General features: G+C 42.9%; 1 protein-coding gene and 1 pseudogene across 1 annotated transcript; one reads left to right on the top strand and one right to left on the bottom strand.

Moving 5' to 3' along the window:
* Positions 1-22,460: 22,460 nt before the first annotated feature.
* On the bottom strand, positions 22,461-65,330 carry HSPA4 (heat shock protein family A (Hsp70) member 4). Its single transcript, XM_060093353.1, has 19 exons — positions 64,953-65,330; positions 54,585-54,642; positions 52,198-52,338; positions 50,216-50,338; positions 44,680-44,779; positions 43,889-44,022; positions 40,483-40,727; positions 36,210-36,286; positions 34,345-34,496; positions 33,744-33,850; positions 33,200-33,333; positions 31,805-31,986; positions 30,677-30,766; positions 28,547-28,699; positions 27,537-27,662; positions 26,421-26,528; positions 24,604-24,723; positions 22,894-23,055; positions 22,461-22,702 (listed from the first exon to the last, which is right to left on the bottom strand). The coding sequence occupies exons 1-19, from the start codon at positions 65,057-65,059 to the stop codon at positions 22,499-22,501; spliced, it is 2,523 nt and encodes an 840-aa protein (XP_059949336.1). The 5' UTR covers positions 65,060-65,330; the 3' UTR covers positions 22,461-22,498.
* LOC132485820 (transmembrane protein 203-like) lies at positions 45,323-46,000 on the top strand (annotated as a pseudogene).
* Positions 65,331-72,089: the final 6,759 nt, after the last annotated feature.

The raw sequence follows: 72,089 nt of genomic DNA, 5'->3' as shown, positions 1-72,089 counted from the left end.
AAGAATATCTTCAACCCAACCAAGAAATTTATTTTTCTGAACACTAAAACTTTTCCCCATTTTCTCCAGACAAAAGCACTGGGTGTCATTTCCAGAGTAGCCACAGCCCACCTAAAATGATGAGTTGGAATGATGAGGATCACACTGTGTGTGCAAACAGCTTCATCCTCCCTCCTCCCCTGAGAAAGCCACCAAGTCCTCTTGCTGGGACTGAACGCTGGACGGCCCTCACTGGAGCAGCCCAGATGAGTCAGCACGGCAGTGTTCCTCGTGCAGACTCCCAGAGAGCCTTGGACTCTGGGGGTCAGCATCTTTGGCCTTAAAGTCCAGGGGTATTTATGGTAAGGGCTCCTGGAGGGGGTGGGGACCCAGCTCCCAGATACAGATGGACTCTGGGAGTATCTAGACATCAACCCACACAGAGGCTGGCGACGGTCACTGAGAGAGGGAGGCAGGACCACTGGCCTTCTTCAGCCACAGCCCCGCATTGAAGGAACTTAGCTCCTGCACTTTTGGGTTCCCAAATCTCAAAGAGAGCAGCTCCACAAAGCCTGGGATGGAAAGACAAGAAGGAAGCGGGGTACTGGGCACCCTGCTCAGCTGGGTGACCCTTCCTCACTTAGACACTTCCCTTAGGCCATCCCCTTCACCCCTGTGGACTCTATTCCCACGTGACTCTCAGATATCTATCTCCGGCCATCTCTCTACTCCACATGCCAGACTAAAATAGCCAACTGTCATCTTGACATTTCCTCTCAGACATTTCAACATCATTACAAAGTCATGGACATTTAAAACTCAACCATCCAAATCTGGGCTAGTGATTTTCTCCACCAAACCTGACTTTCCCTACTTAAGGGATTGGCACCTTCCTCCAGCCAGCCATCCCACAGGGCAAGCCAGACACCTGGAAGCCACCCTCAGCACCTCCCCTCTGCTCACACCACATGCCCGACCCTCCCAAGTCCCAGTGATTCCACTTCTTTATTGCCTCTTGAATAAGTGTACCTTTCTGCATCTCCACCTCCACTACCTGGTCCAAGCCACCACTGTCTCTCACCTGGACACCTGCACTCATCCCCTAACTGGCTTCCTTACTTGCATTCTGGCTCCTGGACAATCCATTCTCAATCAGGAGCCAGGGTCACTTACCCTCTGCTTAAAACCTTCAGTACTATCCCACTGCTCTTACGTAAAGACCACATTTCCTCTCCAGCCTTCATGGCTCTGTGTGGTCTGGCTCCAGCCTGTCTCTCCCATTCCACCTCCCACTACACACACTTGCTCTCTGCACTCCAGCTATCATTTGGTCTCTTGAACTCACCTTGACCATCCCATCACAGGGCCCTTACCCTCCATTCATACCCCACCTTTCTTGCTTAATTATCTCAGGTCATCCTTCAGGTCTCAGCTTAAACATGCCTTCCCATGATAGGAAGTCTTCCTTACCATGTACACATTTTCCTTACAGCATTCATCACAGTTTACGATAATGCTTTCATACATATGATTATTAAATACCTGGCACCGCTAGAATATAAGCTCCATGAGGGCAGGGACCATAGATTTTGCTTATCATCATGCCTCCAGTGAGTAACTATTATGTAGATGAATAATTAATAAGGACAAAATCAGGGTTCTGTCATGGTCCAAGTGCCTTTTCTCAAAGGAAGAATATACTCTCCACATGACTCAGCCCAATTGTCAGCCCCCAGTGGCCTTAGATTGACCCTTGGCCCCAACAGCAAACTGACTCTGGAGCCAGCCCCTCATTTATTCCTGCCTTGAGTGAGAGTGTGTGGATGGCTCAGGGCCACTTGTCCACATACTTGAAGACATACACCCCAGTGCTCTCCCAGGCACACCCTGTAGGCACCAGTGACACAATGGGAAAAGAAGCAATAGGCAGAGAATGATCAAGATGGCAGAGTAGTAGGACGTGAAGCTCACCTTCTCCCACAAATGCATCAAAAATACATCTACACCTAGAGTCTGTCATACAGAGTGAAGTAAGTCAGAGAGAGAAAAACAAATACCGTATGCTAACACATATATATGGAATCTAAGAAAAAAAAAAAAGGTCATGAAGAACCTAGGGGTAAGATGGGAATAAAGACACAGACCTACTAGAGAATGGACTTGAGGATATGGGGAGGGGGAAGGGTAAGCTGTGACAAAGTGAGAGAGTGGACATATATACACTACCAAACGTAAAATAGATAGCTAGTGGGAGGCAGCCACATGGCACAGGGAGATCAGCTCGGTGCTTTGTGACCACCTAGAAGGGTGGGATAGGGAGGGTGGGAGAGAGGGAGATGCAAGAGGGAAGAGCTATGGAGACATATGTATATGTATAACTGATTCACTTTGTTATAAAGCAGAAACTAACACACCATTGTAAAGCAATTATACTCCAATAAAGATGTAAAAAAAATAAAATAAAAAATAAAATAAAAATGAGGAAGTCATTATGCTAAAAAAAGAGATAGCAAAAAAAATAAAAGAAAGAAAAACAAATACCGTATGCTAACGCATATATATGGAATCTAAAAAAAAAATGATACTGATGAACCTAGTTGCAGGGCAAGAATAAAGAGGTAGACATAGAGAATGCACTTGATGACATGGATGGGAGGGCAAAGCTGGGGAGAAGTGAAAGTAGCATCGATGTATATACACTACCGAATGTAAAATAGTTGGCTGGTGGGAAGCAGCAGCATAGCACAGGGAGATCGGCTCGGTGTTTTGCGATGACCTAGAGAAGTGGGATAGGGAAGGTGGGAGGGAGGCTCAAGGGGGAGGGTATATGGGAACATGTGTATACATATGGCTTATTCACTTTGTTGTGCAACAGAAACTAAAACGGTATTGTGAAGCAATTATAGTCCAATAAAGATGTATTAAAAAAAGAATGGGAGAAAATATTTGCAAATGATGCAACAGACAAGGGCTTAATTTACAAAATATTAAGCTCATACAACTCAACAACAACAAAAACAAACAAACAACCTTATCCAAAAATGGGTAGAAGACCAAAATAGACATTTCTCCAAATAAGACATACAAGATGGCCACAGGCACATGAAAGATGCTCAGCATCGCAAATTATCAGAGAAATGCAAATCAAAACTATGATGAGTTACCACTTCACACTAGTCAGAACACCATGTGATCTAGCAATACCACTCCTGGGCATATATCTGGACGAAACTATAACTCAAAAAGATACATGCACCCCTATGTTCATAACAGCACTATTCACAATAGCCAAGACATGGAAACAACCTAAATGTCCATCAATGGGTGGATAATCATGTGGTACATTATACAATGGAATACTACTTAGCTATAAAAAAGAACAAAATAGTGGCATTTGCAGCAACATGGATGCAACTAGAGATTATCATACTAAGTGAAGTAAGTCAAAAAGAGAAAGACAAATACCATATGATATCACTTACATGTGGAATCTAAAATATGACACAAATGTACCTATCTATGAAACAAAATCACAGACATAGAGAACAGACCTGTGGTTGCCAAGGTGTTGGGGGGGGGGGTGTTGGGGGAGGGATGGAGTGGGAGGTTGGGGTTAGCAGATATAAGCTTTTTTTTTTTTTTTTTTTTTTTTCTTTTTGCTGTATGCGGGCCTCTCACTGTTGTGGCCTCTCCCGTTGCGGAGCACAGGCTCCGGATGCGCAGGCCCAGCGGCCATGGCTCACGGGCCCAGCCGCTCCGCGGCATATGGGATCCTCCCAGACCGGGGCACGAACCCGTATCCCCTGCATCGGCAGACGGACTCTTAACCACTGCGCCACCAGGGAGGCCCAGATATAAGCTTTTATATATGGAATGGATAACAACAAGGTCCTACTATATTCAATATCCTGTGATTATCCATATGGAAAAGAATATTTTTAGAAAGGAATGTGTATATATATATATATATACACATACATACCCACACAGATATAGATGTGTATATATATATGTATAACCGAATCATCTTACTGTACAGCAGTGATTAACACAACACTGTAAATCAACTATACCTCAATAAAAAAAAAAAGTAAAAAATAAAATAAAAAGCATCAGCCCTTCCCAAAATTAATTAATTAATTAAAATTTAAATTAAAAAAGAAGAAGCAATAGGCTTCTCTCTCAGAAATTTGGGGTTCACTAAACTGGAACCACCTACTCCCTCATGGGTAGTTCCATCTGCCCTTGTCTGTCCCCACTCCACATGCAGCCCTCATCTTGTAGGCCTCTCAACATCCTTCAGAGAAAAACATCATCCCTAAACAATCCCCAGGAAAAACCATGTGTATGGGGAGACACTTCAGGCTAAGCCGGGCTGGGTGCATGACCAGCAAGCTTGACAACAGAGTAAAATGAACTTCCTGGGTGTCCATCTGCTAAGACATTGAAGCATCTCCCAGGAGAGGACTTGTCCTGAGAGAAAAATGACCAAGTCTGACGAACTTAACCCAGAGACCAAGCCTGATGATGTGACCAGCTCTGTCCCTGATGATTCAACCTGGGTGTAAGAGAGAAGAGGGCTATAAATTAAAACCAACAGCCCCTCTCCTACAAACACTGCAGTGCTGCAGAACGTCAGCAGTCTGGCTGCACTACACTCCCTCCAGCTGAAGAAACATGAAAGAGAAAGATGTACCTTCTCTTCACTTCTGCATAAGCTCAGGCTATATGCATGAACCTGAAATACCCAAGAAACAGGCTCCAGGGAGAGATAGCAGCACCTTCAGAACCAGGAGGACCTAGCCAGAGTCAGGAGGGCCCAAGGGACCTACCAGAGACCAGCTGATGGACCTGGAGCAAATAAGGAGAACACAACCCAGGCACACCACCACGAACCCAGACTCAACCTGTTCAAGGACATAAAGAGCAATCACAAAATACATGGGGAGACCATGATGGGAAGCGGTTCCCGATGAGCTGAGAGTCAAAGAAATGTGTGTGAAGATGGGCCAGCCAGGAGAGAGTTTAAATCCCCCAGTTACTTTACAAAATGTGTAAAATCAAAATGGTCCCCGGAGACCCAGACCTTCCAAATCTAAGTCCAGGGAGACAGGTTTATGGATCATTATTAAACTGATGAGAACCAGGAGACTATTAGACATAAATCAGACAAATAGCCCTGTCTGTAATGAGACATGGACACGGGCCAGCAGCACCTAAGTCTCAGGGACACTGGTTCAGAGCAGGTGGGGGACAGGGAAGGGTCAAGGCCTGAGCTTCACTCTCCTCACCCCAACCAGACCCGCCTCAATCCTTTGCCCTTGGACTTCAGGCTCGGGAGGCAGAAACAATCTGGTTCCTAGTGGGTGCTGAGTAAAGAGTAAGGTCTGATGCAATAGGCAGTTCTCATAGCTGCCAACTATGGTGAAGGCGCCCAGCCAGGCCCGGAGAGAGGGAGGATCAAGCCCCGGAAAGAGTCGTTCCTGGAGCAGGCCGATCTCCTGGGGAAGAGGAGAACATTACGTCGATGGGATTTTCCCGGGTTGGAGTTTGGATTGAGCCACAAAGCTAAGGACACCATGAAGAAAGGCCCACACATTTCAAAGAGAACAGCTCTGCCCACTTACTAAGACATGGCCAAGCAGGTCCTTATACACCCTGTCATCCCTCCTGCCCAGAAACTGTGGAGGGTCCCCTCCCAGAGGAGGAGCAGAGAGGATGCTCGGCCCCCAAGTCTGTGTGGAAACTTCGAGAGAGGAGGGAGATTCCAGCTCATCTCCCTAGATGTTTCCTGAACTGTGGAATCACAAGTCCTGGTGGCACTACAGCCCTAGAAGTGTGGCCTAGGGGAGGGGAAGAAGAAGACAGAATTCCTATATCCACTTTACACACTAAGGCTCCCGGAAGTCACGTGAATAATCCAAGATGAGGCAGCTGGGTCAGCTCAGCCGCCTGTCTCTCCTCCTGCCTAGGTGGCAGATGCCAACATCTCCCCTAATGTCCTTCTACATGGACCAAGCACACCCTGAGGGCAACCGGACATGGGACCACTCCCCAAAGTCCCCTCCATCCTTGCCCAAGTGCCTTCTCCCCACTGTTCTTCCCCTTCCCCACTGCTCTTCCCAGACTCAAGCGCCAGGCTGGGCTGGAGTGGACACCAGAAAAAGGCCAGGCCTTTTACAGACCCCCATGGGAATCCTAGCACCAGTGGGGCGAGGACAAGGCAGACAACACCCCACGCTCCCCACCCCAGCATCGCTGTGGGTCTTTTGTTGGGACAGATGACCGTTGTGATGAAGGGGAGGGGAGGGGAGGGGAGGGGAGGGCAAGCCTGCCCCCTGCTCCCATCTCACCCACACCACTGTGACGGAGCCACTCTCCTGCTACAGCACAGTTCCAGCCGGCAATGAAGGACACCCTTTTATTTTCCTTTACAAATTACTTTCCTGAGGGAAGGCATAAAACTGAACCAAAAGAGTTGAGTTTAAATAATTTAGAATGTTTTTACCTAGGAATGTCAGGGTAGGGTAAACAAAGGGAACAAAGTTCAGGCCCTCTCTCACCTGAGGCCCGTTCCAGGGCCTGAACTCTGCCATCCACTGAGACGGCCTTGGTACTGTTGGTTTATTCAATGAGCATTTATGGATCACCCGTGACATCCTGGGTGTGTCATAGGCACTGGAATACAGCAATGAACAGGTGAGACATGGTTCCTGCCTTAGTCTGAAGACTATGGCTCAGTGGTTCCTCCACTGAGCTTACAGTCTAGTGGCTATGATACCAGCAAACAGGACAAGTACAGACTGTGATAATAATCATAAAAGCTTACACTCCCTAAGCCTGACTCTACTGGCAGGCACTATTTTCAGTATTTTACATGTATTAACTCATCTAATCCTATGAGGAAAGTTCTATTATTATCTCCATTTTACACAGGAGGCACCAAGGGATTAAATAACTCATCCAGGGTCACACAGGCCCAGAAATGGAGGGTCACGAACAACAAACACAGATGTGTCTGGTTCTAAGCCCTCTCTCTCAACCCCCTCACTCTGCGTCTCTTGTGATAAGACCATAAAGGAGACAAAGAGGGTAACGGGAAAGAGCAACTGGGAGGAGACATTTTTACTTACAGGAACCCAGGACGGCCTCTCTGAGGAGGGATGGAGACCTGAGGAAGCAAGGAACGGTGGGGGCACCTGGGGAGCAGCCTGTCAGGCAGCAGAAACTGCACCAAAAACTCCAGATGCAAAACCAAGTGTGGGCGTGATCAGGGAATGAAAGGAAGGCTGATGAGGCTGGATGCAGAGCAGGAGGAGGGCAGTGGGTGCCGATGGGGCTACAGAGGAGACCAGACCCAGATCTCCTTGGCAAAGAGGGAGGCTTTGATTCAAAGCACACGAAAAGCCAGTCCATGGTGAGCACACGCTGAACCAGTGGAGTGAGGGCTCTGATTCCCACTGGATGGTGGCGGGGGGGGGGGGGGGGGGGGGGCGAGGCAGGGCCCTGACACTGAGTTCCATTTCCTCATCTGCCAGGGGGCCCTGAACGTTCTGGGGCCTTTGGGGAGATCACATAAGATAAAGCCTTATTGTTGGTAGAAAGCAGAGATCTCATGCACTCCCCTGGGGAGCCAAACTTCCGGAGGGTAGCATGGAGCCGCCCCAGGGTGAGGGATGGGAAGGGCAGGATCCTTTCCTGGGTGAGGCCAGAGCCCCAGCTGCCCATGAGGGCACCTCAGAATCCAGCTGGCAGACAATGTGGCATGAGTTCCCTGCCAAGCTGGCCTCTCCTGCCACTCATTTCCCATCTGGGGCAAAAACAGTCTTTTTTTCCCTCCCAGATCTGCAAGTACCTGACAACTAATTACAACCACAGTCCTGTGCCACGAGATCCAAGGTTTTCTTTGATAGTTTAGAGTTCAGGTGAGAAAAATATGGATATATGCTGAACATGGAGAAAAGCGGGGTGAATTTTTTGGCCTCAGCCCATCCTCACTGTCTGTGCCACATGCTGACAGGGTTTCTCCCCTCTGTCACCACCTCCATGTACATCAGAGCCCTGAACCAGGGTGACGTGAGGAGGAAGAGCAGGGCTCAGAAAAAAAACTGTTCCCTTAATGTGAATAAACATGTTCATAACAATGAAACCAACATTCACTGAGCCAGACATTTACTGAGCATGTTTCATCTAATCTTCACAACAAGTCAATGATGTAGGCAATGTTCTTATGCCCATTTTGTAGATGAGGAAGTGGAGCCTCAGAGAGGATAGCAACGTTCCCAAGGTCACACAAGTGACAGAGACAGGATTTGAACTGGGCCCTGCCCGACTCCAGAGTCTGTATTGTTTATGCCTCATCAAGAGGATTACTTTCACAACCGAGACCCAGGTGGGCTTATCTCACACTGAATGCCTATATGATTCGTGTACCCTGAGGAATAAGATGAGTTAGCGTTTATTTAGGACTTACTAGGTGCCAGGTGCGGTGCTCAGCACTGACACACAGTATCTTGTTTAACCCCCGCAGACAGATTCTGTCCTTACCCCATTTCACAAGTCAGGAGGCGAACTGCAGGCTCCAGGGCTGTGTGGCAGGGGCATGGCTTCGGGTTCAGGGCTGTGTGAGCTACATGACCAGTCATGGGTTCATTGCTGGGAACCCATCACCCCGGAGTGCTCTGGAGCAGACTGAGTCAGGGATTTGTCACCATCACCACTGCCACCCCCTGGCCCGCGGCGAAGGAGGCCAGACTGGAGTTTGCAGTCATGATGAGGGAAGATGAGCCTATCTGCGGCCAGACTGGGAGCAGCTATCCTGGGCTATGTCCTCCCCAGAGAAATTGCCCCAGCTCCAGCTCTTCCGGGCAGGTCAGCCAGACGAGCTGTGTCCAGGCCATTGGGTCAAAAGAGAAGCTCCAAGCCAGCCAGCCAGTCCCTCTGCCCTACAACACCTCAAACCCTGGAGTGCAGGTCTGCAGACCTGTTAGGTCTCCATCATCCCTGTGTCCTGGGAATGCCCTACCACGTGGACACAGAGAGGAAGCTAAGCCAGAACCCACCCCCAGACAAAGGACATTGAGGACCACCCCACCTCAGGTCCCCTACACCCAACCACAGCTCCTACTGGGCCTCACTCGGCACCTCTGCTCCCATAGGAGCTGAGGCAGGGTGGGTGGACCCATAGGTGGATGAAGGGTCTGGCCAAAAGACTAAGAGAGCAACGTGACATCTAGGATGGAGGCCCAGATGAGCCAGGAAAGACCTTGCAATACAGAGATGCTGCCCACTCTCCCAGCCCAGGTGGTAGTATGCAGTCAGCACCTTCTCCCTCTCCTGCACAGGCCCACACCTGCCATAAGGAAGGCAGCCGTACAGAACCCACCAAAGCCAGTGCCCTCAACTGCTCCTGTGGACAGCCAGCTGCCCACCCCTCCCAGCTCTTGGGTTTATCCCTCTCCCTTCACTGCCCGGTACTAATATCCCACTTTGTGGGATCTCTCTGTGTGCCCAGAATGGTGCTGAGCCCTCACATGCAGTCTTGTTACTCCTCCTCATCATCCTCGCAGGCAGGACTATAGCATCATCTCCATTTTATAGATGAGGAAACTTAAATGCCTTGCCAGGGTCACCCAGCTGGTGCATGGTAGAGGTGGGGCTGAAGCCAAGCCTGTCCAATTCCAAAGCCTTCCACCTTTTCCCTCAGCCCCCAGCCCTATCAGATCTCTCTGCACCCAAATCTCCAATGCACCAGACCCCAGAGTGCATCAGGTGGTGGGAACAACCACCACCCCTGCCCATGCTTGCACGGCCTCTTTCCTAGGGAGCTGTACTTTCTAACTTCTCTCCCCACCTCCTGTCCTGGCGTTCCCCAGGTTAGAAGCTCTTGGGCTACCCAGGAAAGCACTGACTGGCAGCCCCATGCTCAGATGCTTCAAACTCCCCAGCTGCAGCGTGGCAGCATCAGGCTCCCTAAATGTTGTTTTACTAATAAATCCCTGAGAATGTATAACGAAGTTGATGGGGCTTGACTGATGGGTCCAGGGCAAAAGGGAACCAATTACCCGACACTCTCTGCTATGATCTTAAAACAGATGTTGGAGTGTGTAAAATTATGGCTTGTGGTTGAGAACTGCAGATACAATTCCAACCTTCCCTTTTATTGCCACACATAAATGTTAAATGCGGCAAGATCTACATCTGAAATTCAGTTGTTGCCATTTTGTCCCATGTTTCTGAAGCCAAGGCTACATTTGGAGTTGGTGTCCTGGTAATTACTCTGAAACCCCAGGAACAACATACAGAAACAAACTGGCACAAAGTGCAGCAGAGGACAGGCCCCCAGGGCTCACCTCTGATGACCCCAGAGTACAGGTCAAAGGGGTCATCAGCCCCTGCCCTCTGGAGTTTATACTTTAGGTGCCCCAAACCTGGTCCAGCAGACCACCCTTCCAGAACCCAAATCAGCCTGATTCTCGACAAATTTATATGGGCCAACTAGGAAGGTGAGTTCTTGCACATTTGCATGTGATTAGCATTTAAGGTTATACCTGGTCCTCTGTGATTTCCCTGGGCCACCCACAGCAAGGACTCCAGGAAGCCAGCGCTACAACCAGCACTGCTTACATCACGTGCCTCCTCACACAACTGCCCACAGAGGAAGTGGGAGGGGTGGATGCAGGATGGACACAGAAAAAGGAGTCTGCGAAAGTGTAACTCCCTGCCCAGAATTCTCAATAGCAAAGTTTCTTGACATTTTGCTCAAACCCGGAGGCCCTTCCTGACAGACCAGCCCCTGGACCTGCTCACAGGGCAATCCCAGCAACTCAGCCAACCCACCCTCATCTCTGAGCACATGTGCCCTGAAGTCTTTGAGAAACCCACAAATAAAGGGGCCAGTTATGGGTTGATTGTGTCCCCCACAATAAGATAGGGTGAAGTCCTAAACCCCAGTACCTCAGAATGGGACCTTATTTGGAAATAGGGTCTTCACAGTGTTAATCAAGGTGAAATGAGCTCATTAGGGTAAACCCTAATTCAATGTGACTGGTGTCCTTATGAAAAGGAGAAATTTGGACACAGAAACAGACCCACACAGAGGGAAGATGATGAGAAGACACAGGAAGAATGCCATCCACAGGTAAGGAATACCAGAAGCCATCAGAAGCCAGGAGAGAGTCTAGGGCAGATTCTCCATCACAGCCTCAGAAGGAATCAACCCTGCCCACACCTTGATTTCAGACTTCTGGCCCCCAGAACTGTGAGAGAATCATTCAGTTGTGTAAGTCTCTGGCGTGAGGGACTTTGTTACAGCAGCCCCAGCAAACAAACACCCCACTGTCACTGGGATGCTGACAGGGCAGAGGCAGGCCCCCCTAACATGAGCCTCCTCCAGGCCCCATGAAAGGCCCTACTAAGGTGTTCACGTGGTCCCATGTTTTTAGTGAAGTTGTTAACTGGGCCATTTTAACACAGATAGGGCTGAAAAGAAAGGAATTTTCATCAACACCAGTGGGCCTATGAAATAAGAAGAAAAAGGCTCAAAAATGGCATGAAGGAGTCATCACCAGAACCTCCACAGAAGCTCCCTCAAATACTTCCCAGCTTGTTCCCCAAGAGCCCAGTGTGAAAAGAAGTCAGGAACATCCATCTACCTTTTCTCCAGGAGACGAAAACTGCCACTGATAGTCACGTAGGCCACTATGTGAGAGAGAGAGGGCCAAACAGAAAAGACACGAATGGGGGCTTCCCTGGCGGCACAGTGATTGAGAGTCCCCCTGCCGATGCAGGGGACATGGGGTCGTGCCCCGGTCTGGGAGGATCTCACATGCCGCGGAACGGCTGGGCCCGTGAGCCATGGCCGCTGAGCCTGCGTATCCGGAGCCTGTGCTCCGCAACGGGAGAGGCCGCAACAGTGAGAGGCCCGCGTACCGCAAAAAAAAAAAAAAAAAAAAAGACACAAATGACTGTCCCGAAAGATGACTTACACGTGTCCTCCAACTAGGAACGGCAATTGTGGTGCCCGACACCCACACGCTGGGCCGTTTTCTTTGAGATCCAGGGCAGGTGTTCCTCTTTCCCCCTCCCTTGCAAGAAAAGATGAGGTCACCCAGCTGTCAGGGAGCTGGGAAATGACCTTGATCACTGCAATTATGAGTGGGGGGAGAAACCTCAGCCGAGCCCATTTTAAACGTTGGAAATTCAGGAGCCGGGTTGAACAAGGACAGCAAACAGCCAGCGTGCCCTTGAGTGAGCACTTCCAGAGACCCCTGGGGCCTGAGCCCCGCCTGCCCATCTTCACCAAGCCACCTGAATCCTCACCAAGGCCCCTCCTCCTGCAGAGCCCCCCAGCCTTCACCCTCAGCTCCCCCTTCCGAAGGGCCAGGAGCTGGAGGAAGTGGTGGCTGGAAAGAAGACACACCCCAAACGGATTGTCCTGCTTGTGCTCACCGGATCCCCACTCTGAACAAGTGCCGTGCCTTTCTTAACGTATGGAAACTGTGTGTTTCCTAAAAAGCAGATTGATTCCCTCTGATTCTGCTCATAGCACACGTGAGCCCCCGCCTAATCACAGAAACCTGGCCAGATCTCTGGCCACCCTCCCCCACAGTGAACCACCCAGCCGTAGGATCACTATCTCCCAGAGATACAGGCCCTCTGCCATGACCCCACAGCCAACCACTTGGCCTCACACAGCTCCTCACCAGCCTCCCTGCTGCCAGTCCGTCCCCTCCTCCCCCCTACCCCCAAACAGCGGGACCTCTCTACAATGCAAATCCCACAAACTGTGTCCTTGCTTAGAAACTTACCAAGGCTCATCAACACCCTCAGGAGAAAATCAAGGCCGTTTTTGTCTCTTATGAAATATACAAGGATCCAAGCCCCAGGAATTCCCTCCCCAAGTACTCAGGACTTCCCAGGATGCTGCTTGCATGAGTGACTTACCTGCCACGTCCTACGATGGGTGCCAGGCATCAGCACAGGCCCAGAGGCTGTGCTTGTAGCCACAGACAGTCCCCAGACGTGAGACACCTACTAAACCACCTACCCCTTTGTCCTTCCTGTTCAAGAGAGCCACACTCAGGCAAAGGTGCCTGGGGCCGAGGCACTAGGCTTGGGGGCCAGCTGTCTCCACGCACACACCCAGGTGTCCTCAAGTTGCAGCGGGCAGGGTGAGGCTGTGCTTCTCCTCCCTCCTCTACCACCAGGCCAGATTCCTGGCTGCTTTATAGACCCTCTCATGGGTCCCTGTGGCCTTTCCTAGAATCTGACCTTGCTCACCACCACCCCCATCTCTGGTGGTGTATATCATCTTCAATTTCAAAAGGCCCCGAATCCCCATATAAAATAATGGCTGCAAAAAGGGGTTGTGGGGAGGGGTGTTTTATGTGATTCCACCCACTGGCCCCCCGCCCCTCATCTTTGACCACTCCCTGCCCTTCCCTCACTTTCCACCCAGAGCTGTTTGTCGATCCCTGCACACCTTTGGTCACTCTCTCTCCTCTGTCTAGGGCTCCTGCACCAACCCCTCTCTCTTTACTTGCTTATGTAGCTGCCGCCAACTCACCCTTTACCTCTCAGCTCCAATCCCACCCTGGGATTGATTGTCAATTATCTCTTTATTTGTAGGCCCCAGCAAAGGAAGGGCTACAGCAAGACAGCTCTGGGCCCTGTTGTATTTACATCCCTGGGACAGGGCAGAGCCCCAGGGCTACTCAGAGAATGTTTGTGGAAAGGAGCAATGAGCCAGCAAATGAAGTCCAGGCTCCCCATTTGTTGCAACCTCCAGGTTTCCTGACGCAGTTGCCATGGCTCCCAGGTGCTGTCCTCTGGTGGCCACTGCCGGCAGCCTACTCTGAGAGGTGGGTGCCATCACAGCAATGCCAGATTGTCGGGAACCATTTATTTTGTAAACTCAAATTAACAGGAGGCAATTTCATTAACAGATAGTGCTGCTTGATGAGTTCATTCCAATTCAGGGCTTATTTTTAAAGTGTACTTAAAAGCTGTGTGGAGCAGGCTGAGAGCTGAGTCTGATTTAATGGAAATCGCGTGATATTATGTCTCAGCTGAGAACATCGAAACGCCGAGGATTTTCCCTTGAACTGTGAGGACCCCTCCAAGCTACAGATATCTCCTCCAGTTTGAGGAGGGGGTGGACAGGGGTGTGCATACATGAAGCTGGGCTCTGGAGCCTGTGGGCCCAATTCGAGAAGGGAACTCAACCCATCAAATGCTTCTCCACCCTGGAGAAGCTCTTAGCACAGCCAGGAGAAAGACACACAGAGTAAGAAATCACAAGACTTACCTATCCTGTGAGGGCCAGGGAAATAAGATGCATCGTGGAGATAGGCCGAAGGCCACTGGTCCTGGAGAAGAGAAGCCCCACACACTAGTGCCCCAGTCACGCCAGGACAAGTGTAAACTAGATGTTGTGTCCAAAGAGACGCAACGCTCTGCCATCACAAGTAGTCTCAAAGAAATTCCAAACTTGACTTGGCATTTCCAGAGGAACGCTGCACCTTCCTCGCCTCCTGCTCCCCACGGCTCTCCTCCAGTCTCTCCCTTTATACCTCCAACCCACAACCACCTTCACCCTCAGCTGTGGATCCTGTCAATCAACAGCCTCATTCACTTCCCCTTCACCCATTACCCAGGTTCTCTATTCCCAGAACAAAAGCATCAGCATCAGCAGGAACTTGTTAGAAATGCAGATCTTCGGACCCCACGGCAGTCCTTCTGACTCAAAAACTCTTGAGTGTAGGGCCCAGTAACCTGAGTTTTAACAGGCTCCCCAAGGCTTTCAGAGGCACAGTTGAGCCACTGCTTTACCTCAGAGGAGAGTCTAGGAGCTGATCCACAGGGAGGATCCTCCCCACCACTCTCTCTCCCCTGTTGCTTCAGTTCAATCTCTTGAACCTGTTCTGATTTGGTATTAAAGAAATCTGGAAAACAAGTAGCCAAGACAGAACTCACAGAGGGCGGGCAATGGCAGGAGATAATCCTCTTTAAATGGAAGGGGGTGGAGGAGAAGGCCTGAGGACCCTCATACACCAGGGAGCCTTGTGTCTTTCGTATCACTCAAACGGGGATATCTACCACGAGGCAAGGAGGGGACACTAAACTAGGTGTCTGGAGGCTCAAATTCACCCCAGTTCTTCTGAAGCTGGTCTTAATCCTCTGCAGCAGAGCCCAGGATTCAGAGAGGCATACAGCTGATTCCTGGGAATCTCTATGCACACCTGGAGACCCTAACCTCTACAGGGGTCAGAAGCAGCCCCCTTCTAGGGCTACCAGTGGGATCACACCGAGTCAACAGGATAGGCTCAAGTCACAAGTAGTGTCCTCTGGCACTAGGTAGGATGGATTCATGTGCAGCTCAGGGGCAGGAAGGAACACTCCCTCTCCAACCCAGGGGCTAGTGACCATGCCCCCCAGAAGGAGGTCAGTGCCTCTCAGCTCCCTAGGCTGCCCATCAACAACGTTCCTTAGGAATCTGGGCTACTGGCAGGACAAGGGCAAGAAAGAAGTTTCCTCCACAGCCCTGGGACTGCTTATACCTGGGTCAGCTGCTCCTTGCACTGCTAATAGGGCTTAAAAAGGCAAATTACATGCCTGGTGCTCACAATACCTTTATCCCTGTTTGTCTAGAATGTCTTCCACACCCATCATTTCATGTGATGGGCAGAACTGGTGTGATCACAATTACACAGATGAAGAAACTAAGGCTCCTAGAGGTTTTTTTCCAAATCAAAATATGGTCCATGATCAGCATCACCTGGGAGCTTGTTAGAACTGTAGTCTCCCAAGCCCCTACCGAATCAGAATCTGCCTTTTAGCAAGAGCCCCACCTGAATTTGAGAAGCACTGGGCTGGGTACTTACTCAAGATCTGGGGTCAGTCCAATATTCTTTTTTATATATATATATAAATTTATTTATTTAGGCTGTGTTGGGTCTTCATTGCTGTGCACAGTCTTTCTCTAGTTGCAGCGAGCCGGGGCTACTCTTTGTTGCAGTGCGCGGGTTTCTCATTGCAGTGGCTTTTCTTGTTGCGGAGCATGGGCTCTAGGGCCTGCGGGCTTCAGTAGTTGTGGCAGGTGGGCTTAGTAGTTGTGGCTTGCGGGCTCTAGAGCGCAGGCTCAGTAGTTGTGACACACGGGCTCAGTTGCTCCGCAGCATGTGGGATCTTCCTGGACCAGGGCTTGAACCCGTGTCCCCTGCATTGGCAGGCGGACTCAACCACTGCACCACCAGGGAAGTCCCCAATATTCTTTTACAACAAGTGATGCCACACTTGGAGTGATAAGGACCTTTTACTAGCAAAAGTCCATAGAAGTTCTCTGATTTCTCACCTGAGGCCTCTGTTAAACCACACTTGTTTTGCTCTTAGCTACCCTGAAGGAGAGGAGATGGAGGTCTGCATTCTTTTTTTTTTTTTTTAACATCTTTATTGGAGTATAATTGCTTTACAATGGTGTGTTAGTGTCTTCTGGGACTCCTCAAGGAGTAAAGCCGTTACTGGGGCCTGACCCCAGGCAAAGGAAGAGCGATGCCGCCCTCAAGTGGCAGCTTCAACACTGCAGTTCACACAACCCCACATCAGGACTGGAGGAGGGCCGTCGGATTTTCAGGGAGCCAGATGATGTAATATGCAGAGCAATTGTTTTGGGGGAAAAAAGCCCCATATTCTAGGCACACACCTTTCCAGAAGATAAACGTTTTTCAAAATAGCTGGAATAGAGATTTCTGGCTCTGCCATCCACCTGCTCCGTCAGCTTCGCCTGCTTTGGCCTTTTCCTCATCCACAAAGTGGAGAGTTGAATATGTTTTCAAGAATAGTTCTCATGTTCTGAGTTTTTTATTCATGAAAATACTGCACGTGTGTATTCAAGTATCTCGTGCTTCATGCTGGCTGCAGGGGGCAGTTGTGAACTAGGCAGAGTCCATCCTTCAGTTGAAGGATACAGAATAAACACGGACAGGACCTGTCACAGAGGAAAGGCCCCTCACCCAGCCTGGGGCTTTGTTTATGACTGCATGAGCCCTCTCAATTTTCTGAGTTCTATTACACACAACCCTCCTGGTCTTCATGGCAGTCTCACGTGAGTTCTAGAAGACTGCCTACCGGCATTGCTGAAAGGTACCCTATCATTTGGGTCATCCTTTTCTGAAACATCTACTGATCCAGCTCATCCTCAGCAATGCTCTGCTGGGATTTACATCTTGGAAGCTGAGGCATTGAGGCGGTTTTCCAAGTGTTTCCAGCTTTCTCTCCCCCAAACATTTAGCCAAGTCTTGACCAAATAGTAGACCAGTCTATTTTAAATTTTAAAGTGCATGTAGAGGGAGCTTCCCTGGTGGTGCAGTGGTTAAGAATCCATCTGCTAATGCAGGGAACACAGGTTTGATTCCTGGGCCGGGAAGATCCCACATGCCATGGAGCGACTAAACCCGTGAGCCACAACTACTGAGCCTACGCTTAGAGCCCTCGAGCCACAGCTACTGAAGCCCGTGTGCCTAGAGCCCAGGCGCCCGTGCTCTGCAACGAGAAGCCACCACGAGAAGCCCGTGCGCCACAACGAAGAGTAGGCCCCGCTCGCCGCAACTAGAGAAAGCCCGCGCACGGCAACGAAGACCCAACACAGCCAAAACTTAATTAATTAAAATAGATAGATAATGTGCAGGTAGAAAAAACAATGTATGCGGTGGGTAAGGGCCTGCTTACTTGTGATAAGAATTTTAAGTGCTCTCTCTCCCTCCATTGATCCAGGACTCCAAATCTTACCAGTCTACCTGGCCTTTGAAGGATGTACATACGGACACAACTAATGGAAATGGCCTCAAACATAGCTCCATTTTTTTCTTCTGCTTGTTGTCCTTGAACCTGGCAAATCCCAGGTTAGAAGTATTTCCCGTTTTCTCCCTCCCTGCCCTTACAGCATGTGTCAAAACTGGAGTGACAAGGTCAGGATTAGCGTGGCACTTGCTCATGGTTATTGGACCGATCTAGAAACCAGTCTGTATTTTCACATCCTCTGGGATCTTCCCTTCCCTGATCCCCCAGAAATGTATTCCCTCCATTACCATCCTGGAAATGTTGCTCCTATCCCAACAACATGACCGTTTTTCCATTTTGCCTCCTACCCTGCTGCTTAAGAGGTCACCTTCATTTCTACAGTTACGGCACCTGCTCCAAATTGCAGTAATCCAGCTCAGAGGACCAGGGCATTGAGGGTCATATCCCAGGGCTGCTCCAGCCAGAGGCAAGGGAGCACCACCCAGGAAAGGAATGCCATGGTCTCTGGGTAACTGGAGGAAACTATCCCCTTTTGCACACAAGACAGCGGGCCTCGGATGCTGCCCACCTCCTTCCTCCCCAAGCAGATCCCTCATTTCAACTAGGCCAAGCTTCCTGACCAGATACTCTCCTCCACCCGAGGCCTCACTGCAGCAGCCCACAAAGTCCAGCTACCCCCCTTCTAAAGCATCCTCTCAGCATCTAACCCCACTGGCCACTGCCACCTCTCACTTCTCAAATCTCCCTCCGCCCTAACATGCCTCATGGATGATCATTCCCCTCTGGCAGCTGCTTGTTTCCTTCAAAGCTTCCACTTCCTCTTCCTGACACAGCCAAACACCATCCTTTACTCTCTAAAGCAGGAAGAACACACCCTGAGCCCCAAAGCTTCCTTCCACAACCAACTGTAGCTTCAGGATCTCTTGATTCCATGTCTGTACAATTTCCTAATCTTATCCAGACTCTCACAAACATCTGCACTGACTCCTGCAGACCGGAAGCTCCACATGTCTATTGTCTTTTATTCCAGGTTTGAAACCTTGGAGCCATTCTTTTTGAAATATATTTTTAATTTGTTTAATATTATAAAATTCCAAAATGCTTAGTACATAAATCTTAGAAAATACAAACAAGCAAAAACTTACAAACAGAAATCACTCACAATCCCACACTGGGAGAAAACCATTTCATTTTGAAACACCTATCCAGTTTTGATATTTATGCAAACACATTCCATGGTCTTTCCAAACATGGGAAGCTGTGCATATTGTTTTACAACGTGTATTATAATTTTACATTAAGAAATGATCTGTTAAAGCTACTTAAAGAAAAATGATTGAAATCAATCAAGTATACAAAGTGTACTACCAAAAGCCAGATCAATATAAAATGTTGGGAGGCCCCTGAAGCCTAGCCTGAGTTGCCTTGTCATTACCCCATAAAGGTTAACTACTTCCTCTGCTTCTAACAGCATGGTTTTGTTTTAAAGTCACTTTTCCATCTTCCCCCTTCCTCCTGTACCAAGACCTACCATTTCCCCCTTCACTTGGCTCATCCCCCTAAAACGTGATTATAAAAAGTTCCACTACCTCCAACTTCCCCCAGGCCCCACTCACTCTGCACATATCACATGAGCATCCCTAAAACATTGTCACTCTCAGGTCAGGCTAAAAGCCCCAGTGCTCCATACCAGGACTCCAGTCTCTCAGCCCTACCACCTCTGACAGCGCCCCAACAAAAATCCCTCAAGATGTTTGATAGGCATCTCAAAGGCCACTGGTCTAAAGCCTCTGTGTGAATTCTCATCAACCTGATGGGAGCCATAGAAGTTCTTCACATTAAGCTGAAGCTGCCCCACTGCAAGACCGTCCCACCAGCCCTGGCTTGCCTCCAACACCCTCTTCCCCAGTGACACCGGGGATGCTGGTATCTCTCCTGGGTAAACAGGTATGCTACTCTTTCCAGGTTGATTCCAACAGCCCTATAAAATGGCTACACTCTGGATAATCATCAGCTGGCTGGCTTCCCACTCATGCTACCAGGTGTCCACTCTTCTAAGACAGAGGCCCAGAAAAAAAAAAAAAGACTTTACTCCAGACACTTCTTGAAGGTGGCGGGCACAGGCCCTGTTGGTAGGCCTGGCACTGGGACTGTTAAGTAGCAGGACTACAGGGAGGAAGGCCCCAGACCCTTCCCCATCTAGGCCCTATGCTTTGTATAGTTAGCGTCTCTTCTGGTGGCTTCACCCTCTTTCAACACTCAACACCACCCCACATACACACCAAGACACACATGCATGCACACACTGTTGGAACTGTCACTGGTAACAACTGTTACTAGCACATTCTGGGCCATGTCCTGTTCTTTGAAGGGGCAGTCATCAGTCCTGGCACTGGCCTTTATAGGGCTGTAACCCACCTCCTGCTAATATCAAAACCCTCAAAGGCCCAGTCACAGGAGCAAGGTAAGGATTTCTAAGTCAGAGAACTGGGCCAACATTCAACATGGGAGAATAAGTATGGAAAGAGCTACTTCTTACCACCCAGTGTGCTAAGCCTCAAATGTTCTTCAGAATGGAGGTCTCTGACAAATGTTAACTACTTGGAATTTTGCTTAGAGGACTCTTAACTCTAGAGAAGAGTTTTTATTTAAAACACAAAAACATACAAACATACACACATACACACCCTTCATTATGAAATTAAGAAAACCATTCCTTTGAGTGTAAGACAGGTTTCTTTTTATTAAGTTTTCCTAAAACTTGTCGCATGTTTACCGAATGTTTTTCTTTGTGTAAGAACGTAACCTGGAGCTTTAACAAACCAATTGGGACAATGCAACCCGGATAAATGCTTGTCTGCACACAAGTCATCGATTACCATTCTCTGGCCTGGCCTCCATGTAAATCCAATTGGTCTTAAAGCCTATCTAAACAGAGAGCAAGCAGACCACATCATCTTATTTCTAGTTTAAACTTTAAACCTCAAACTCACCCCCATCCCAAGACCCACACCCTCCCCCACACACAAAAGAAAATTTTTAGAAGAAATGGCCATTAGGAACTGAGTCAGTTGCCTAAGAATTGGCTTAATCCTGCAGCCAGCACTCCTAAGTAGCTCTTGGCCTCACAGCGGGCCAGCTGGAACTCTTGAAGCAGGACAGGTAGAGAATGGATAGAGGAGGCTCTAAGAACAGGGCCAAGTCCTGGTGCTGCGAGGCTTCCACACATGCTTACACTCCAACATAAATACACTTCCACCTTCCTCCTCTAAGTGATGTTTCTCTATAGCACTTTAGAGCTTGTAACACTCGAAATTTTTTAGTGCAGAGATGGACAGAAACGTATTCTAGATATGCAAGGTATAATCTTATTTCTAACAACATAGGCCAAAATTAACAGAGCAGCTCTCTGTTATACAGATTAACAATTACAAAGGTCCAAAAAGTAACCAACAAAGATTGTAACAGTTTCTAGGGCAGGTACCAGCTCTGGCCTCTAATACTACAGGTTTCCCTTAGTTTCCAAAATGCCTCACTCCTATCAGCACTGCCCAAAGGGCAGTCACAGGGAATGCTTTGGTGCTCCTGACACTGGCTGCACAGTAAGAATGAGGTGTTGCTAAAGTCAGCACCACACTTCTGTAACACTTATTTCAGACTCATCCAGTACAATCCAGTGCATCTTAGTTTTCTGTATGATCTGTCTGCTGTTTTAACACATACAAATTGGAAGATTCATCACAGATATTAACACAACACATAAGTGATTGTGAATGAGAAAAAAGAACTTTTAACTCTTGTCATAAGACTTCAAGCTATACCTCAATTTTTACACAGAACATCTCACCTGAATAAGCAGGCCAGGATACAAATCTTCACACCATAATTAACAAGAATCAATCCCTCAGTTAAATTTACCAGGCCTATATCCAACAGTACATCTACCCAATTCTAACCTTCCGAAGAGAAAATTATTTAGACTTTGATACTTGGGATATTAGTGGACATACTTTCAGGAACACACATTCTTAGGAAGAGCCTGCAGGTCTAAAATCCTCAGTTAACAACTTGCTCCAGGTGAAAGGATCTATTTTCCCAGGAGCAACACACTGCATTTGTAATAGTAGCTCCTTTAACTGGGGGAAGATGGGAAGATAGGAAGACGGGGTGGGAGTCCCAGCGGAGCTGACTGACACGTGATGAAGCTCAGAGCATACCTCTGTTGTTCTCTGTTAATCCATGCCATGCGCTCTAGTCCTCAGAAACAGAGGGAGACCCCTCCTCCATCCCCACACCAAGCGGGGAGCCTTTGTCGCAATCTCCACAGCAGATCTGTGAAGCACAATTAGAGTTCCTGCCATATATGTCATAATAAAAAGTCTGCTTGATAGCTAGGTATAGCTTGTGCTATAGCTCAACTTTCTAAAACAAACTTCTCTTTGTATAAGCATGATTAAACATAAAAGGAGTGAAGCATAAGCTCAGTAAGACTAACTGGGCTTCTAAATAGTACCATTATGAAAAAGATACAATGCACTTCATTTCTGTATCTAACTATTTCGAAGTCAAAATGCTCCATACATTACCTATATCCCCCGCCACCCAAATCCCCTAAAAACTAAGAAATCTCCAGTATTTAATTGCTCTAGTTGATATTTAGAACAAAGTTGACAACTTAAAGCTTTATAATAGTCTGTTTTAATATAAACAATTGTTGGAATCAATCAATGTCCATTTCAGGAAGCTTCTTGTCTGAATCCGAAGGCAGAGCTGTGTCTGTACCCTGCTCAGCAGCCTGAGGGCCTGGGCTGTCTCCTTGTCCATCCACTGGTCCATTCTGCTCTGCATTTTTTTGCTCCTCTTTTGGAGGTTCCACTTTGGGTTTCGGCTTTGAAATTATAGGGCTACAGATACTCGTCAGCTCCTAGAACAACAGGAGAGAAAACTGTGGTTCCTTGTAACAAATTTTACATGGCATACTAAGATCCAAGTCCACCCTCTCCTACCCTGTCCCCAAGCCAGAAGCAAAGATGCAATAATGAAATTCTCTCCTATTAATAATAAATAATGAGACTGACTAGAAAAGACTATTAAATCTTAAAAATCATACATTACTTTAATTTTAGCTTCAATCTCTTTTGCCTTGACAACTGGATCCATGGTCAGACTCTGCTTGTTCTGCAGATTCAGCTTGTTATTCATCCACTCCACGGCCTCATTCGTGCTTTTTTCTACCCTCACCAGCTCAGCAGCATCCAAATGGTCATACTGGTCCTCCTGCAACCAGTAGCCAACCAGACAAGTGTCAAAGGATGATACTGTCCCTACTCAAACATTGCCTAGTTCTTCACCATCTTTCAAAAAGTTACAATCTTTCCCAAAATGAAGCCCACCTAGCCTCACAAACTACATAGACACTCAATTCCCGAAGAATTCAGAAAAGTAACCCCAATTTTTAAAACACAGAGGAAATACATTTAAAGGCCAAAATTACACAAGGTGGTAAATAAAATGTTTCAGCACTATAAATAGCACATGCTTTACACAAAATCTTATAATTTCACAATGCAAAAAAAAAAATTACATGTCATTAGGTATGAGACCTGAGATTTAGGCATCCTTGTTAGGAACCAAAATAATAATGAGTACAGTTTTTTGTAAGAGGCCTTTCAGGGCTTCCCTGGTGGCGCAGTGGTTGAGAGTCCACCTGCTGATGCAGGGGACACAGGTTTGTGCCCCAGTCTGGGAGGATCCCACGTGCCGCGGAGCGGCTGGGCGAGTGAGCCATGGCCGCTGGGCCTGCACGTCCGGAGCCTGTGCTCCGCAACGGGAGAGGCCACAACAGTGAGAGGCCCGCGTACCGCAAAAAAAAAAAAAAAAAAAAAAAAAAAAAAAGAGGCCTTTCAGAAGCAAAATTTTTTAATTAAAAGTAATTTTTTTAGAAAGCTCAATTTATCTGTCTTAAAGTTTCTTACACTGACAATACATCAAGAACCTGGAGTATATGGGCCTCCCTGGTGGCGCAGTGGTTGAGAGTCCGCCTGCCGATGCAGGGGACACGGGTTCGTGCCCCGATCCCGGAGGATCCCACATGCCGCAGAGCGGCTGGGCCCGCGAGCCATGGCCGCGGAGCCTGTGTGTCCGGAGTCTGTGCTCCGCAACGGGAGAGGCCACAGCAGTGAGAGGCCCGCGTACAGCAAAAAAAAAAAAAAAAAAAAAAAAAAGAACCTGGAGTATAATAGTGGAGTTAACCAAACTATTTAGCAAAGTTTGGGAGCCACCCAAACTTTGGAATCAGACCCCAGGCCAAATCCCAGCTCCCCCAATAGTAACCTTGGGTGAGGATTAAAGAAGTTAGAAATTATCTACAAATGTTGATACTACCACCTACTTCATAAGGGTACTGTGCGAATTTAATCAGATAATATATTTAAGGAGTATATATCATATAGTGCTCAAAAAAAATGAAAGTAGTTTATTGTTGAGACAGTCCTACATCTGCGTAACAAACCAAATTATTTGCCTAATGTGTTCTAACACCAAAATAGAGCAAGTTAAGTCAATGATCAAACATTTCATAACAAGAAAAGGAAGCTGCATCATACTGCTCAATTCCATAGTTCCCTTATTAAAGAAAAGCAGCAAATCCCAGGGTTCTTAGTAAGATTATATAAAATATTATACATTACATTAACATCCAAAAAGAAAATACTATCATTAAACAACAGTTAACAAAAAACTGCTACGTAAATGTCTCAAAACTTAACTCTACCGAAACAATAATAGGGAAGAGAAGAAAAAAAAAGAAAAAAAGAAAAAAGATACCTTGTTTTTGAAAGAGCTGATTACTTTCATATACTGTTGGATTTGTTTCCCTAGTTCGTCAAATAATTTTGGTCTTTCTTCAGATTCCTGGAATCGCATCTTAATAGGCTGACCTAGATCCTTAACAGAAGAGAGAATATACAAATTCTTCACAGGGGAGTTTAAACTGTAAGAGTAGTATCTTTCTACTAAGATTATGAATTAAAATACATTTAATCTCCATGTTCTATATATAAAAAGTTGAGTATTTTTCCCCAGCCAGTTGAAATATATCCTCAGTCTACATGAGAATATACCTCAATACTGTTCCAAGTGGAGCCACTTCAACTTGTCACTTGAACCCTAGTTCTCAAAATACATTAGGGAGACAACAAAAAATTAGGTGCCTCCAGACAGTGATATGGTGTACTTCACCATATATGAAGTACACTTGAAAAAATAAAAAATAAATTTTCTTTTAAACCTGTATCTGACAAAGCCTCCAGCTGCAACCATCAATTTACCAGATAACATTAAACACCAGAGTTGAAAAGGAGCAAAATCCAGACCAGGAATAAATCCTCCAGCACGAATGATCAAGTTTTTTCATCAACTAAGTAAGGGAGGAGAAATGATGGAAGGAGAACTACAGACACAGATTTAAGAGACATATCAACAGAATGTATGGACCCTGTTTGGATCCTGAGTCAAACAAACTAAAAAATAATTTATGAAGCAACTGGAACCTGAAAACAGACTGAATATATGGTGATATTAATGGTGATATTAAGGAATTTTTATGCGTGTGATAATGGTACAGCTTAAGGCTACATTTTCTTTTAAATACACATTGAAATTTTTTTGGATTAAATATAACCTGAGAGACTTGCTTAAAATAACTGGGAGTGGAAAGGAGCAGAAATAAAACAAAACCAGACATAAGTTGACAACAGTTGAAGCTACTATTCTGTCTACTTTCATGTGTTGGACATCTCCCATAATAAAAAGTAAATCAAAAACCTCAATGGGAAGGATCTCACTGGAGACTCTTAATATTCTTGCCAGAATGACAGGAAACTGCAGGCACTGTCCTTCAGCAATTCCATTCCAGAGGTTAGTCACAATGGCCCAGTTTGACAAGAAACTAAGTAATCCAGAGAAATGCAAAAAGTTCTTGTGTATTTGCATCTTTTTCCAAACAAAAGGCCTCTGGCTTCCCTGGTGGTGCAGTGGTTGGGGGTCCGCCTGCCGATGCAGGGGGCGCAGGTTCGTGCCCCGGTCCAGGAGGGTCCCGCGTGCCACGGAGCGGCTGAGCCCGTGAGCCATGGCCGCTGAGCCTGCGCGTCCGGAGCCTGTGCTCCGCAGCGGGAGAGGCCGCAACAGTGAGAGGCCCGTGTACCGCCAAAAATAAAAAAGGCCTCAACTTTAAATAATTCTTTGTACTTTTAACTCTAAGGTGTAACTATCAGCTTCTTTAAATACAAAACCAGACGCTTCTGCTCTATTGAGAATCAAAGCTGTATACACGCAGCCCTGCTCCAACTGCATTTCAAGTACCTTTAGGACAGGGATGCATCTTGCTAGTCTTTCAATCTCTTGACACCAAGAACATACTCAAGCTCCAATTCAGTGAAACAGTTTAGGTCTAAACTCAATTTTCAGAAAAATTCTTTTGCTATTACAAAGTTCTGCAAGAAAGATAGTGAACCTAAGTGATAAAAAGTATAGCTCTTCAGTCACTTTCAACCTGCCTTCAATTACTTAACATGAGAATTACTCTCAATTTTGAGATACTCTCCATGGAAACTACAGCATTTCTGCTTTCAAGAGTCACTCACTTTTAATTCAGCCAATTTATCAACATAAACTTGCTTTGGCTGGTCTTCTCCATCCTCATACAACCAATTTTCAGTATCTTCTAGTTTTAAGGTAAAATTGTTACGGTCCTAAAGATGAAGGAAATGTTGCAATTTAGTCAGTCAAAAATCAGTTGATTCACAAATGAAGAAACAGGCACAAATTATGATATATATGGATTTTCTTTAAAATACAGGGGAGTGGAGAGATGGGGATATGGAAAACAAAATTGAAAAAATGTTATTTTGCTTTATAGGTACAAGGGTGTTTATTACACCATTTTCTCCGCTGTAGGGGACATATGGATATGTTTGAAAATTTCAGAATTAAAAACTACATTTAAAACTTAAGTGAGTTACATAGTTAATAATACTTTAGTGCATATATGAAAGTTACTAAGAGAATAAATCTTAAAAGTTCTCGTCACAAGAAAAAAAAATTTTTAAGTACGTGTAGTGATGGATGTTTAACTAGACTTATTGTGGTAATTATTTCACAATGTATACGAACATCGAATCATTATGCTGTACACCTGAAACTAATATAAAGTTATATGTCAATTATACTGAATTTTTTTTAAGAATTGAGTTAAAATAAACATCAGGGAAAAGTGAGCTGATTTCAAGAAAAATACTAGGTAAATAATAGCATGCAAAAATGTATCAAAAAGTGACACACCAGGGCTTCCCTGGTGGCGCAGTGGTTGAGAGTCTGCCTGCTGATGCAGGGGACACGGGTTCGTGCCCTGGTCTGGGAAGATCCCACGTGCCGCGGAGCGGCTGGGCCTGTGAGCCATAGCCGTTGAGCCTGCACGTCCAGAGCTTGTGCTCCGCAATGGGAGAGGCCACAACAGTGAGAGGCCCATGTACGGCAAAAAAAAAAAAAGTGACACACCAAAAAAAGAGTGATGCACAACATCTAACCTTTGGGAAACACTCCATCAATAGAAAATAAAACGATATAAAACTTTTCCCCAAAAAAGTGCATTTTTAATCATTTTTCTGTATACCTACAGATACAAACTTCCCTTGTTAACTACATTTAAGGATCCTGCCGGAGGAAGCACACTAAGCAGGCACACTGAGGCACATACTTACATCTTCACTCACAAACTTCTCATATTCACCACTAAGCTTGTCTCTCATTTCGTACACATATTCTTCTACTGCATTCTTAGCATCATTCCTCTCCTTCTCTAGTTTATCCTGCATGATCATCTTACCCTGTGAACAGTACAGTTAGACATTCAGAAAACTGAGACAATTTCCCCTTAACTATTAAGTAATATAAAAGTAGAGAAGCCTTCTTCCTCAAATCCTTTTAGTTCTGCGAATCATCTGCGGAAAGAGAGCTGGAAGCATCAGTCCTTAGTAAATTATGAAGATCAAGTGAGAGTTCTGTGGGTGTGCTTAGAAAAAAAGAGCAATAGAAGAAATACCAAGATGCTGAAACTCAAAAGCAAAAATAAGGAAAAGAATTTAAGACAAGAGAACTTTAAGAAACTATTAGCTCAATGTCACAAGGTGAGTATACTCTGCTTGTATTACATACCCAGGAATATCAAACTATTCATATAGTATAGATGTTAAAGGGTCTATGAAACAAAACTATTCTAAGATCCAATGTATATATGATGAGAAACCTCACAGACAATAATTAACTGAGTAACTGTGCTCCAGGGTCCCAAACCTTGCATCGCTCACCATAACTAGAGTTACATATTGACTGGCAACAGGGAAAGGAACTAATAAACAAAATATTAAGGCTAATGTGATTTCTCCTGCTGATCAACTTCTGTGACCCTGGCCTCAAACATCCCAATCGCTAGTGAACAATCAAACTCACACACCCAAACATGAATGATACCTCCCCTAAATGTCAAAGATCTCAAAACAGGGTTTTTAGCAATAAAGACATAATATCACCATAAAAGAATTTTGATGTTATGTCTTGGGATCTATTAAACTTGTCCTCCAATACCCCAAAATCTAAAATTGTTCTCAAACCCCATACAACCTAAAATACATGAAGGTCACTAGACAGAGTTTGAACACTACGATCACGTTAACTTTTTAGCTTATTGCTCTAAAAGACTTAAAATAACCACCTCATTTTCAATGTACAAGTTGAGCATCTCTCTGTCTATCTGCCATAACAGCTGATTCTCAATTGGCAGGTCCACAGTACTGGTCTTCACTTTTGCCTTCTTGGCTTGAGGGGGCTGGTCCATCTTTTTGTCTTTTGATCCAGCTTGAGAGGTCTAAAATAACAGAAATCATTAAAAACACTTATACAGACTCTTAAACTTCCAAATGAGTCATGTTTCAAAGGCTGGTTTTGCTCTTTTATTAACTTAGTTTGTGTTCTTACAATATCTGGAAAGTTAAAAATATAAATATTTTTGACTATAAATAGTCAAATCCATAGAGATAGAAAGTAATGGTGGTTGCCAGGGGACAGGGGGAGGAGGGATAGAGGAATGGGGAATTGTTGCTTAATAGGTAGTTTTAGTCTGGCGAAATGAAAAAGACTGTAGCACAATGTGATTATACTTAACACTACTGATCTGTACACACACATACACTTATTTACATATATACACACAAAAACAACCTCCCATAATCCCACTATCAACATATAATCACTATTAAATATTCTCTAATTTTCTTCCACTCTTATCTAAACATATGAACATGCATAGGAAATTAGTGGGGAGAGGGTATGAAATTTTTAAGGATCAGAAATCCAGTAGTAATATGACTTCCAGAGTATCTGCACATATTTACATTCTCACAAGGAGTAACAGAATCCATTCCACTATACCCTGGCCAAAAAAAGGAATTCATTTACCATGATCTATTATTTTCGTTGGGTCAATAACCTTTTTTCACACAGTTATAAGGCATATTTATTTCTTCAAATTGCCTAGTCATATTTCATCCAGCGTTCTCTTGGGATCTTTGTGATTTTCCCCCCAAGTGATTGACTCTTCTAGTTTTTTCCTAATCTTCTATTACTTGTCTATGCAAGCTTTTATTGTTGAATCTATCCACCTTTTCCTTTCTGATTACTTTCATTGCTTTTACGCTTTGAAAGCTCTTGCTGATCCACAAATTAGAAAAATATCCATTCCAGTTGTTTTTTATTTGTAACTTTCAAATAATCTAGAATACAAAGTCATTTCCCCATCTCCTGTCCAAATCTTAAGTCAGGGCTGATTTATGCCTCATTTGTATTTTATTTCCCTTAGAAACAATACTATGAAAGGCGTCAGTTCCCGAGCCACCTCAGGGAAGGAACATAAATAAGAAACCCCATGAAACTTGCCACAGCTCCACGGCATTGGGGAGCGGGGAGGGGAAGGCAGGCGGGTCCACCTCTCTCCTTTCTCCTCCCCGACCTTCCCAAACACAGAAAAATACGTACTTCTCTTACCCACTGCTGTCCCCAACCCAGGCAATAACAGGTCTTCCACCTTGGAAAAGGCCTACAGTACACTAAAGCATCTATGAGGATGATTTCCTCTGCCATTTTTTTTTTTTTACAATTATTTGCACAGCTAAAGGAATAAAATTTGTTAACTGACATGAAAATGGGTACCAGACTTAAGCCTCCTAAAGGCTCTGCCAAACCCTTTTAAATGCCACAATCAGAAATACCTTAGAAGGTGAAATTATACACTGCAATGTCAAATAATTTGGAAGAAAAGCTGTTTTCAATGCTGATGACAAAATTTAAACATGAAAACTCTAAAGTTAAAGAACAGGTTGTAAAGGATCCAAAAATGCTACATATCCATTTAAATACTTGGGATAAATATTAACATTACTTACAAAATATATTTCAAAACATTATTATTTAAAACAGTGCATTTCAACAAAAAGACAAGTTTCAGAGAGCTGACAAAATTTGAAAGAAACATCTTTCATTGTTTATTAGTAAAGAATAAATTATGGGTAGGATGACTATTAGTAACAGCCATTCAGAAACCAGCATGAACCAATCACTAGCCTAGTAAAACTAAGGCTTCTGAGTGCTTTCTTCCCACAAACCATCCAGACTAAAGTTCAAAGACCATTTTGCCAAAGATACTTTCCAACCATACTACAAAATCTTGCTTTAAAGACTATTCAGATAAATGAAGATTTCTAATATAATTCCCTTCCAAGACATAATAGGTCAGCCAAAACCATTATGTAAAAAGACGACAAATCATACTCTAAAACACAATTCATACCTCCATTTCTTCAGACTCTGCCTTATTTTCTGCTGGTGTCTGCTGCTGTTGCTCTTCAACATGTGGTTCCTCCTGATCCACTTGCATCTTCTGAAAAACAGGTCACATCAAATCCTGAAACTAGGAAATACTAGTGAAAGACTAAGCAACCTTCATGACACATTGGCAAAATCACATGATGTGGAATTCCTGCTAATTACCAACAATCAGACAACCCAGACTCAAATTCCAGCTATAACACATATGTTACACTTAGAACATGGAAGTTTTCCTCTCTGGATCTCGGTTACTACATCTGTACAATGGAAATAACTCTTGCCTCGTCCTTATATAAATAAGAGTGGCTATAGAACTACATTGTAAAACCATAGCAGTACTTATAAGCACACAGCGTAGCAATATTTAACACAATAAAATCTGAAGAAAGCATGAGTTTCTCCTAGTTTCCTCATGAATACATTTCTCTCAAAAGTCTTAACTTTTTCTAGCAGTTTTTAAATCAGCCTTTCCATCCTCAAAAGTACAACCACTGTGTACATTAGGGGAGGTGGACACCCTGAAAATTCTGTTAAAGGTTTTAAAAGAACAAAGGCTGACAGAAATGACAAAGAAGGGAGAAGTTTGTAGAGACCTTGAATCACACTGGCTTTCAATGCCTGCAGCACATTATAATGACCTCGGAGGCTTTTAAAACTGACACCTGGGCTCTAGCCCAGACCAAGTCAAACAAAATCTGTGGGGATGAGACCCCAAACGTTTATAGTTTTATAAAGCCTTGATTTTTATACACAGTAAGTACAAGACCCAGTGCATGATTCCAACAAATGAGTGTGAATTCTGTGCTACCTGTGGAAATAATCAACTGAGACTCAGCATTCCCCAGTAATCGGAAAGAACCGAGAATAAGTCAAATTGAGAGGTGCATGGTCTGAAGGAGGAAGCCAACTATGTCCCACTTCTATACAAATTCTGTATAAAGACTGCATGCTAGTTCACATATGATGGGGTACACATGCAAACCTACTCTCAGCAGCTCTGTCACCCAGTCTATTTGCTAGAATTTCTAGACAACTGTCACCTCTGAGCCATTATGAATGGCCTAAAATTGTATAAGATTGTCTACATTACCTCTTCCTCCTTTGCATTCTGATCTGTTTCCATCGGTTCCTCATTTTCTTCAAACTTGTGCACTTCCACTAGAGATGCACTGGACACACTAAAAATGCCATGGACATTTACTCGAACCTTGACTTTCACTTTTGAACTGGAGCCATCAGACTGAGGGGTGACTTTCTGAACTGAAAACTGAGCTAAGGACATAAGAAGGACAAAAGAGAACACATAACATAAGAGGATGAATTCAAACACAAATACATGCCCATACTGCCAGGTTATGTCCATTTCTCAGTGAAAGGTCAGTAACATGATACTTCAAATAAGCCAAGTGGGCACTCTCAGAATCTTACTAAATCATCAGATTTCTCCTTCCTCTCTCACATATAGTCAAACTCTTATTTATCTTGTCTCAATTAAGGACTCAAGTACCTCCTAACTCTTCAAACATGTCCTTCCCTCCAGTGCCTTATTCCAATTCATCTTTATAGGCTACTGCCAGATAAATTCCTAGATTTGTCCCACTTTCCTCTACTGAAAACCCCAGTGATTCCACACTGCTTGTCACTTATCAAGAAACTGCCATTTCTAGATTCAGTTACTATACCAGGGTTTTGCTTATGTTTTTTAATTCATAAAACTCTGTAAAGTATGAATTATCACACCTAGTCCTGTTTTACAAATGAGGAAAACAGAGTAGGTTAACTTTCCAAGCTTCTAAGTGCCATTCAAGATATTCCTAATACTTTACCCATGTATTCTAGTTCTGTAATTATCATATTAACTCTAGTTTCTCTCTCCTCGACTGGTATTATATCCAGACTCTAAGTTTCTCAGAGTCAATGAAGACTCAAGCCAACATGGTTCCATAACCTGTGATACTGATTATCACAATTTCCTAATGATTTTCTGTGTACACCTAACTCTATGTTAGGGTCAGAATTGAATCTCTTCAACTCCTTTCAGTAACTAGCACCACATTATGCACAAGGTATAACAATAATGTGCATTAACCAAGAACTACAGCCCAGGGAATTCCCTGGCAGTCCAGTGGTTAGGACTCTGCGCTTTCAATGCCGAGGGCGTGGGTTCGATCCCTGGTCGGGGAACTAACTTCCCTCAAGTCACACAGAGCATCAATCAATCAATCAATCAATCAATAAAAATAAAAACTAAAAAATTTTTAATTAAAAAAAAAAGAAAAGAACTACAGCCCACAATAGGAGATCCAATTAAATAATGACCATCCTGCTGGTTCTAAACCTGGTAATACAACTGAAAGTGATTTTTTTGTGTGTATGATCTAAAATACCTAAATTTCAGCATACTCTACTTGCTTTGCTATTCCAGTTCTCCCAAGCACACATAATTTTTTTTTCTTTTTTTTTTAATTCCCAGTTCTTTACTTACCTATAGCAGGATCTGGATAGGGCAAATCCTGAGGAGCGCTATAATAGGCCTCAAGAGTGAAAGGTTCCTTTCTATAAAATGTGAGTACTTTAGAGAAAGGAGCAGCATGATTTTTTGAAAAGACTTCACAGTCGCTGAACAGAGGAAAAAGACAAAAACACAAATTTAGGACATTGCTAACACTTTTTACCCATGTATTCTAGGTTTGTAATTACTGTATAGCTCTAGTTACTCTTCTCAACTGGCGCTGTTTGCAGATTATAAGAGTTCCCAAGAAAAAAAATATGTGTGTGTGTGTGTGTGTCTAGTGTCAGTTTTAAACATATATATATACACTTCAATCAGCATATAAAAGGCACCAATTATTTCAGCAGGATCAAATAAAAGAAGCTAGTAAGGACACAAACTTATTCTGATGAATGACTAAATAATCACTTTGCTTCATGCACTACGGCAAAATATTACAGATGTGTATAACTTGAAATGGAGAGTATTTTCTAAGACTTAACACTTAAGTACAAAAATGATTAAAAAACATTATTACCTTGACCCTTCTTCAGCTGGAGAATTCCATCTCAGAGATATTGGATATGGTACTACATCAGTGATAGAAAATTCTCTGACTTTGAAAGCAGGCGATAAGATTGCACACTAGAATAATAATTTTTAAAAATTCCATTTGGCAAGTAGTCATATGAACTAATTATTACAATACCTATAAAGAATGACTTCAGAAGACATCTATTTACATTAATAACTTAATAGTACCTAAATAAGTTGTTTTATAAATGTCTATCATTTGTCAAAACCACCCATATAATCTAGCTATTCCTTATTACTTTTCTATTAACCTCAACCTTTATTTAGCTGATGTATAACACTACTTCATGCAACAAATATGCCAAATTCTAGTGGTATTTCAGGCTTACGTATGTTTCTAGTAACTTATTTAATCTTATTACATGTTATATAGTACAAACAATTCCATTTATGAACACCACTTCTGATACCAATTTTAAAACAGAAGTTTTAGAATCTTAGACCTTAAGATCACTGAGCTAACCTCAGACTAGCTGGATACATAAAACCACTGCTGTATTTACAATGACCTATAAATGGCTACCTGTGAAAGAAAGCAAGCTCACCTGCAATGCACAGCCTCTAGTAACAGCTTCATCGGCATTTAGTGTTGTACTAAGTTCTTTACCAAAATATTTGCTGATCTTCTCTTTCACTGCAGGGATTCGTGTTGCACCACCAACTATCTCCACTGCATAAATATCTTCTTTCTTTAACTCTATTTAAAAACAATTAGAATAGACATTTATATTAAAAGAATCTTTTAATTAGTATTTTACAGTGAAATAAAAAGAGCAATATAACATTTTATCACAACAAAATAATTCACAAATGCATAACAAAACCCCACCACTCCTGATCCCCTCCACAATAACACGTGAGGGCGCACACACACACACAGGTATGCGCTAAAAATAATGAGGGCAGAGTGGCACAATACTGGGACTTAAGAGGTGAGAGTCAGGAATACCTAATGTCCTACAGTGTACAAGTCCTACAATCTTGGAAACAGCCTCACACAAATAAATGTTAAAACATCAGTAATCGGGGGCTTCCCTGGTGGCGCAGTGGTTGAGAGTCCACCTGCCGATGCAGGGGACGCAGGTTCGTGCCCCGATCCGGGGAGATCCCACATGCCGCGGAGCAGCTGGGCCCATGAGCCATGGCCGCTGAGCCTGCGCGTCTGGAGCCTGTGCTCCACAACGGGAGAGGCCACAACAGTGAGAGGCCCGCATACCGCAAAACAAAAACAAACAAACAAAAAAAATCAATAATTAAGTTGGCCATAAGGAAAATAAAAGAGCCTCAAAATATTGGACTATCCCTGACATGGCATGAAAAAAAAAAAAGTATGCAGATGCACATCTAGCCACTCCAGCACTCCAGCCAGAGTATAAGCATAGGCCAGATTATAACACAGGTACAATCTCCTCATATCAAGAGAGAAGGTACACACCAAGGCTCTGCTGTCACTCATAAAACACCTCTTAATACCACTTGGTTGAGACTTCCCTGGTGGTGCAGTGGTTAAGAATCCACCTGCCAATGCAGGGGACACGGGTTCAATCCCTGGTCCGGGAAGATCCCACATGCCGCAACTAAGCCCGTGCACCACAACTACTAAAGCCTGCGCACCTAGAGCCCGTACTCTGCAACAAGAGAAGCCACCACAATGAGAAGCCCACTCACTGCAACTAAAGAGTAGCCCCCACTCACCGCAACTAGAAAAAGCCCACAGGCAGCAACAAAGACCCAACGCAGCCAAAAATAAAAATTAAAAAAAAAACAAAACCCACCTGGTTTCCTGGTCACATTTTGTGCAACAAACACTGACAATTTGTTGAGAAGGGCTATTTAAAGAAATGGGCTGACCCAGTATGGAAAGAACATGCCCATCTGTGATAATCATTCTGATTTAAGAGCTGAGCCTGTGTCAAGATTAGAGTACATCTCAACACCATGAAATAGCAACCAACACAAGAGTGAACTCTAACAAAAGGTTTGTCAAAGGTTTGCGGAGCATTAGTAATGCATTCCTAAATCAAACTTCCACCTTTTAGCCCAAGATAAAATTAAAGCATCCTGTTAAGTATGTGATTATCATATCCTCCCTTTACTTATTTTTCAACAAAAGATTCACTGACAAGAAAACCCTACAAGACTACCACAGCAACACTGCTAAAGACAATTTTTACCACCATGAAATACCTGAGACTTTAAATCCATCTTTGAATCTGAATTACATTTCCTGGGAAAACTATCAGATTTCCCTAGATACTATTGGAGGTCCTCCAGGGGGACGATATTGATAAAAAAAAGTTTCATATTGCACTGAAGTAGTTCATACAATGAAAATTTGTAAAACTGGAAAAAAAGAAAGTAATTAACATTTTCCAAAGAGCCCAAGATGAACAGTCACAATAATACTTACTGGCCTGTTCCAAAATACTACGGAGTGGTGGCTCCACTCTAGCTAAGAGATCATCACACATCTCCAGAAATTTGCCTCTATGGAAAAGAACAATAATAGGTTAAATCACATTCCACTTTTATGTAAAATAAATCTCTATAATCAAAAAGACAGATAACAAGTACTGGCAAGGATGGAGAGAAACTGGATCTCACATACATTCCTGGTGGGAATGTAAAATGGTGTAGCCACTTTGCAAGAGTTTGGCAATTGCTCAGCATGTTATACATAGTGCTCCCATATGACCCAGCAATTCCACTCTAGGTATCTATCCAAGACAATTGAAAACACATGACCACACAAAATCTGCACATGAATGTTCACATAAGCATTATTCATAGGCAAAATAGTGTGAAAAACCCTATTATCCATCAGGTGTATTCAGCAAAAAGGAACAAAAACAACAAAAGTGACATACATGCTGGAACATGGATGAACTTTGAAAACATTATGCTAGGTGAAATAAGCCGATCACAAAGAACACGTTATATATGACTGACCCCATTTATATGCAATGTTCAGAACTGCCAACTCCAAAGAGACAGAAAGTAGATTAACCACTGCCTAGGGCTTGGGGGAGGAAGAATAGATGGACAAAAACAGCTAATGGGTACAGATATTTTTTTCTCTTTAATTAATACACTTTATTTTTTAAGACTGGTTTTAGGTTTACAGAGAAATAAACAAAATGTACAGAGAATTCCCATACACCTCTTACCCCCACACCCAGTTCTCTAACACCTTGCATTAGTAAGATACATTTCTAACAAATGATGAGCCAATACTGATACATGATAGTATAAATTAGGGTTCTATATGACTTGACAAATGGTGTAAGTATTCACCATTACAGCATCATACTGAATAGTTTCACTCCCCTAAAAATCCTCTGTACTCTACCTATTCATCCCTCCCTTCCACTGAACCCTGGCTAACCACTGATCTTTTTACTGTCTCCATAGTTCTGCCTTTTCTAGAAGGTCATATAGTTGTCATATAGAATGTCACATAGTTCTAGAATGTCATATAGTTGGAATCATACAGCCTCTTCAGGTTGACTTCTTTTGCTTAGAAATATACATTTAAGGTTCCTCCATGTCTCTTCACAGAATGATAGTTCATTTAGAGTTTCTTTATGAGGTGATGAAAATATTCTTAAATTGGGTTGTGGTAATGGCTGCACAATTCCATGAATATATTAAAACCCAGTGAATTATATACTTTAAATGCGTGACTTTTATGAATTACATCTCAAAAAAAAAAGAAAAATAGTGGAGGTATAGAATGCACCCACCAGAATGGCAAAAATTCAAGATCACTAATACCAATATTTGGTGAGGATGTGTAGCAACCAAAACAGTTTAAAATGATTATTTGGTGGTCCAGTGGTTGACTCCATGCTCCTAATGCACGGGGCCCGGGTTCAATCCCTGGTGGGGAAACTAGATCCCACATACCGCAACTAAGACCTGGCGAAGAATGCATGAATGAATGAATAAATGAATGAATGAATATTTTTTAAACTCTTAGCTTTGTCTAAATAAATAAATAAATTGATGGGTAGACAGAGGATGGATAGATGAACAGATCAATAGGTATGTGGAAAAAACAAGTACAGTTAATATTATCAGTAGACCCTAAGTGGCAGGATAAGGAGGTTCACTGTAAAATTCTTTCAGTTTTGCTGCATATTTGAAAATGTCCAAAATAAAAACATGAAAAGCAAAGGTACAAAGAGCATTCTAGAAAGATGGCAGCAGCAGCAGTAGAGGTTTTTCCTTTTTTTAAAGTTTTATTGAAATTTAATTCACATACCATAGAACTGACACATTTAAAGTGTACAATTCAATGGCTTTTAGTATATTCAGAATTGTGCAAACATCACCACTATCTATTTTAAAACATTTTCATCACCCTATAAAAGAGTATTTTCATCACCATTAACATTATTCTCCCAACTCCCCCACCAACCCTCCAGCCCTAGGCAACCACTTATTCTGGACATTTCATACAAACAGAATTAGACAAAATGTAGTCCATTTTAACTTATTTCTTTCATCTAGCATAAACTTTTCAAGGTTCATCCATGCTACAGTATGCATCTGTACAACATTTTTTTTAATTGCCAAATAATACTCCATTGTATGGATATATCACGTTTTGTTTATTTTGTCAGTTGATGGGCATTTGGGTTGTTTCCATTTTGGGGGTATTATAAGTAGTGCTGCTATGAACATTCATATATAAGTTTTTGTGTAAATGTGCTTTCATTTCTCTTGGGTATGGAGTGGAACTGCTGAACCATATGGTAACTATATTTTACTCACTTTTATGTGAAATAAGTATTTGAGCTTTTTTTTAATGAATTTATTTATTTATTTTTTATTTTTGGCTGCATTGGGTCTTTGTTGTTGCACACAGGCTTTCTCTAGTTGCAGGGAGCGGGGGCTACCCTTTCATTGCGGTGCGTGGGCTTCTCACTGCAGTGGCTTCTCTTGCTGTGGAGCACGGGCTCTAGGCGCACAGCCTTCAGTAGCTGTGGCATGAGGGCTCAGCTGTGGCTCACAGGCTCTAGGGCGCAGCCTCAGTAGTTGTGGTGCATGGGCTTAGTTGCACCACGGCATGTGAGATCTTCCCGGACCAGGGCTCGAACCCCCGTCCCCTGCATTGGCCGGCGGATTCTTAACCACTGCATCACCAGGGAAGTCCCTTCTGAGCTTTTAGAAGAGAAGTGTGCACTGCCACTAGAGATGCACTGGACATGTTGAAAATAGCTTGGTGATTCCTCAAAAAGCTAAACATATGATTACCACATGACCCAGCAATTCCCCCCCTAGCTATATACCCAAAAGAACTGAAAACAAGATACTCAAATAACTTGTTCATGAATGTTCATAGAAACACTCGTCACAATAGCTAAAAGGTGGAAACCCAAATGTCCATCAACTGATGAATGGAAAAATAAAATGTGATATACCCACACAAATGTAGTATTATTTGCCATAAAAAGCAATGAGGTACTAATACATGAACCTAGGAAACATTAAGTTAAAGAAGCCAGACACAAAAGAAGCCAAACACATACTGTATGATTCCCCCTAACACATCATAGATACACAAAAAGTTGCTGTTTAATAAAAATGAAAAACATCACTTTCAAGTAGAAGAGAAAGGTGACTACAATCTGGTTACTAGGCACAGTAATCTAATTCTGGCAGATTAAAAGCAATTCTGGGGCTTCCCTAGTGGCGCAGTGGTGGAGAGTCCGCCTGCCGATGCAGGAGACACGGGTTCGTGCCCCGGTCTGGGAAGATCCCACATGCCGCGGAGCAGCTGGGCCCGTGAGCCATGGCCACTGAGCCTGCGCGTCTGGAGCCTGTGCTCCACAATGGGAGAGGCCACAACAGTGAGAGGCCCGCGTACCACAAAAAAATAAAAAAATAAAAAATAAAAAAAAATAAAAAATAAAAAAATAAAAGCAATTCTGACTCCATCTCAATTTTCTGAAGATGGCTCAGGCCACCCTTCTCCAAACAAGCCATCAGTCTTGCCTGAATTCTACCAGTAGAGTTCACATACTGAAGAACATCCAAGCAACCTAACCAGATAACAGAAGCAATCTGCGTATTTCTGAGGATAGCCCTGAAATGTCAGTTACCCAGAATTCTTGTAGTATTATACAAAAAGACCTGTTGTCCTCAAGTGATACTGAACTACTCAAAAACACCAATTTCTGAATCAATGACTAAAGCAAATTCAGTTTAATCCTGCATTAAAGCACTTTGCCCTGAATTTATGAAAACTGGTAACTCATGTGTAATACATGCACATGTAAAGGAACTGCCAATTTCCTGGAATATTCAAATAACCAGAACAAACCTAATAGTCTACATTATTAGACTAACCAAACCCAGCCTTCACATCAAAGGCACTATCTGGACTTCCCTGGTGGTCCAGTGGTTAAGACTCTGTGCTTCCAATGCAGGGGGTGTGGGTTCGAACCCAGGTCAGGGAACTAAGATCCCATGTGCCATGTGGCACAGCCAAACATAAAAATAAATAAATTTTTTTTTAAATAAAATAAAGGCAAGATCCTGAATGGCCTCTAATTTTTACCTACAGAACTGAAGTTATCATATAACATCCATATAATTTCAACAATTAGCTAATTAAGGCTAATATAAGTAGAGAAACATCACAGTTCAGTTTACCATCAAAATATTAACATGATTACCTATTCATAGTTCCAGATACATCAACATCATTCATAAAACATTCGATGCTCAAAGGAAGGTCTGAAGCATTTGCACTCATCAATTTCTTGAGTTTCTCACACTCCTGAGACAGTCGTAATAATGGACGGATTTTGGACTTTATGTCTAGCTTGTATTTCTTCCCAAATTCCTCACAGAAGTGATTTACTAGCACCTCATCAAATTTTCTGCCTCCCAGTGTTGTGTCAAATGCAGTGGCCAGAACCTTTGAAAAAAGATGATAATTAATTCAAAAACTAACCAATTTAAAATTTTATCATGATATATATTTAAGTGGTAAGCTGTAATAAAAAGGCAAGAAGGGACATTAAGGTTGAAACAAGGCAATGCGCATGTGTCATTTAATCATGGTTACAACCACTATGGAAAGAGACATTGTAATCCCCAATTTACAGATACAAAGACCTAGACAGATCAGATAATATGCAGGTCACAAAGATATTAAGTGGTAGAAGTAGAATTCAAAACCCAACCTCAATTCCAAAACCTATGCCTTCTCCACTACACCAATCTGACTCCAAGCAACAATTATAATTCAAGGCCCAATACACTAACATGTCATGTACAGTTCTAGTCTTATTGCTACCACAAAACCGTGAATAATACCAAAGGCTTATTTAGTTCTATGCAATTTACTACCAGAAAATATGCTAAAGCCCGAACTCACTGCTATCTGTTTCTAATCAACATAGAAGACTAATTAGGTTAGGTTATCCTTTTCCAAATTTCTGGCAGATTAGAAGCAAACTAGATCTAATCAGATCCAATAATAGAAGACTGGCTAAATAAGTGATGACCCACACCCTTAAAACAATCTCTTCAAAGAATGTTAAATGTCCTCAGGAAGTTTTTCTTAATAAGTGAACTCATAGGAGAGGAAAACAAAACAAAACAAAACAAAGACAGACACAGTTCTGTGTAATTCCAATTTTGTTTTCATAAAAGACTAGAATGAAATACATCAAACTGTAGTAAGATCATGAATGTCCTTTCTTTATATATAAATGTTCCAAAATTTGACTTTATAGTAAGTATTTTGATAATTAAGTTTTAATTAAAATTGGAAAACTGACAATTAACAGCTGATAATGAAGCAGAAACTAATACACATCACTTTGACTCAAAGACAAGGCTAAATTATGGCCAGTATCTTCTGTCTAAAAAGGTGAGAGGGCTTCCCTGGTGGCGCAGTGGTTAAGAATCCACCTGCCAATGCCAGGGAGCAACAATGCCAATGTTGCTCCCACACACTGCGGAGCAACTAAGCCCACATGCCGCGCAACTACTGAAGCCCAAGCACCTAGAGCCCTGGCTCCGTAACAAGAGAAGCCACCACAATGAGAAGCCCATGCACTGCAACAAAGAGTAGCCCCCGCTCACCGCAACCAGAGAAAAGCCCGTGCACAGCAACGAAGACCCAATGCAGCCAAAAATAAATAAATAAAATTAAAAGTAAATAATTAAATTAAAGTTAAAAAGTGAGAGTACAAAATGGAATTTAGAAATAATCCTATTATGGATAAAAGTAAAGCTTAAACAGTGAGAATAACACTTGGTCCATCATTCACATCTGTAAAAATCGTGAACCTCTTATTTCCCAACCATCCCAAAGATTTGTTTGTATTAAACAAACAAAACAAAAACATAAACCATAGAAACAAATCAGAATATAAAGCAGAGGCAAGTCGAGTTTTCAAAGAAACAGGATTGTAACAAAGAGAAACTCAAAATGCCCTCCAAACCTAACAAGTACTTATTTTGGGATAGGTAGTCCACTCGACCAACCCCTAAATTGGAGGCAGAAAACCAGTTTAGACCTGGCACTAAGAACCTTGATACAGAACCCAAATAGTTAAATACTCAAAATATCCTTGCTTCTTAAGCAAATTCTAGATAAAATCACCAAGCTAGAGAACTGATTTTATATCCCACTGAGGAACTAGCATATACCATCAAATTCAACTGTGACTCACAGACATAGAAAACAAACTTATGGCTACCAAAGGGAAAGTGGGGGGATAAATTAGGAGGATGGGATTAACACTACTATAAATAAAATAGATAACCAACAAGGACCTACTGCATAGCACAGGGAACTATACTCAATATCTTGTAAAAACCTATAAGGGAAAAAGAATCTGAAAAAGTATATATATGTATAACTGAATCACTGTGCTACATACCTGAAACTAACACACTGTAAATCAACTATCCTTCAATTAAAAAAAAATAAATTAAAAAAAAAAAAAAAAGCCTCACTGGGGCTTCCCTGGTGGCGCAATGGTTGAGTCCGCCTGCCGATGCAGGGGACACGGGTTCATGCCCTGGTCCGGGAAGATCCCACATGCCGCCGAGCGGCTGGGCCCGTGAGCCATGGCCGCTGAGCCTGCGCGTCCGGAGCCTGTGCTCCACAACGGGAGAGGCCACAACAGTGAGAGGCCTGCGTACCGCTAAAAAAACAAACAAACAAACAAAAACCCCTCGGGCTTCCCTGGTGGCGCAGTGGTTGAGAGTCCGCCTGCTGATGCAGGGGATACGGGTTCGTGCCCCAGTCTGGGAAGATCCCACATGCCGCGGAGCGGCTGGGCCCGTGAGCCATGGCCGCTGAGCCTGCGCGTCCGGAGCCTGTGCTCTGCAACGGGAGTGGCCACAACAGTGAGAGGCCCGCATACCGCAAAAAAAAAAAAAAAAAAAAAACCCTCACTGAACACCTAAAATCTATACCTTTCACTCTATATAAATTTGACCTTAATAAGAGACTAATACAGGAAATGTGTATACATATTTAAAAAAATTTTTTTCAACTGTGACCATGATCACCCTCTGGTCCCTCTCTGCCATTAACACGGCTACACTTCTCTGTGTAAAAAACTGCTTTCTCCAGAGCTCTAACATCTCCAGACATCTAGAATATAACTCCTAGTCTGGTTTCTTTCAGCCACCCAAGTTCTACTCACTCCATCCTGTTCCCAGACCACTCAAAATCTTAAGAGAATACATATATCACCTCCTCAATCCTCAGTGTAAGATATATGAAGGGACTACATGTTAAAGATTCCTCCTAGTAAGCTTGCAAGGCAAGCATTATTTTCCCCACATTATAGATAAGAAAAATAGGCTCAGGACTCTAAGAGTTTCTTCCTCAAGGTCTATGCTCTTTGCTTCATACCATGTCAACTCCTGATAAATTATTTTGGGCTTACAACTTCCACCCAACCCCTACCTACCTAATTTCTAGTTCAGATGGCTCATACCAAGTTTCCACTAGTGAAACAAAATTTTTTAACCAATTATTTTAAGTTGTCTCTCATAAATTCCTAATTACCATACACTTGTAATACAGTCTTCTGGAAAAAATATACTTACTTTAAGTTTTCCTCTATTAAATGCACATACAGAAACTTGATAAGAAGAATGCCCCATGTCTACAAAAACTACATTTCTTGGTTTCTCTTCTAAGGCAGGAAGATCTTGTTTATAGATTCCATATGCAAGAGCAACTACACAATAAGAAAAAAATTCAACATAATGTTACCATTTAAGTACTAAACTTAAAATTCATTTAAGTAGGAAAAAACAGACTCTGTATACAGATCCATGAAAGACTCAAAATCTTTATAAGCTCTGCATGATTTATTCATGAAGAACACTAACTTCAAAGAGTTAAATGCTGACATTCACTTAGGCTTCCTTACATTTCCAATTTCCAATTCCAACAACTTTGGCAATTTTTCCCAAAACCACTTCCTCCACTTCTCCAAACATTTCTTCCCATGTTTCTACTATCCTTGTGCCATCTCAACATTCCCATATATTCTACCCGCTGAGATGTTGCTTTATACCCCACCCCTGTAACTCCACCAATCCACAAGTTGGACAAAAACCCAATATTTAAACCAAAGCAATGCTCCAAACACACAATAAATGTGTTCCTTTCCAAACAAGCATGCAATTAAATACCAAAGTAAGTGCTATGAGGATACAGAAAAAGCACTTCTCAGGTGCTCTTCATAGAATGTGACAGAGTATCCAAAAATACTATGACACACAGGTGCTAAGTGCTCCAAGCAAAACAGGGAACAAGAAACCCTAGGGTTTTAAGATTTCACAACCTTCAAGATGGAGCAAGTCAAAAATTTCAGTTAATAGTCTCTTACCTGCAGTAGTTTCATTCATTAATCGAAGGCAATTGAGACCAGCAATCTGTGTTGCATCCATCACTGACCGTCTTTCTGCATCAGTATAGAAACAAGGAACCTATAAAAAAAATTTGAAAGTTTACTGTATTATGGAGATCCCTCATTTAAAATATACCTGTCAAACAACCGTAAAATCCAGAAACGCCCTCAAATACTTACAGCAATTTATTCTGTATATGATCAAGGAAGTATTTCAAACCAGTAGGAGAAAGTTGGACTATTCAGTAGTCTTGAGACAAATGGACAGCCATACAGAAAAAATAATAAAGTTGTATCCTTTTTTTTTTTTTTTTTTTTTTTCCAGTATGCGGGCCTCTCACTGTTGTGGCCTCTCCCGTTGCGGAGCACAGGCTCCGGACGCGCAGGCCCAGCGGCCATGGCTCACGGGCCCAGCCGCTCCGCGGCATATGGGATCCTCCCAGACCGGGGCACGAACCCGTATCCCCTGCATCGGCAGGCGGACTCTCAACCACTGCGCCACCAGGGAGGCCCTATCCTTACTATATACCTAATACCAACATATATTTCAAATCAAAAATTTAATGTTTTTTAAAAATCATGAGTACCATAATAAAAGGGAATCTTTACCATCAAAGAAAAGATGGGATTTTCTAAATATAACACAAAACCCAAAAGAACCGGCAGGTCAAGGTGGGAGTCCGCCGGTGGCCAGTGCTGGGTCCCAAGCCAGGGCCTGGAGATCAGTGGCACACCTGGGCCAAAGGCTGCAGCAGGCAGGGCTGCTCGCTGCCTCTCGCTCGCCTGGCAGCAACAATGGCAGACATCAGTGAGGCCTGTGGGGACTGGAGGCACAGCCCGGTGGGTGGGACGTACGGCTGTCCCTGGCTCGCTCAACCTGCGTGATGCTTTTCTCGCCAACAGTGGCTGGCCTTCACTACCTTCAAGATCTTCGTGCACCTGGCTGGCCCTGTTGGTGTTCTCTGTGCTACTGACCCTGCGTGCGGACAGCCTGGCTCCCAGCCTCTTCTGGTGAAACCTGTCTGTGCCCTTCTTCGCCGCTAACAGGCTCAGCACCTACTTCCCCACTATCATCTCCGTGCATCTCTTCCAGGACAGAGAGAAGCAGCTGGCCATGCTCAGCCTTTTCTGGGTCCTTAGAGTTCTTAGCCTCAAGTTCATTTTCAAGATGTTGTTATGCCAGGAGCTGGTGGAGCAGACTCGGGAGCTCTCCTTTGACCTGATCAAGTCTCTGGTCTTCATTCTCCTGAAGTTGCTCTTGATCTGCACCTGCTGGGTCAACCAGCCTTGCCGAGGATAAGCTATTGATAGAATGCCCAAGCTGAAGTCCCTCTTCAACCACACCACTGAAGAAGTCTGGGTCTGAAAGCCAGCTGTGCCCTGCTGAGTACCCACTTTTCTCTGTACTGATCATGTCTGAAATAGTTGCCTCAGCAGGGCTACAAAGAGCGGCCTTGATCCTTAAAATGTATTCCCTCTTGGACTTCCCTGGTGGTCCAGTGGTTAAGACTCCGCACTTCCACTGCAGGGGGCACAGGTTCGATCCCTGGTCGGGGAAGTCCCACACGCCACATGGTACGGCAAAAAAAAAAAAAAAAAAAAAAAAAGTATTCCCCCTTATTTCATGCTTTGAATAACTAATCCTAAAATGAGATCCTGATAAGAGTCCCAGGCCCAACAGTCCCGAACTCCTCTGACAGTTGTAAACTGCATATAAGTAAAACGTTCTGATGAGCTCTGAATATTTTCATGGATCCTGGGAAAGTACCCATTGTGCAAAGGCTGCCAAGCTGGACTTGGGGTTTCCCCTGGGTAGCAGCACCGACCTGGGAGCGCACTGCTCCAGCCCCTAAGACAAGACTTCCTTAGATGCTTGAGCTCTAAAAAGTGTAAACCAGCTTGTGAATCCTCCCCTGTGCCACTGGGGAAAATGGTCCTTTCTTCATTCCAGCCCAGGCAGACAAGAGTATGTTGAATAAGCATAACTGGGACCCTATCTGGAGACCTGAAAAGAACTTGCTTTCAAGGCGCAGCTTGGGTTCCCATCCCAGCAGATGGCAGTGCCACGACTTTTCTACCACCCTGTGGCCAGCACTGTTAGCACACCTGAGACAGATTTAGGCATCCCTAAGGGATCAGAGGGAGGGCAGGTGCTCTGATGCTCATAGGCATTGAGACCTACAAATACTAAGTTTACAAATGGCCTCAGCCCACCGAACTAAGGTTTTTGGTTTGATGTCAGGTGCCAAATGAGAACATCTGCTGAGATAAAAATAAGAGACTGTTTTGCTGGGGAAGAAAAGAAAAGAAAAAGGCGGGGGTGGGGGTTGATACATTTGACTCATTAAAAAATTCTAATAACCAAATGGGGAAAAATATTTGCAACTCACATCATAAAACAGCAAAGAGTTAATCTCCCTAATATTCAAAGAACTACAAATCAAAATAAAGACCATACCACTCAAAATAAAATCAGGAAAGGATAGGAACATTTCACAAAAAGTGAAATACAAAATGGTTCATAAATTTTAAAATGTTCTAGTTTACCTAAAGAGTAAAATATCAGCATTAAAATCACACACACTTTGCTACCATTATTTATCGGAATTATTTAATACACCAATAAGCTGTGCTGGTGAGGCTGTGGTCAAACAAGCCCAAGTGTAAATCAGCACAAATTCTCTAAAGGGCAATTAAACAACAGCTGTTAAGGTTTAAAATACACATATCCTTTGTCCCAGCAATTGCACTTCTAGAAATTTAGCCTATAACCTACAAACTTATCACATAAGAGCAAAATGATACTTGTTCAAGTTTACTCATTGTAGTATTCTTGCAATTAAAAAAAAAAATCTGGAAGCAACCTGGATGTCCAACAAAAAGAGACTAGTTAAACAGATTATGGTCCACATAAACTGCGACACTGCTCCACTAAAAGGAACGAAGCACCTCTTTACTGCTATGGAACATATATAAGGTAAATTGTCCAAAATATACTAAAAGAAAAATGAAAGTAAAAAAGGACCTATACATATTTGCCTGGGTACATAAAAACCTCTGGAAAGATCTGTAACGAAGTGGTAAAACTGGTAACCTCTAGGAAGGAAAATCTACTTACTAGGTAACAGATGTGCTAAAGCTTCCCATATACCCTTTTACACATTTGACTTGATTTGAACACGAGGGCTACTATTACCTTCCCCAAAAAATAAAGCTTATATTTTAACAAATAATCAATTTATAAATAAAGCAAAACCCACCCAGGCCTTATTTACATAGCAATCAGATATACCATAGTACCAAAACCTAGAGCAGTGACTGTGCGGAGAAGACTGCAGAAAATAGTTCACACAGAGGCCAGAGACTACTATCCTTAGGCCCGATGGCAAGGTTGGCCCTTTTCTGCACCTAGGAATTTGAATGATAAGTAGTTCCCTAAATCAACAGAAAATTTTCGCTAAATTGTAAGAGTGGCTCACTGTGCCTAAGCTGTTTGTACAATGTAGTTTATGCTTTACACTTAATTTGCTTCTGGAAGTCTAGAATTTTGGTACATGCGAGGCATAACATGCCTATGTGAATGACCTCCAATAGAAATCCTGGACTCCAAGGCTCAGGCAGAACTTCGCTGGTGTATGACATTTCATATGTGCTGTCACAACTTGCTGCTGGAGGAATTAAGCACTTCTGGTCTGACTCCAATGGAAGGTGACTCTTGGAAGCTTGTACCTGGTTTCCTCCAGACATTGTCCATGTACTTTTCCCCTTTACTGATTTTGCTTTGCATCCTTTCACTATAATAAATCTTAGCTGTGAATATAGCTTTATTCTGAGTCCTGTAAATTCTCCTATCAAATCACCAAAACTCTTGAGGACCCCCAACACATAACTTAATTCATCACCTTTTAACTTGATCCCAAAAGCTGGAAAAGCCACTCAGGCAGTCTTGCCATTTTACATAAATTTTACTTCTACATGGAGCAAAATTCAGAATCAAAGTTAGGGCAGTAGATGGGAAGAAATGGGGACAAATCTCAAAGTCCAACAGAGATCTGGGGGAAGGCAGAAACCATCTAAGAAATACAGTGCCTGTATTGAATCTGAGCTCTTTAAGGGAAGTAGCATTCTTATTCTTTGCATCCCCAAAATGTGGGTTATGAGCCATAAGCCAATTCTTCCTGACAAATGTCAGTACTACTTTACTAGATAGCCAAGAACCAAGGAATCCATCAGTCAAAAAACTGTGAGGTTGGGCTTCCCTGGTGGCGCAGTGGTTGAGAGTCCGCCTGCCGATGCAGGGGACGTGGGTTCGTGCCCCGGTCTGGGAAGATCCCACGTGCCGCGGAGCGGTTAGGCCCGTGAGCCATGGCTGCTGAGCCTGCACATCCGGAGCCTGTGCTCCGCAACGGGAGAGGCCACAACAGTGAGAGGCCCGCGTACCGCAAAAAAAAAAAAAAAAAAAAAAAAAACTGTGAGGTGAAATAAGCCACCTAACAGTCCTTGCTTTGCCAACCAATGCACCAAAATGAAGACAAAAGATGCCAATAAACAACAAGGTCCTACTGTACAGCACAGGGAACTATATCCAATATCCTGTGTCAAACCATAATGGCAAAGAACATATATATGTGTAACTGAATCACTTTGCTCTAGAGAAAAATTAATACAACATTGTAAATCAACTATACTTCAATAAAATTTTTTAAAAATAAATAAAAAATTAAAAAGGCAAAGGAGGCCAAAGAGCTAAAATATCAGATAACAATGGCAGAATGATGAGATTCATTGGCAAGGCCAATACAACCACCCAAATTTCAACAGTCCCTATGGACTTCACCATACTACAAGCACAAAGCTACAAACAGCCAGGCTTCCATCTAAATAGGGAAATGGAAAAGACAAGATGAAGTCTACTGCTGCCTTGCCTTTAGCGCTGGATACAAAAACAGTGAAGATACAGAGATAGAAATGAAGGAAAAAACAGCATTTCTAATTGAGAGTATTCAACTAATTCAACAAACAAGTGGCTACCATGTGCCAGGCACTATGCTAGGTGCTAGAAGGAATCCAGGAAGAAGTGGGCTCAGAGATAAGCCTTTAAACAGACAGAATAACAGAATCATGAGCAAAAACTAGGGGGCAGGGCTTCCCTGGTGGCGCAGTGGTTGAGAGTCCGCCTGCTGATGCAGGGGACACGGGTTCGTGCCCCGGCCCAGGAAGATCCCACATGCCGCAGAGCAGCTGGGCCCGTGAGCCATGGCCGCTGAGCCTGCGCGTCCGGAGCCTGTGCTCTGCAATGGGAGACGCCACAACAGTGAGAGGCCCGCGTACCGCAAAAAAAAAAAAAAAAACTAGGGGGCAGAAAAAAATATTCAAGAATATGAGAACTAGTTTGATAAATTCTTAAAATAACCATTACCACCTAAGACAAAAAGCAATTTTATTTTCAATTAACAGCTTTCTTCTTTCTGCTTCTTCATGCAAGACCCCAATAATGTGTAGGGATCAAACTCACCGAAACAACACAGTCCACGACAGGCTTCTTAAGAACACTTTCTGCTGTCTCCTTCAGTTTGGACAAAAGCATGGCAGTCACTTGCTCCGTGGTAAAATTTCGCTCTTCCTCCATGTATTTCACCTGCAATAAAAAAACAAAAGGATGTAAACTTAATATTTGTTCATGTCCTAAAAACCTAAAATGAATAATCTCTAAATCATCAATGGAACATTAACTCAGGAAAGAATTAAGAAAGCTAGTTTTAGAAGCGAAAATAACCTGAAGGTCACTTTTAGCTTTTTAACATGCTTGTCAAGCGTGATATCTGGAGATGAGGACCACTATGTAAATGGCACATTGTGACCACCAACAAAACTTAAAGACAATTACCTGGGCAGAAGCAAATTGGTATAGCTCACTATGACCCACACTGTCCCTCCATAAAGGGATCTGGTGGTGGAAACTTTTTTACCATCTGATGTACTGTGTGTATTTTACTTTGTTTACTGTGTTGACTTTATGAACATCGTCCTAATTAGGATCCAATCTAACGCAATGGTTTTTGTCAGATTTGTTCACTGTCATAGCCCCAACACGGAGGACAAACTTGACACAATAAATACTTGTTGAATTAAAGAATAAACGGCAAACAAAGCTTCAAGATATCCTACACCTGGATAAAGGTATGCAACTGTGACAACAGTTACAAACTTTAAATGTTGAAGATTGCCTAAGTAAGATAAGGTCCTATTCCACATGCCCATACTCCCCAAGTACAACCCAGACCAGAAAATGTCACTTTCTTCTTTTAGTTCCTGCTCCAACTCAACTTGAACACCACCTTCTCACTCCCCAGTCCAACCATAATTTATTCTGGTTTAGAATTTAACAGTGTGTCACTTTATTGCATGATAAAGGTGGGAAAATAACACTCCCAGTCAGCCTCTTTCAAAGCTACCTCTTCTTCTCTCAATTAAGTCTTCATCAATTCCTCCAAGCTCATACTTGGATCCACTTGTTCCCAGGTCTTCTCCCTAGTCTCTTTCTCCTTTGGCACTTGTAACGCTTCTGACTAAATCTGCCAATATGCATCCTATTTCTTTCTTGACTGTAAGTATCCCCCATTTCCTCAGCTCCCTTTCCTTTTTTCCTCCTCTGCACTCCATATTTATCCATTAGTAGGCCCATTCAAACTGTTCTAAAATTATTGCTGAAAATATCATAAGTAAATCCAGTGATCATTTTTCAGTTATCAAAATTCTTCACTTCCAAATTCAACTGAATTCTCAGCTACAATAGCACAATTAACTACCTTTTCTCCACAATTCTCATCATCTCTTGGATTGTGAACCTGTTCCCATGATCCTTATTTCTCCAGATGGGGTGTCTCAAACACCACATTTCCCCTCTCTAAACTCAGTTGCCTGAAAAGCTCAAAAACCCTTCTGGATTCCTCTTACCACCTGAGTGCAAGAGAGACAGATGTGTTCACCGTACCCATCCCTCAGCCTCTAATCTTTTTTGTATGATCAGTTCACTGCATGCTTCACAAAGAGACTCTCCTAGATGTTGCAGAGATAGCAAGGACTAAACTCCCTTTTCCCCAAAAGAACAACACCTTTCCAATCCTACTGTCAAGAGTATGACCACATATCTGGCAGTGACTTTAAAGTGTTGATTTCTTTGCCTGCTCTTCCGGAAGTCATTCACTAAAGTCACACCAGCAAGACTGCTGCATTAGTCAGCAAGACAAGTAGCAATGGCAGTTAACTTCACATCATTACTACCTATCTGTCCAACCCCTATTAACAGTGCCACCTATGGCTCCCAAATAAAATCCAGATTATTCAAAAGATGTCAATGGTCTTTACTACCAAAAGACTTTCCAAAGCATTTGTCCCCATTATCATTACAACTTGAAAGTAGAATGGTATAATATACAATGACCTGATAACATAAACTGTATTTCAATCATTAAGGTATTATCTTGAAAATCTTACCTTTATACCTGTTAACCCAGTGGGCAACTGCACAATATCATATGCAAGTTTAGATTTTTCTGCCTCCACAAACGGATCAGAGAATGCTCGGCCATGGAATCTTTTAAATCCTTGGACTGTGTTCTTTGCATTGGAAATTACCTAAGAAAAAGTGTATCAGAGTCAAAGAGTGGAAAGACTGATAGCAATTAAATTATGGGAAAAAAAAATTCAACAATCTCAGGATTAAATTAGAATCATTTTCCTTCTGAGTTAGTTTTCTTCAGAACTAAACCTTTCTGAACGATGCATGCTAGCTTGTGAAGTGAGGAGTGAGGGACCTGTACAGGTCACATGCAGGGCTAGGACCAGAGCCCAGATTGCCTTACTTCCTCATGAAGACAGGTCATTACCCTTATAAAAGTATTCTCTGTTCTTAAACTTCTAACAAACATTTACATAAAATAATTTTTATCTTTTAAAAATTACCCGTAGTTTGTGATTCGAACTTTCCAGGGGCCAATCTGGCAGTATGTATCAATTCAGTTATTCTAGTGAAGAAAACTTACCATAAAGGAAAAAAAGATGACACAAAGATAATGCAAATAAACTGATAGAGCATTATTTATCACAGCAGAAAACTGCAAAGAGCCTAGAGGGTAAATGACAGGGGAATGGGTTAATAAATTATGGCATATCCATACAATGGTTAAGATTATTTTAGAAGTCTGGAGACAAGTATCTATATGATATGATGTCACTTTCTTGGGGTGGGGAGAAAAACATTTATATGCTTAGAAAGAGTACAAAAGGTTACACATTAAGATATTAACAGTGATTTTTGGATAATGGTAGTATGCTAACTTCCAAATTCCTTACATTTTTACATCTATATTTTCTAATTTCTCTAGAATAAAGTATTATAATTTATGGGAAAAAATGTTGGCAAAGGACATTCAAAATATTTAAGAATGAACTTCTGCTTAAGACTTATAGGCTCCTCTTCCCAATGCAGAAGTACAAGTCCCAAGGAAAAACAGCAGAGCTCCTCTGCATCAGGAATGTCAAAAGGCGCAAACAGAAGTTCTTTTGTAAAACAATATGAGGGCTCCAAAGTCAGGCCCTGTTTCAGTAAGCTGCCAAGTAGAAACTCAGTATCACAGTAACTATGTCAACCTAGAACTAGGCAGCCAGTTTAGTACAATAACTATTCTCAATAATGAAAGCGAGTTTAAAAACAGGAAGAATTCACTGGACTTTCAGAAGGAAAGACGTTTCAAAACAGCTCTGTACTTGCTATCTACTGCCTCCTAAAACATCTTGAACTTTCTGAAAATGAGATTATAAAACACCCTATTTAATTAAATTGGCCAAGCACCGTTTTCTTGGGCTTATAAATCTTAGGCGCTGCCTGGTCCAGAAAAAGAGACAGTTATTCATTCTATACATTGCTCCAGATTGAACTATTAAAACATCTAATAGGGCTTCCCTGGTGGCGCAGTGGTTTAGAGTCCGCCTGGCGATGCAGGGGACAAGGGTTCGTGACCCCGTCCGGGAAGATCCCACATGATGCGGAGCGGCTGGGCCCATGAGCCATGGCCGCTGAGCCTGCGCGTCCAGAGCCTGGGCTCTGCAACGGGAGAGGCCACAACAGTGAGAGGCCCGCGTACCTCAAAAAAAAAAAAAAAATCTAACATGCAACTCCTTAATTTTATAGCAACCCCATCCACTCAGGAAAATAGAACTCTTCAGGTTCTGCTGCTCTGGTTACAGAGGAACCAGCAAATATGTCAGGTTCCTGGTTTAAAAGTAAACTAATGATAAGTGTGCTTCTACAAGTATGTTTTCCTTCCTTGAGAACCTTGATCAACACTGACCTTAAATATGAGTAAGATGAAGACAGAACAAGACACTTTAATGAGCATTTAAAATACCCAGGAAAGGGCTTCCCTGGTGGCACAGTGGTTGAGGGTCCGCCTGCCGATGCAGGGGACACGGGTTCGTGCCCCGGTCCGGGAGGATCCCACATACCGCGGAGCAGCTGGGCCAGTGGGCCATGGCCGCTGAGCCTGCGCGTCTGGAGCCTGCACTCCAGAATGGGAGAGGCCACAACAGTGAGAGGCCCACATACCGCAAAAAAATAAATTAATCAATTAAATAAAATAAAATACCCAGGAACAAGCAAACATCCTAGCACTTTGCATTAAACAGATTATATATGTTCATGCTATTTTAAAAAGCTATTTGCTTCTCACTCAAGTACATAAGAAGGATCAGGTTCATCTCTCTCAATTGTACACCCAGGGGCTCCCAGTGTTGGGCACATAATGGGCACTGAAATACTTGCTGAATGGGAAGGATGGACAAACCACAGAAAAAAGTCACTTTAGGCAAAAACAAAATTCTACCTGGCTTTTAGCTGCTGCTCCAATTGAACGATTCTTAGGACCAAAAGAAATGCAAGCCCTAGAAGACAAAACAAACATTTAAGCATCAAACCTTACTGTAATTATTACATCCAAAACCAAAGCAGGCAAGGACTTCCCTGGCGGTCCAGTGGTTAAGACTCCGCGCTCCCACTGCAAGGGGGGGAAGGTTCGATCCCTGTTTAGGGAACTAAGATCCCACAAGCCTCACAGCACAGCAAAAAAAATCTGCTTAGCCGAAAAGCCCTATTTTTTTTAACTGCACACAGTAAGTCTATGATTTTGACCTTTCTACTGAGTAAACTGTCCATGGAATGCGCTGCTTCTTAGAATAATGAGAGTTCATCACTTAGATGTTGAAGTACAAGTTTGGTATGACCATCTGTCTGAAATACTGGAGAGAGGTGGACTAACCAGTCTCCACTATCCTCTAATTCTTCAAGTCTGGTGTTCAAAAGTCCAATATAAAATAGTATACCTTCATATCAATACATCAATAAAATGTTCTTTGTGTTTAGAATAGCTCATAACTTCACCAAGAGAATAGTCTATAAACCCTGAAAACAACTCTTGTCCTATTGTAAATATTGAATACGTAAAAAGTTATTTTTCTAGAACTAGTTTCCAAGGACTCAATTTCTTTTTTTTTTTTAAAGACTCAATTTCTGACAAGGAACTTCATTCCCACTTCAGAACACATTCTTCCAAATCAATTCATACACTGCCTGCTGGTTTGATGTATATGCTGCTTATTTTAGAAAGCAAAATTGAAACTTGCTTAAAGGTATAAACACTTTAAAACACTGTGTTTAAGCTTAAAAAGTCAGTTATTTTGGAGTTGATGTTTTTGCTATCATGGCCTCTATGCTTCCCCCTGTTTTTCACTCTGGAACCTTGCATATATTTGTCACCTCCCTTTCCAGTAGCTGATTTCTCTCAAGCTAAAGTAAGATCAAATTCACCCATGCCACCCCCAAAAAATCCAAAAGACAAACCTCTTCCCAGAGTCCATTTCTCCCTCAGGTTAGTAAAGCCTTCTCTTCCTCCTACTTAATAATAATGACTGCATAAATTGCCTATATGCACCATCTCATTTAATCCTCATAAGCACCCTATCTTATTCCCACTTTATAGGAGAGGAAACTGAGTCCAAAAAGGTATTAATAAGTAAATTTTTCCAGAGTCATACAATGTGAAAGCAATGGGAGTCAGGACTATAGATCGTTTCTCCACACTTTACACTCTAGCTAGCTTTGACCCTCTCTCTATCCTCCCTGGACCCCTAATTCTTCGAATTTAGTGGAATGAGTAAGAATAAGAGCTCTGCAGCCATACTGCCTTGGTCCAAATCTGACCACATTAGATGACCTATTAATTAAGTAGAACTGTTTTACTTAGATAACCTTACCAGCCCTGTACAAACTGGCAGAATGCTCAGCCTCTCTGCCTCAGTGGCCCTTTACAACCAATGGTGCAAGAATCCCTGTGAGCCAATCTCCCAGAGCAGTTACAAGCAACTATGCCCTGAATCAATATGACACAGCCTGGGATTTCATCAGATTTCCTATGAACCCTAAGCTCTATGGGCCTAGAACATGCTGGGGGGTAGCCCCTCTAGAGCACAGGTATCAAGCTCAGCCTTTCTGCAAATATACCACCTATCACCTAAAAAAAAAAATTCCTGAGCACCACTTAAATGTCTCCCCTATTACAGCGCATACAGCCCTTTAGGAAATTGCCCACCGTACTGTTACCTACTCCATTCACCCTGTCCACTCCTTCTAGCCTATGCATGCAAACCTACATTTTTCTAAAAGCCACCACATCTGAATTTCTAAGATGCATCCCACCAATACCTCAATCCCAACATAACTAAAAGCCAACATTATTTATCTTCCATTATTTCCTGCAGCCCTGTTTTCAAGCCTTCATCTCCTCAAAACAATACTAGCTCTAAGAATGAAAAAATTAATGTTCCCGACTTTATTGTATGTCCGTTGAGGGGTTAATTTCCTATTCTACCTTGGTAATTCTGAATCTATCTTGCTTCTAATTACCTTCCAAACAAAAACATTATCAGCAAATAGGGTCCAGATTCCTTAATGCAGAACCTAAGGCCTCTCACAATCCCAACCCCACCCCCATTTTCCAGGTGCAATCTCAAGCACACAGTGCCCCAACACAAGTCAAACAGTCTTCCAATCCTCCTGCTTTGCTCTACCACTTTTGCCACCTGAAATGCCCTGGTCCTTCTAAATCTCACTCATTCTCCAGAGATATCACGCATTCGTGATGCCTTCCCAATCCCTCTCAAGTAAAAATTGTTTCTACCTCTTAAAACTTATTAGACTTGGCTTAAAACTTACTGGACTTTGGGCAATGTGAATGCAGAACATTTCCATCATCACACAATGTTCTACCGTACAGAGCTGCTCTAGGTAATATTCTCTTTGAAGTCAGTTAACATTTTTACTTACTCTTAAAATCTACATCTGCCTTAGAAGTGATAGGAAATGGTTCGTATATCTTGAAAAGCTAACTAAAAGTTTGTCTCAGTTCAAATTATTCATCTTTTATTCGTCTATATATGCACACACTACAAACAGTTCCCAACTTCTTACAAAGCAATCAAATGTCACTAATAGAACATCAATCTTTACCACATAATATAGCAAGTACACCTCAAACAAGGCATAACTCTTGCAAAGTACGGGCAGAATTCACACTTTTCTTATCATGTTATAGAAAACCATTAATATATTATTACATAATTCTTACATTCTAAAAAAAGTTCTATAACAAGCCAACTAGTACATTAAAGAAAGGAATCCTTAGCTTTTCCACTTTATGGTCAATTTGACTGAGTTGAATGCATGTACAGTAAAAAGAGCTCAGGCTCTAGAATTAGACAGTATGGGTCTGTCTGAATACCTTCTCTACCTTTCTAGCTGTGTGACCTGTTAATTAACTGCTCTGAAATTCAATTTGCTCATCTCTAAAATGGGGGAAATTACCACATCTACCTAATATGGTTGCTATAAGGATTAAATTTGTTGATCCACTTTTAAAGGACATTTATCAGAGACTGGCATATCATAAATAACATTATATATTACTAAACCTCCAATGAAACCCTGGTCTGAGTTTCATACAAAAAAATATACCAACTAGGGAGTTCCCTGGTGGCCTAGTGGTTAGGATTCTGGGCTTTCACTGCCATAGCCTGGGTCTAATCCCTGGTTGGGGAACTGAGATCCTGCAAGACATGGCACAGACAGAAAAACAAAACAAAACAAAACAAAACAAGAACAAACCAAAAATATACCAACTAGTTTGCTATGAAAATTGTGCTTCACCTTCTCAAACTATCCACTAAAACCCACTCAGCCATCTTTAAAATCGTGAGGAATAAAAAGTCCTACCATTTCCTTTTCAAAAGGACAACTGAGGGCTTCCCTGGTGGCACAGAGGTTGAGAGTCCGCCTGCCGATGAAGGGGACACGGGTTCGTGCCCGGGTCCGGGAAGATCCCGCATGCCACGGAGCGGCTGGGCCTGTGAGCCATGGCCGCTGAGCCTGCGCGTCCGGAGCTCGTGCTCGGCAACCGGAGAGGCCGCAGCAGTGAGAGGCCCGTGTACCGCAAAAAAAAAAAAAAAAAAAAAGGACAACTGAAAGAGGGTAGATATGTTAAACAGCAGAAATTGAAGGGGTTTTTAAAGTAAAAGCTTACATAAAAAAATCTAATATTTAAATGTGAAAAAGGCCCAAAAAGATTACGTCAAATTTTAGGGCCAACGCTAGAACCTATTCAGTGCTTTCCAGTGCAAGCTCATTGTAGAAAATTAGAAAAGTATAAAAAAGAAAATAGGGATTATCAGTAACTCCACAACCAACACCCTCCCACCAGAGATGGCCATTACTATTTAGGTAAATACTGCTATGCAATCCTAATAAATTAAGTAATTCTTTTAAAAAGGGAAGCTAAATACCCCCATTAAGTTTGTTTCTCCTCAACAAACACTCTAAAAAATCTTCAGTGTCTGAATGATTCTGTCAGGATTTGGACAGGGAACAAGATATTTAAAGGAAATACGTATTGATACTATTTTCCACTCACCAGGAAATTCCAAAATTTCACATAGCCTGCATGCAATCCCTATCTATGGCAGGAAGCCTCTCTTTCATCCAAGCAGGTCAAGCGCCCTTGTCCCACGGCTTTCATTTTTGAGCCTTCATATGCCAGGCAGTGTGCTAAGCACTCTACACTTGATTCTCCCAAATACTCTGAGACAAGAACTATTACTGACCCAATTTTGTAAATGAAGAACTGAATAAAGGCAAGTAAATGTGCCCAGAAACATAACTAGTACTAGAGTTCAGGATTCAAAATCAGGACTATCAAACTCCAAGTCCCACACATACATACTTTTTTTTTTAACTTTTTTTTTTTTTGGCTGCATCCTCCTTGCAGCACGCAGGCTTCTCTCTAGTTGCAGCACGCAGGTTCCAGAGCACGTGGGCTCTGTAGTTTGCAGCACGCAGGCTCTGTCGTTGAGGCGCCCAAGCTCAGTAGTTGTGGCACGTGGGCTTAGTTGCCCCACTGCACGTGGGATCTTAGTTCCATGACCAGGGATCGAACCCGCAACCCCTGCACTGGAAGGCAGACTCTTTACCACTGGACCACCAGGGAAGTCCCCATACATACTTTTGTACTGCCTACCAAACCCTCTAGATTTATTCCTACTTCTATACCTTCACGAAGACTGTCCCAATCCTTTCTTCATGTATTCTAATCCTGTTTGCTCAAGTCCCACTCCTGCCTTTCCTTATCACTCCATCCCCCACAGATGTGACTTGTCCTCTGAACTTGTACAATTAAGGTCTATATTTAATAACCTTGCCCATAATTGTACTCTCTATTCTTATTCTATTTACTGTTGCTTTACGTCATTCATATTTCCAACTAGAATGATTATATCTCCACAGCAGGACTCTATCTTACACTTCCTCTATACTGTACACAAGGCCAAGTTAATGCTGCTAAAAACAGCAGTACTCAAGACACTTGCTACTTGACTGATACTACCTTTCCTCCATTCCAAATTACAGGCTGACATTACACAAAGTTAATTTAAATCAAGTTCAAGACTTCTCTGTTCTAATCTTTAAGTCCTAGAAATAATCATCTTTTTAAACCAGAGAATAGCCGTTGTTCTCTTTCCTGGGTAAAAGATACCACTGACCAAACATTTATGCGTATTCTGATAGGATGTTACGAACAGCTGCAACCAGCACAGATCCTGAAAAGGTACAGTTTCATGTTTATAAGTGTGTGTAGGACCACTCTCAGGATATTCAGACAGCTCTTACTCTAATTCAATTTCTTAAACAATATAAGAATAGGAGGTTTTCAGAGAACCTACAATAGTATTTAGACTATCAAATAAGAGAAGCAGGCAAAACTGGCATGGAAATGGTTATTAGGTTAATCAGAGTACCCCATGGTCACTGCCTTAGCCCAGAACGAGAAAATACCCAAAACAGGTGATATCGAACAGATCAAACAACTCATACTAGCAAGATATGCAATTCCTTAAGAACCACAAACTCGAGTCAATAAGATTTACACATTAAAAGCTACATATTTGATAACCCCTAAAGGCAAACTTCCATAGATTTCATTTTACTGTCCCAGTATATGGTCCATTAATAAAGAGAATAGGGGCCTCCCTGGTGGCGCAGTGGTTGAGAGTCCGCCTGCCGATGCAGGGGATGCGGGTTCGTGCCCCGGTCTGGGAGGATCCCATATGCCGCGGAGCGGCTGGGCCCGTGAGCCATGGCCGCTGGGCCTGAGCGTCCGGAGCCTGTGCTCCGCAACGGGAGAGGCCACAACAGTGAGAGGCCCGCATACCGCAAAAAAGAAAAAAATAATAATAAAAAAAAAAAAATAAAGAGAATAAAAAATACAAAAAGGTAGTAATAGCAATATGAGCAAATAATTGGGCAGTATTTACTATGTAACAGGCATTATGCTAAATATTTTATATAATTTTAACTCATAATCCTCACAAACCCCAGTGAAACAGAGAAATCACTTACGTTCCTGGTGTAAATTAATCCCTTAAATTTTTGTAAAGTATTCTGGCAATAGGTACTGAAATTTTAAGCATATATATCCTTTCACCAATTTCACATCTTGAAATCTATCCAACAAAAATAAAAGTATTAACATGTAAACATAAATATAAAAGACTTGTTGAAGACTATTTCTAATTGCAAAAATTTAGAAACAACCTGAACATCTGAGGAAAGCATGTTAAAGCCATAATATGGACTACTATGTATTTAAGGAGGTAAATTCATATTTCCTGACTCTGAAAGATGTCTAAAATATAAGTGAAAGAAAATAGTTACAAAATATAGTATGATCCTATTTGTTTATATGGGCACACACACCCCCACGTATATTTGTAGAAGTCTAGAAAAAGTTATGCAAGGATAGACAGCGAACAGCAAATAATTAGAGAGGAAACAATTTTATTTTTGTTCTTGTTGTTAAAGCAAACAAGTATTTTATTAAGTCAGAAAAAGTTTTAATTTAGGAAACCCAATTTAGAACCTGATGACATAAAGTTCCTGTAGATTACACCTACCAATTCTATATACAAAGTTGTATTTTAGTTCTTAAATGAGTCTAAGAAACTACTTTGATAACCTCAATTAGACAGGTGAAGTGTTAGCAATCTGAAGCTTTAGTTAACCAATCAACTTTCCTATTCACTGAACCCAAAAGATCCAGTCATCCTGACGCTCTACTTAGATCTACAACGTGTAAAGATATTCACTCCATAGAGAAACACTTTTCTTGCACAAATAAGGTTTCAGATATTAATCTGCCAGTTAGCCAGAACCCACCTTACTTTCAGCTTTTGCTCTCAAGGGCAGTTATTAACAGACTATTTCATCTCTTCAAATTCCTAATATACTGTTTTATGAGGAACTAAGTCCATGAAAATGATAAAATAAACTATTCATACACAGAATTATCTTCTTAGGTAACTCATCTCTACCCTATCAATTTTGTACAGTACAGCCCAACTAACTCCTGTAATGTTTGGCAGTCCGTTAACATTTTTATTCCAAAGCTTTAAGGTTGTACTCTTTCTACTGTAATAATCCAACTAAATATAAAAATAGGCTTTCCATCTTATTCCAAAGCCTATGGTCATGAAATATCAACACGAAACGCATAATTTGAAACTCCAAAGTTTATCTCTAAGCTGCCCACACTTTTCTCCCATGCTTCCACACCAGTGAAGAGCAACATGAACTCCCACGTGGACCAAATGATTGCAATATCCTCCTAAGCATCATCCAGCTTCTTCTCTTGCCCTTCTCAAATAAATCCGTTCTCCACAAAAAAGCCAATCACATCTTTAAAATATCAATTGGATCACCGCCCACAGCACCTAGATTAAAATCTTTAACATGATTTACAAAGCCCTGCCATAATCTAACCTGTCTTGCCTAACTTCTCTGCAGATTCAATTCACAGCATTTTTTCAAGTGGCTATAATCCTCTCAGTCTGTCAAGTGTGCCTCAGTTCTTCCTCACTTGCTATTCCTCCTGCCTGGAACAACTCTTCCTCGCTCCCACCACGAACCTCCATGGTAAAACCCTACTCATCCTCTGCGTTTCATCTTAAATGACACTTCTTTAAGAAGCACCTTCCATCACCACCCCATATCCAATTTAAATTAGGTCCCCGTCATTGTTTTCCGTACTTTCCCATCTGGGCCTTTACCACAGTCAGTAATTACATATTTGTTTAGCATCTGGTTTTCTCCACTAGCCATGTCCATGATGGCAGGATCTTACTTGTTTATCAGAGTACCTTCAGTGCTTAGCACAACAGCTGGCATATTAGAAGCACTCATTATCTGCTAAAATGAAAGGAAGCCTGAATTTGGTGGGAAAGCAAGGGTCTCTTCTAGTTAAGACTCAACTGGCTCCTCAAAAATGGAATTCAGCATGAGGGAGGGGATGTGGGAACAGATGTATATGTATGACTGATTCACTTTGTTATAAAGCAGAAACTAATAAAAAAAATACTACTTTCCCCAAATAAAAAAGATCTTTCAAAATAAACAAAAAAAAATGGAATTCAAATCCTGTTGCACCCACAATTTTAAATGAGTTACTTTCACCATACCCAACCCTCCAGAACCTGCATCTCATTCCACTCTCATACTAAAACAAACCTATGTCACACTCCCTGTGTACCTCTGAGATATAAATCCATTCTTCCATAATCACTACTTAAAAAAAAAAAATCAACCTTTCTGCCCAACATGTTCTACTTAGCCAAAGACTCCACACAGAAACCTAAGCTCATCGAGATCATAGTTCAAAAACTACTTGAATGTATGGCATCCCTCTAAGTTCCCGGGAAATATAGGAACATGTAAGGAAAATTACTTTTAAGTAAACAGATATTCTTATCACAATTACATGGTGTATCTGGTCACCCATCAAATAGTCTTTGGGACAAACTTAACTGTGATCTGGGAAGATTACATTCTTTTCTGAAACAACTCTTTCAGTTCCAAATAATGAGATTCATGGTAAAACTGTTGTAGTTACTATTTGTCTAAAGGAGAAAAGGGGGCATAAGAGCCTAAAAGAAAGGACAGGAACACTTCATTCCAATATTTGGAATTCTCTTAACTTTGGAACTAAAGTATGTTTAATTCTAGCTGGGAAAAGACCAAAAAGTTACATGCCTAACTCAGTGCTCTAGCCCTCTTAATTTCTTGAGGAAAACTATCTCTACAGATGAAGCAAACTAGGATCCAGAGAGGAAAATAACAAATAGGAAATTAATGCTTAAATACTTAAAAACTTCATTGTACAATACACTTCCCTGGAAATACAAATTAGACCCACTGTTAAAAACTATGAAGATGGGGGGGTTGGGGATTGGGCTGTGACTGCTAATGAGTACAGGGTTTCTCTTGTGGGATGATGAAAATGTTTTAAAATTGTGTTGATGGTTGCACAGTTTTGTGTCTACACTAAAAACTGTACACTTTAAAAGGGTTAACTGTATGGTATGTGAATTATATCTCATTAGTTAAAAACTATAAATAAAATTGAGAAAGGAATATCAAACTGTGGTTTTGGATCTGGGATGCGTTTTGGGGGAAGCACATGGGTTACGTCTAAAATAAGGGATAGAAATTTGATAAGTTTAAGGGAAATGTTGTCAGCCTTCTGGGTAGCAAAGATCAGTCTGTTAGGGAGCAATCGAGTTGGCCAGAAATTGCTGAAGAAGTGTAACAAAAGGTAGGGTGAAAAACGAGCCTTAAAACAGAGGCCCTTAATGAGACACAATGAGAACCTAGCAAATAACAGAAACTTCTTAAAAGATTCTGTCCCAGAGGAGGACAATGGATTGAAAGGTGTCTCTATGTACAAAGACTCTTACCCTATCCAAGGAAAGACCTGGGTGAGTCATGATTTCTTAGCGCTGTGTCTATACTGGCTCCATAACTTACCATAGGTTCTAAAAGTCAAAGTGAGCCCCTGAGTCATTCATTAACAATCGCAGCCAACACCCTGGTTGGAATGTATTACCGTGAAAGCGGAACGCTGTTAGGGATAGGTGCGCAAAGAATGACAGCAGAGAATGACCCAACATTCAGTCCAATATACTGAAGCGACGTGAAAAACCAAAGCGAATGCAAAGGTATCGATTTTATTAAATCCTTTTCTGATATCTTTCCGTGCCAATCCTATCTGGAGATCTCCGGTGCTGCGACTCCCTCTCTTCCGGGCGCCACCCCACCCCCCACTCACGTGGGACTCCGGCCTCTGCACTGTCTTACCGCCTGCCGGCAGACGCCAGACCTGTTCAATTAAACTTTTATTAAGCTCCTGCTGTGTGCAAAGCTCCCAACTCTGAGCTGGGCTGAAGAGACGTCAGTACGCCCTGGGCCTATTATGTGCCCTCTAAAAGAGAATCTCGGTCCATCCCACATCCCGGGCCTGCCTTCCCTCCAGCTCCTACCCACAGCCTCCGCTGGTCCAAGTACCCACTCGGAGACCTCGCTCGGCCGGCGGGCCACAGAAAAAAGGCCTCGCCCCTGGCGCAGACCCACACGGGAGGTCGCGGCCCCTAGTGACCTAAAACGCAGTGGGGGTCCACCACCCACCGGAGCCTCGGCTCGGAACGGAGGTGACTACCCAGCCCGCGTTCCCCAAGCCGCGAGGGTCACAGACCGGAGCAAGGGCTACCTCCCCACCCCACCCCCACCTCCAGCGCACGCGGCTACCCTGGCCCACACTCACGGCGTGCAGCGGTCGCTGTATTCATTAGCGATCGTTTCGATGCCGCCGGCGCGGGCTACAGCGACGTAGCAGCTCTGGAACCCCAGATCTATGCCCACCACCGACATGGCGCCGGCTACAGCTCAGGCTCGAGCCCGGGTCCGGCCAGCAAGACAAGACACGGACCCCGGCGGGGCTGGCGCGCGTAAAGCGGGCCGCGTGGGACAGGGAACTGGGGCTAGTGGGAGACGTGCGGAGGGCCACGCAAGCGCCTAGGTTCTTGGAAGGAGGGCCGCAGCAGAGGACACTACCCAGGCCGGCTCCGGCTCAGCGGCCGCAGCCTGGGCGCCGGTAGCGGGGGCGGAGAAGATCTCGAAAGGTCTCGTCGCTACGAGAGTAAAGAAGCAGCGCGAGAACTGAGAGGGAATGTTCTCGCGAGACTCCGGCTCATCCGCTTTTCTTCCTGAGGCCCCGCCCCCCAGTTACGTAAAAGTGTACGTCACTCCCAGGCCCAAAAACCTGGGAAGGGGCAGGGCCGCCGAAAGACAGCTGGGAGGCGGAGTTGGCCGTTGAGCCTGTACACTGACCTCGCCGCCGCGCTAAGTGCGGCGGCAAAGAGCAGTGGAGCACCTCCCCTTCCAGAAGAAAGTAGGACAGCCGGTTTGAGGCAAAATACTGAGGAAGCGCTTTTGTCCTACTTCCGCTTGTGGCACCTCCTACGCCACACCTTGTGTTGGGAAATGGGAGCACAAACTAATCTTCAAAGTCCAGAGGCGTCTCTCATCTGCTCTCCTTGGGGTAGGTTGGTGGGTAGAGAAGGCCGCCGTTGGAACGCGGCCTTCGGCAGTCTTAGGTAAGACTCTGTCGAAGTCAAAGACAGCGCCCTCTGCGGCGGAGGGGAGGACTCCACCCTCAAGCCCACCGCCTTGTTTTTTTCGTTCAGCCTCGTCGCACCGTTTTCTAAACCACTCCTGTCCTTAGGTCAGACTGAGGAGCCTACGCACTTAAGCCTTTCAATCCCCAACCCATTCTAAGCGCATATCTTGAGCTGGATGCAAGAGACACTGAGGTAGATGACATGCTCCTAGGTACGTTCAGACCAGCCGGTAAGTGGCAGGATGAAATGAAGCTAGCGAATCATCAGGACCCCTCACTTGCATGGGCACCTGGGAGAGCAAGGAGTTGCTGAGAGTTACGGTGGCTTCCAGTTGTGGAGGGGAAGCCAGCTGTCAATCGGGAAGCAACTCTTTGTAATGAGCATTTCTAATAAATTGCTTAAAGATATCTCAGAAGACAAGGAATCTGAATCTCCGTGTCTCCAGTAATTTGATGTGATGTCTTATTCTAAGTATTTACTTTGTAAATACTTAAGCATTGTATAAGCTTCAACCCCACAAAACCTGAATCCAGTACAAGAGTAGCTAGACAGGTAAATAGGGTCCCAGTACCTGGTGGCAAGTTTGGTCCACACATAATGGGGGAGCGGAGGGGGAAAGGGCAGAGAAAATTTTTTGTTTAAATTTTTCTAGTCTTGCCATAAAATATGAATTTTATTTCACACCTGCTGCCTAAGAAGGAACCTCTGTCTCCAGGAGCAATGCCCAAAGCCCACGTTGGATGCCTTTAAACTTGCTAATCACCACACAGTTCTCACATTTTGGCTAAATCAAACTTGTTTCTGTCTTCAAAAACAAGCACTGAGTGCTCCCTGAGGCTGTAATAGGAGGTGTGAAGCCAGGAAGAAAAAGCCTTTGAAAAAGAGAACAAGGACAAACAGATGCTTGTACACCCATATTCACAGCATTATTCACAATAGCCAAAAGGTGGAAACAGCCCAAATGTCCGCTGATGCATGAATGTGTTTTTAAGATGTGGTATAGGGCCTCCCTGGTGGCGCAAGTGGTTGAGAGTCCGCCTGCCGATGCAGGGAATACGGGTTCGTGCCCCGGTCTGGGAGGATCCCATATGCCGCGGAGCGGCTGGGCCCGTGAGCCATGGCCGCTGAGCCTGCGCGTCCGGAGCCTGTGCTCCGCAACGGGGGAGGCCACAACAGTGAGAGGCCCGCATACCGCAAAAAAAAAAAAAAAAAAAAAAAAGATGTGGTATATACCTATGATGGGATATTATGCAGCCTAAAAAGGAACAAAATTCTAACACGATGCAACATGGATGAACCTTGAAAACATCATGCTAAGTCAAAGAAACTAGACACAAAAAAAACAAATATTGACTAATTCCATTTACACAAGGCGCCTAGAATAGGCAAATTCATAGAAACAGAAAATAGAATAGTGGTCACTAGGGGCTGGCTGGTAGGGATTGGAGAGTTACTGTTTAATGGGTACAGAGTTTCAGTCTGGGATGATGAAAAAGTTCTAGAGTTGGTTAGTGGTGCTGGTTGCACAACAGTGTGAATGTACATAATGCCACTGATTTGTACACTTTAAAATGGTTAAAATGGTAAGTTTCCTTTTGTATATTTTACCACAATTTTAAAAGTAAAGAAAAATAAGAAAAATTGTACTTGACCTTCCTTCCTCTGTCTCCTATTTTTCTCCCACCTAGGAGGATATCAATAACACCAAAGATGTTACTGGCTTTACCTATGGCAGAGTCCTGTCTCCATCTGTCTACTCTGGGTTATTAAGCACTGGGCAAACAAGCCAGTCTGTAAACAGATAGGGTAGGGGGTCCACGGAGAAAGAGAACCAGGCATGGCTTTCTTGATGTAAGAAAAGCCATATTTGGCTGAAGCCATTTTTTGATCTAAGCCTGGCCACAATGCTTGCCATTGAACAGGTCTCAGTAATTAATGATCGTAAGGGAAGTGAGAGAATGCAGGAACAAAGGAAAAGCAGTCAAGAAACAGTAGTTCAGCAATAAAACAGAGTCCTAGTTCCTCCTCAAGGGACGTACATAATATGTTACACATCTTCAAGTTCTACAGGAGCTAAGGCCCCCACCCAGGTGGAGGATGGAATGATGTTGATCTTTTCTGACCCTTGAGGCTTTAATCACCTCAAGCTTTGTCCCAGTTCAATGTTAAAAATCTCCTCAGCTCAAGCTCCTTCATGAATATGCATTTACCACACAAGGCCTTTCATGGATATGCACGTAACTCTTGGCTTAAAACTTCCCCAGTTTTGCTGTTCAGGGAGACACTGCTTTGGGAAAGATCCCCGGTGTTCTCCTTTCTAACTGCAAGTAATAAATCCTTCCTTTTCCCGATCTTTAGCTTGGTTGTGTCTTTTGGCTCAACACCCAACAAGAGGGGAACCCAGCTTTTGGGTAACAAACCTGACCTAGGCTGAAGTGCCTAAACTACCTAAAAGATCACTATGTCTGGCTTGTGGACTCTGTCTCTACCTTCCATCTTGTGGGAGGCCTCCCCAGCCTTTAGCTAAACTGGCAAAAAACATCCCTATCTTTTTGTGTTCCAACTTCATACCTACCTGCCTTATTTGCCTTGGCACTGCTTTCAGTTTAAAATACCATTGGTTCTATCAATCTTTTGAACAATTTGTCCTTCTCAAAATGAAGTATAACATCAGTCACAGAGAGCACTCTTCCAGCTAAAAATAGTGTCCTTGATCATCAAACTTATAGCTCAAGAGGCTATTCTGGGATATTTAAATAAATGAAGTCAGAAAAGGTTATTTAAGAATTCCAAAGAATCTAAAGGAACAAGTTTCCAAGAATCGATTGTGAAGCAGTAAAGTTGCCAGAATATTTAATGTTAAAGGCACCATGGGTGTAGCACAAGTTCTTTTCATTTAGCAGAGCATCTTGTGTATTTTAGAAGGAAGTTGTTAAATGCCTTTCTCTGATACAATGATTAAATTTAGTTCTAAGCAATTAGCAAAGTTTTTGTTTGTTGGTTTTCAGTATACAGTGTTCATAGCCTGCCTACCACGAGACAAAAGTTTCTCAGTCAGTTGGGAATTCATAATCTCCCCTGCCAGGTGTCCAGTGGAATCCTGTTCTATACTCTGGAGCAGGTTCTGGAATCATTTGCTTCACAAGTAAGCTACAAACTCAGATAATGGTGTGTTCTGGCTTCCCTGATATCACAGTGAGTGGACCAATGCCCTTAGCTGAACCAGCGCTCCTTCTTTAAACTCTAAAACTCTAACAACTCAATAATAATGGTAATTACTTCATCTCTAGCTCCTACAGTATGTGCCAGACATTGTGCTGAGTGATTTGGATATCATAATCCATTTAATCCTCACAGCAAACCCGTTAAGTGGGTGTTATTTTCCAATTTTGAAGATGAAAAAACAGACCTGATGAGGTTAAAGAGCTTGTCCAAGGTTATATAACTTTTAAAACTCCGATTTCAAAGTGGCCTCCTACAACTACACCACTGCTTTCTTTAAGTTCATGTTCCTTGTAAAGGCTCCGTAGAGTAAATATGGGAAACAAAAGAATAAGAGAAATTAATTCAACTAGTCATTCACTGTAGACCTTTTGGAATACTTTCCCTACTTTCAGTGTTTTTGTTATGTATATATAATGGTTGAATTTGGTTGTGCCTTTTTTATTAGGTTAAACCAGCCTTTCCCAAACTGTGTTCTATGAGATATGAATAGGTTAATAATGTCATTTTAAAGACTCTGAGAAGTCTAAAGAAAACCTGTTTAAACGTGGTTTAATTATAAGTACAAGTATAACAAGCATAAATATAAGGAGTTGTAGGGCACAATTTAGTCTCCTGGTTTTTTCCCTCAAGCATTTTTCTAATCTTAACACTCTTCTGATATAGAAACTACCATTACAGTTCACTCCTAACTCCAAATTCGCTGAAATCCTAGTGTCCTTCCTCACACTATTATACCGTCTGCTTACATAGTAGCACTATGATCTCATTCTGAGGTCCTTTCCCAAAGCCTCACTCTTTTGCCTTTATTAGGGCTGATTACACTTATACATACGTCCTGCAGTATCATCAGTATCCCAAACCTTTCCCTCTTTATAATCTTAAAATGCTGGGTGAACTTTGCAAAGATTTCTGCAGGCCACACAGACTGATACCATCAGGAAATTTTAACCCCTTCATCTAGGTCTTTTGATCACTGATAATTTTCCTGACCTGATTCATAGCCTCCTTACCTATAAGCTCCACCCTCTCCTCAACCAGCCCCAGACTCAGACTTCTTCCACCTCTATAGCAGCTGACATTCCAACTCCACCCCCAAAGTCCAGCCTCTTGGTCTGGTCTGCTGAGACCAGAAACGTGACTCTCACCTGCTCAGACTCTCACCTGCTCAGCCGGATTTTGCTCTTGCTTGTCCTGTTCCTGAGTACAGAGGGACCCCCCCCCCACCAGGGAGCTATCCTGCCATCTCATGTCTGCAAATTACAAAACTCTTTTACCATCTTTTGTTTAAAGTGTCAAATTCATCAGGACTCAGTGTATCCTGTGCTGGTTTCCCTTCAGCTAAATAGAGCTTCTTTGTCTCAGGACAGAATGCTCTTTGCTTCTTGCTCTAAGACTCAAGGACAATGATTTTAAAAGGCCCTGTGGCCTTCGATAATAATTCACTTTTCAGGTTTCCTGATTAAAGAGGAATCTGGAGTATGAATATGTGTAATTTGATAAAGAATCAGTGTTACTATGAACAGTGTTACTATGAAAAATTTCATGTGGCATTCTGCCCAGGCATGGCTTCACAACCACAGGAGGACCATTTATTTTCTTGTGGACATGTAGTTAATGTTCAAATGCAAAGTGAGTTCAAAATCTAAATATATCACAGACGATTACAGTTTGACACTTGAACGCCAGCAGTGCAAGCTCTAACTCAGAGGAGAGTGACTAACATGTTTTCCTGGCAGTGGCACAGGAATCCATCCCCATGGCCAAAGGCAGCAGCAACAGCTACAGCAGGCTGAAACAACAGAGGGGATGACTTGAGCTCACTGGAAGCATCAGAGTTTCTCTTCCAGCCAAGACAAAGACAAGCCTGAAAAAGGTAGCCGGAAGAAACTTCCACTATGGAGATACTGTGAAACAAAAGGCATGATAAGGACTTTATGTATTCTTGAAATGCTTTGAAAGAATAGGTACTCAGCAAAGAGTAGAAATGAGGTTAATAAGTCATTCTTCAGAAATGGATGACTGGCCCTTTAAGAATACTATTTAGTCTATTAAATATGGCTATATTTTGTGCCATTTCCACTGAAGGCAAAAGTTATTTTTGAAAAGAGCAATAAAAAGATCCCAGCTGAATATCCTTACTTGATTCAGTAGTTTGTGCCAGTGAACAGAGCTTGGGATATCTTTTTTTATTCCGGTAGTACTAGCACTTGTTATGAGAAGTCAGGAAAGCGTAGTATATTTGTCTTTGGCATGTCATCTTACCCCTAAATGAGATGAGATCCAGGGCCCCAAGAAGGCCCCATCACACTAAAAGATCTCTTCCAGTCATTTAGAATGTCAGTAGAGTGACGAAAATGCCTCCATTAGGGCTTCTCTCTTATGTTCTTTCTTAGGGCTTCTTCTCTAAAAGTAAAATCCCCTTCTAAAGCAGAGAGGACACAGTGACAATCTGGCATCTCCATGTAAACGAACAGAAAGTAAAACTATGTGATTGAGAGGAAGTTCATGAATGAGCTCCTCACCCCACCCCCTGCCCCCCACCTCTCAATCACACACACATAGGGCTTCCCTGGTGGCGCAGTGTTTGAGAGTCTGCCTGCCGACGCAAGGGACATGGGTTCGTGCCCCGGTCCAGGAAGATCCCACATGCACGGAGCAGCTGGGCCCGTGAGCCATGGCTGCTGAGCCTGCGCGTCCGGAGCCTGTGCTCCGCAGCGGCAGAGGCCACAACAGTGAGAGGCCCGTGTACCGCAAAAAAAAAAAAAAAAAAAAAAAAAAAAAATCACACACACATAGCACTCAGCCTTTACTTTCAGATCCCTTAAGTGGGTGCCTTTCTCTAGAATTTTCAGAGGAATTTCCTAAAGCACTGAAATACTTGAGAGTTGCTGTTGCTTGTGAAGCAAGGCTGGGCAGTTGCCCTGCCTCTGTGAGAAGTAGCTCTCTTTGACTAAAGGCGTGGTTGCTGGTAGCAGGGACATTCTGTTCCCTCTATAAGAGGAAACACAGTGTAATGAAGCAGTAATAATTACAGCTGTGATACTGGTACCAGAAAA

Source organism: Mesoplodon densirostris, chromosome 3 (assembly GCF_025265405.1).
Source record: "Mesoplodon densirostris isolate mMesDen1 chromosome 3, mMesDen1 primary haplotype, whole genome shotgun sequence".
NCBI classification, from domain to species: domain Eukaryota; kingdom Metazoa; phylum Chordata; class Mammalia; order Artiodactyla; family Ziphiidae; genus Mesoplodon; species Mesoplodon densirostris.
The sequence above is the reverse complement of the archived record's forward strand: the minus strand, read 5'-3'. Positions and strand labels throughout refer to the sequence as shown.

Excerpts from the sequence above, each read along its gene's own strand:
- HSPA4 (XM_060093353.1), bottom strand. The coding sequence starts at position 65,059 with ATGTCGGTGGTGGGCATAGATCTGGGGTTCCAGAGCTGCTACGTCGCT. Across the intron at positions 34,497-36,209 it reads TAGTATTTTGGAACAGGCCA|AGTTAAAGAAAGAAGATATT; the intron begins GTAAGTATTATT and ends GTTTTTAAATAG. Across the intron at positions 33,334-33,743 it reads CCAGCTGAAGAAGGGTCAAG|CGACTGTGAAGTCTTTTCAA; the intron begins GTAATAATGTTT and ends TCCTCTGTTCAG.